At 41.4% G+C, this 72,089-nt stretch overlaps 2 protein-coding genes across 4 annotated transcripts in view; one reads left to right on the top strand and one right to left on the bottom strand.

Annotated features, from left to right (window-relative positions):
- LOC135503706 (uncharacterized) overlaps window positions 1-1,011 on the top strand; it is a 4,967-nt gene extending 3,956 nt beyond the window's left edge. The window contains exons 6-8 of the mRNA XM_064921855.1: window positions 6-157; window positions 815-864; window positions 969-1,011. Coding sequence (XP_064777927.1) covers window positions 6-157; window positions 815-864; window positions 969-1,011 — 245 coding nt within the window. The remainder of the gene's footprint in view (window positions 1-5; window positions 158-814; window positions 865-968) is intronic.
- Window positions 1,012-33,306: 32,295 nt separating this feature from the next.
- On the bottom strand, window positions 33,307-67,788 carry LOC135504695 (MAP kinase-activated protein kinase 2-like). 3 transcript variants are annotated; one of them, XM_064923487.1, is made up of 11 exons: window positions 67,708-67,788; window positions 66,801-67,386; window positions 51,779-51,918; window positions 51,632-51,696; window positions 41,691-41,770; window positions 41,461-41,587; window positions 41,226-41,301; window positions 40,989-41,113; window positions 39,188-39,273; window positions 35,937-36,017; window positions 33,307-35,693 (listed from the first exon to the last, which is right to left on the bottom strand). In XM_064923487.1, exons 2-11 carry the CDS (start codon window positions 67,041-67,043, stop codon window positions 35,550-35,552), a joined length of 1,167 nt encoding a protein of 388 aa, XP_064779559.1. In that variant the 5' UTR covers window positions 67,044-67,386; window positions 67,708-67,788; the 3' UTR covers window positions 33,307-35,549. The 3 variants fall into 3 exon arrangements, with proteins under 3 accessions (XP_064779559.1, XP_064779560.1, XP_064779558.1); XM_064923488.1 differs by lacking the exon at window positions 67,708-67,788 and having other exon boundaries at window positions 35,937-36,014; window positions 66,801-67,447; XM_064923486.1 differs by lacking the exon at window positions 67,708-67,788 and having other exon boundaries at window positions 66,801-67,444.
- Between the last annotated feature and the right edge of the window lie 4,301 nt (window positions 67,789-72,089).

The following is a 72,089-nucleotide window of genomic DNA, read 5'->3' as shown; positions in this document are numbered from 1 at the left end:
CACAGTCAGCACTTTTTGGGACTCAGAGAAAGCCCCTCAGACTGGTCTAGATGGAGCCCAAGTTGGAGACCTTAAGTTTGATTTCATGGTCATAACGCCATCAGTCTGTGGAGGAATGATGTTAATATTCACTCTCTATTGCCTCGTCAAACACAAGGTAATAATACATACTTACAAGTTACATATACATTGTGTCTTAGTCATTTAGCAGACGCTCTTATCCAGAGCTACTTGCAGGAGTGAGTGCATACATTTTCATACTGGTCCCCATGGGAATTGAACCTGCGCATTACAAGCACCATGCTCTACCAACTCAGCCACACTGGACCACGTGTGAGTTGAAGTTAGCCTTTTACTGCTGTGGGCTAAATCAGGCTCACAGAGTATTTCTTGGTAGTCTTAAACACATCTACTTTGAAGCTGAAGTATACACCTCACACACATTCTTATGGTCTTAAGAAAAGAAGACACCTGTATCATGTCAGATAGAGAGTTGAAATTGATTCAATTTTGAGTTTGCATCCCCATATTACACTTTATGTAGATCACAAAAGACTGAAATATAACTCACCCATTTGACCTATGTCATTTGACCTAAACATCAGATTTTCGGCATAGAAAAATATATAATGTTTATTAATTAATTCATATTCATAACATTCCACCCATGTGATTTGGTCATTTGACTGCAGGAATTAATAAACAGCATTGAAGACCCCTGCTGCGTTTAAATTGAGTATCACAGTAAAAAAGGAATAAAAAATAAAAAGCAATTGACACATTTGTTTATTTGTGTGATTTTGTTCCACCACAGATATTCCACAGTACTTATCGTCACACATCACAAGTGTACCAAAACTCAAGGTAAAGTGTTACACAGTATCTAGAGTAATCGAAACAATGCAAGATGATGACAAACAACACATATATGTGGCTTCTAATTCCAAGTTTTACATGTTTACTTATAGTTTGCATACAGATATTCAGGACATTGAGATGCAGGTGCAATAAAGTGAGTATTATGTTCCGTCTATCTATCATCTGTCAGTCTGTCCATGTACAGTATCTGCTGAATACTGAATACTCCACTTCTCTGCCAGAACACCATAAAATACAGATTGCTACAGATGGAGGAGCACATCTGGAGATGAGGATTTACATGAAGCACTCATCTCTGATACACACAGTCCAAGAGTGTAACACATTCCATAGACAGTCTTTTTCTGGCCTGCAGGCACCATAAGCACTATCAATGGATTTGAATGGACCTTCTCTTTTTGAGAAGGTTATGCAAGTAGGCTATTCAAGTAGGGAATAGTGTGTACAGTGTATACAGTGCATTCAGAAAGTATTCAGACCCCTTGACTTATTCCACATTTTTATGTTACAGCCTTATTCTAAAATGTACTAAATTATTTTTTTCCCCTCATCAATCTACACACAATACATCATGACGAACACCTGTCAAACACCTGTCTATATAAAGTCCCCCAGTTGACGGTGCATGTCAGAGCAAAAACTAAGTCATGAGGTCAAAGGATTTGTCCGTAGAGCTCTGAGACAGGATTGTGTCGAGGCACAGATCTGGGGAAGGATACCAAACAATGTCTGCAGCATTGAAGTTTCTAAAGAACACAGTGGCCTGACAGAAGCAACTCTTCAGTAAAAGGCACATGAAACAAGATTCTCTGGTCTGATGAAACCAAGATTGAACTCTTTGACCTGAATGCCAAGCGTCAGGTCTGGAGGAAATCAAGCACCATCCCTACGATAAAGCATGGTGGTGGCAGCATCATGCTGTGGGGATGTTTTTCAGTGTCGGGGACTGGGAGGCAAAGATGAACGTAGAAAAGTACAGAGAGATTCTTGATGACAACCTTCCAATAGAAAAATTACACTGATCACACAGCCAAGATAACGCAGGAGTGGTTTCGGGACAAGTCTCTGAATGTCCTTGAGTGGCCCTGCCAGAGCCTGGACTTGAACCCGATTGAATAAATCTGCAGAGACCTGAAAATAGCTGTGCAGCAACAGTACCTATTCAACCTGAATGGGAGAAACTCCCCAAATACAGGTGTGCCATGCTTGTAGCATCATAGCCAAGAAGAGTAAAGGCTGTAATCGCTGCCAAAGGTGCTTCAACAAAGTACTAAGTAAAGGGTCTGAATACTTCATAATATTATTTATTTATATTTTTAATATATTAAAGTAAAAAAAATTAAATGCTTTGTCATTATGGGGTATTGTGTGTAGATTGATGCGGAGGGAAAAAATTGTAATCCATTTTAGAATAAGGCTGTAACGTAACAAAATGTGGAAAAAGTCAATGTGTCTGAATACTTTCCGAATGCGCTGCATATTATGCACATATACATACATTAAATACAGTAGTTGAAGTCGGAAGTTTACATACACCTTAGCCAAAAACATTTAAACTCAATTTTCACAATTCCTGACATTTAATCCTAGTAAAATTTCCCTCTCTTAGGTCAGTTAGGATCACCACATTATTTTAAGAATGGGAAATGTCAGAATAATAGTAGAGAGTATTATTTATTTCAGCTTTTATTTCTTTCATCACATTCCCAGTGGGTCAGAAGTTTACATACAAATACTCAATTAGTATTTGGTAGCATTTCCTTTAAATAGTTAACTTTGGTCAAACATTTTGGCTAGCCTTCCACAAGCTTCCACAATAAGTTGGGTGAATTTTGGCCCATTCTTCCTGACAGAGCTGGTGTAACTGAGTCAGGTTGGTAGGCTTCCTTGCTCGCACATACTTTTTCAGTTCTGTCCACAAGTTTTCTATAGGATTGTGGTCAGGGCTTTGTGATGGCCACTTCAATACCTTGATTTTGATGTCCTTAAGCCATTTTGCAAAAACTTTGGAAATATGCTTGGGGTCATTGTCCATTTGGAAGACCCATTTGCGACCAAGCTTTAACTTCCTGACTGATGTCTTGAGATGTTGCTTCAATATATCCACATAATTTTCCTACCTCATGATGCCATCTATTTTGTGAAGTGCACCAGTCCCTCCTGCAGCAAGGCACCCCCACAACATGATGCTGCCACCCCCGTGCTTCATGGATGGGATGGTATTCTTCGGCTTGCAAGCGTCCCCCTTTTCCCTCCAAACATAACAATGGTCGTTATGGCCAAACAGTTCTATTTTTGTTTCATCAGACCAGAGGACATTTCTCCAAAAAGTACGATCTTTGTCCCAATGTGCAGTTGCAAACCGTAGTCTGGCTTTTTATGGCGGTTTTGGAGCAGTGACTTCTTCCTTGCTGAGCGGCCTTTCAGGTTATGTCGATATAGGACTCGTTTTACTGTGGATATCGATACTTTTGTACCTGTTTCCCCCAGCATCTTCACCGGGTCCTTTGCTGTTCTTCTGGGATTGATTTGCGCTTTTCGCACCAATGTACGTTCATCTCTAGGAGACAGAACGTGTCTCCTTCCTGAGAGGTTGCGTGGTCCCATGGTGTTTATACTTGTGTACTATTATTTGTACAGATGAACGTGGTACCTTCAGGCATTTGGAAATTGATCCCAAAGATGAACCAGACATTTTTTTTTTTTATTTCACCTTTATTTAACCAGGTAGGCAAGTTGAGAACAAGTTCTCATTCACAATTGCGACCTGGCCAAGATAAAGCAAAGCAGTTCGACACATACAACGACACAGAGTTACACATGGAGCAAAACAAACATACAGTCAATAATACAGTATAAACAAGTCTATATACGATGTGAGCAAATGAGGTGAGATAAGGGAGGTAAAGGCAAAAAAAGGCCATGGTGGCAAAGTAAATACAATATAGCAAGTAAAACACTAGAATGGTAGATTTGCAATGGAAGAATGTGCAAAGTAGAAATAAAAAATAATGGGGTGCAAAGGAGCAAAATAAATAAATTAATTAAATACAGTAGGGAAAGAGGTAGTTGTTTGGGCTAAAATATAGGTGGGCTATGTACAGGTGCAGTAATCTGTGAGCTGCTCTGACAGTTGGTGCTTAAAGCTAGTGAGGGAGATAAGTGTTTCCAGTTTCAGTGCTTTTTGTAGTTCGTTCCAGTCATTGGCAGCAGAGAACTGGAACATGTGAACATGTGGAGCTCTACAATATTTTTGAGGTCTTTTTTTTGAGAAATGGAACATGTGAACATCTGGAGGTCGACAATTTTTGAGGTCTTGGCTGTTTTCTTCTGATTTTCCCATGATGTCAAACAAAGAGGCACTGAGTTTGAAGGTATGCCTTGAAATACATCCACAGGTACACCTCCAATTGACTCAAATTATGCCAACTAGCCTATCAGAACCTTTTAAAGCCATTACATAATTTTCTGGAATTTTCCATGCTGTTTATAGGCACAGTCAACTTAGAATATGTAAACTTCTGACCCCTGGAATTGAGATACAGTGAATTATAAGGGAAATAATCTGTCTGTAAACAATTGTTGGAAAAATGACTTGCGTCATGCATAAAGTAGTCCTAACTGACTTGACAAAACTATAGTTTGTTAACAAGACATTTGTGGAGTGGTTGAAAAACGAGTTTTAATGACTCCAATCTAAGTGTATGTAAACTTCAGACTTTAAATGTATATATTGTTTAGACACACCTACTCATTCAAGGGTTTTTCTTTATTTTTACTATTTTCTACATTGTATAAATAATAATGAAGACTTTAAAACTAAGAAATAACACATATGGAATAATGTGTTAACCGTAAAAGTTTTAAACAAATCAAAACATATTATATATTTGAGATTCTTTAAAGTAGCCACCCCTTGATGATATTCTTTGCACGCTCTTGGTATTCTCTGGACCAGCTTCACCTGGGATGTGCATTCTTTTCCATGCTTTGCTGAGCTCTTATTGGTAGCTTTTCCTTCGCCCTGTGGCCCATCTCATCCCAAACCATCTCAGTTGAATTGAGGTCGGGTGATTGTGGAGGCCAGGTCATCTGATGCAGCACTCTATCACTCTCCTTTTTTGTCCAATAGCCCTTACACAACCTGGAGATGTTTTGGGTCATTGTCCTGTTGAAAAACAAATGAAAATAATCAAACACCGTCACACCTCCTCCATGCTTCACGGTTGGAATTACACATGTAGAGATCATCCGTTCACCTACTCTGCGTCTCACAAACACAGGTTGAGAGAATGCCAAGAGTGTGTAAAGCTGTCATCAAGGCATTGGGTGGCTACTTAGAAAAATCTCAAATATAAAATATATTTTGATTTGTTTAACACTTTTTTGATTACTAGATTATTCAATATGTGTTATTTCATAGTTTTGATGTCTTCACTATTATTCTACAATGTCGAAAAACATAAAAAATAAAGAAAAACCATTGAATGAGTTGGAGTCCAAACGTTTGACTGGTACTGTAGATGTGGTACTGGCCTGGAAACTCACTGAGTCCTTTATACACAGTTGCATAGCACTTGAGTAGCTCTTCCTTGAAGCATGGCGGAGCATGGCATGCAACTGTTACAACTTTTCTGATGAGGTCAAGCTACACACAGGCCTCTCTGCCTAGTAGTGGTGTGTCAGTTGCATCTGTAACATAGAACTAAAGATGGGCTTGTTTGTGCCGTGTGTGCACTTGCAATGTCATGATGCCCTTTGGTTAAATTTGGGTGCCTCCATAGGCTATGAGTACAGTCTCAGTCTCTCACTTTGAATTGCTTGGGCAATTTGTCTGCTATTGCTTGTTGGGAACACATTAGCTTCAGTTCCTCTGTCTAACTTAAAGTTGATCGTCTGTATCCCTTATACACAAGTTTGTGTGCCAGCCAGCATCTTATTTGTGTGCTTGTATCACTGCATTTATGTAACAATCTTTTGGTTGCTACATGATTCCATATCTGTTATTTCATCGTTTTGATGTCTTCACTATTATTCTACAATGTAGAAATTAGTAAAAACAAAGAAAACCCTTGAATGAGTAGATGTGTCCAAACTTGTGACTGGTACTATATATATACACTGTCTATATAACTTGACTTAAAACCCATATTTTCTAATAATGTCTATGGTGATTGATGTGCCTTTGTCCACTATATAAAAAAAACTATTTGTTGTTTCAAGTCAATTAAATAAATCTAGTTAGACTGGTACAAAAGTTTCATTGGGGTTTGTACCATTATATTGCTTCCAGTTTTTATATTGGGGGGGAATTGATGTCAGGTCATCCAGAATGTTGCGAACTTGCTTCAAAACAGCCAATCAACGAGCTCATTGACACTTTAAAAGCCATTTCATAGCCACTAAATAATTTTGGTCAGCACTTCAGGACTAAATGTCATTTTGCAACATAGCTGATCATTCAGAGTATCTCTACCGCTCCTGCTGTCTCTAGAGAGTTGAAAACAGCAGTTTTTGGGACAGGTAGCACGTCTGGTGAACAGGTCAGGATTCCATAGCCACAGGCAGAACAGTTGAAACTGGAGCAGCAGCACGGCCAGGTGGACTGGGGACAGCAAGGAGTCATCAGGCCAGATAGTCCTGAGGCATGGTCCTAGGTCTCAGGTCCTCCGAGAGAGAGAGAGAGAGAAAGAAAGAAAGAGCATACTTAAATTCACACAGGACACCGGATAAGACAGGAGAAATACTCCAGATATAACAGACTGACCCTAGCCCCCCGACACATAAACTACTTCAGCATAAATACTGGAGGCTGAGACAAGAGTTGTTGGGAGACACAGTGGCCCCATCCGACGATACCCCCGGACAGGGCCAAACAGGCAGGATATAACCCCACACACTTTGCCAAAGCACAGCCCCCTCACCACTAGAGGGATATCTTCAACCACCAACTTACCATCCTCAGACAAGGCCGAGTATAGCTCACAAAGCTCTCCGCCACGGCACAACCAAAGGGGGGTGCCAACCCAGACATGAAGATCACATCAATGACTCAACCCACTCAAGTGAAGCACCCCTCCCAGGGACGGCATGGAAGAGCACCAGTAAGCCAGTGACTCAGCCCCTGTAACAGGGTTAGAGGCAGAGAATCCCAGTGGAGAGAGGGGACCGGCCAGGCAGAGACAGCAAGGGCGGTTCGTTGCTCCAGAGCCTTTCCGTTCACTTTCACACTCCTGGGCCAGACTCCACTCAATCATAGGACCTACTGAAGAGATGAGTCTTCAATAAAGACTGAAAGGTTGAGACTGAGTCTGCGTCTCTCACATGGGTAGGCAGACCATTCCATAAAAATGGAGCTCTGTAGGAGAAAGCCTCAGTTAATAATTGTGTGTAGAAAAAATATATGCATTGTTTTCAATGGCAGGCATTCACACCATTGTTTTCAATGGCAGACATTACACACCTTTCAGACCTAGACCGTAGCAAACAGTTTCAAAACTTATTGCAATGGAAACCATTTACTCCACGAGTTTCTATTAGGCAAATTCAGGTAGGTCCCTCCCGATTTCGTTCGGTTTGTTTGGTTCCCAGTGGATTTATGCTTAACGGTTCCACGGAACAATAGACTGTTAGCCAGCACTTCTCGTAGATCAGTGGTTCCCAACTTCAGCTTTTGAATACCCCCAATAGTACACATTCTTATAGTAGCCCAGGACAAACACACCTGATTCAACTTGTCAGATAATCATCAGCCCTCAATGAGTTGAATCAGGTGTTTTTTACCCGATGCTACAACAAAAATGTGTTCTGTTTGGGGTACTTAAAGACTGGAGTTGTGAGCCACTGGCATAGACAATTGGCTTGCAGGCTGGCAGTGCTGTTGGCCTACTGGCTGTGCTGTTGTGCTACTGGCACTAGTTTCCCCCGAACACTTTTTCAAGAAGCCAAATACGTTTTATTTCTCCATTGCCTGCTGCTTACATGCCCCACTAAAACATGGTTGAGTGCATTTCACACACTATCATAGAAAAGTCTTCTGTTCTGTACTATAATGCAGTGTCATCGTCCCCCCACCTGGGGACCAAGACCGAATTTGGGAAACCCTACTATAATGTGTGGTACAAGTGTATAACATATTGTCAGTGTGCATGCCATGGTATGAGTTTTGTGACGTGTCAATAATCTTTCCATTCCTGCTCCGTTATGAGAAGTGGGAAAGCATTCCTATAATTTGTTATGGCACTGCTGTGTGTTAGAGATTTAAAGCAGCTGTTAAAGATGAAAAGAAGAGCCTTTGACAGTCCCAATATGATTTAGTTCAAATATGTGGAAATTGGTCCCAGAATAAGAGAAGTATTGTCTGGAGAGCTGCCCACCCTCTGTGTGAGCGCTTTAAGGGGAAGCATGAAGGAGAAGGCAGAGTAGCAACATGGGGCTGGTTTTGATTTCTGCAAACAATGAGCTGGTAGAAATCTAATTCAATGTGACAGGCAATTAAGTGTTTTTTTTTCTATATGACTCTACAAAACACTGTTTAATTGCATTACCCTGGTTGGTCAGGCTTAAAGCATGTAACTTTGTTTCATACTTTAAGATCCAAACATGTTTTTTGTCTCTGATTATCCATCATCGCATATCTGGTGAATCCATTATTATCAATGTGCATACGTTGTAGACCTCGAGACCTCTCTGAATCATGCTGGAGATATACAACGCGATGGAAATCACATATGCCGACCCGGAAAACAAGACACTGGCCGAGGTGATGACAACTTTTGAAAACTACTGTGCACCACACAGGAATACTGTGTTCAATGAACGGACAGGTATTGACAAGTTTGTAACCGAACTGAGACTGAGTGCAGCTCTGAGTTCAGACACTGAGGATCTAATGCTAATGGGCAAAATTGTGTTTAGCGTCACAAATTTAGCCGGCAGCATACCACCCTGCAAACCACTGCTGGCTTGCTTCTGATGCTAACCAGGGTTGGGTCTGGATGGGAGACCAGATGCTGCTGGAAGTGGTGTTGGAGAGCCAGTAGGAGGCACTCTTTCCTCTGGTCTAAAAACTATCCCAATGCCCCAGAGCAGTGATTGGGGACACTGACCTGTGTAGGGTGCCATCTTTCAGATGGGACGTTAAACGGGTGTCCTGACTCTCTGAGGTCATTAAAGATCCCATGGCATTGTTGGCTGCTTTTTCCTTCACTATGCATTCCAACTCATCCCAAACCATCTCAATTGGGTTGAGGTCGGGTGATTGTTGAGGCCAGATCATCTGATGCAGCACTCCATCACTCTCCTTCTTGTTCAAATAGCCCTTACACAGCCTGTGTGTTTTGGGTCATTGTCCTGTTGAAATTCAAATTATAGTCCCACTAAGTGCAAACCAGATGGGATTGCATGTAGCTGCAGAATGCTGTTGTAGCAGTGCTGGTTAAGTGTGTCTTGAATTCTAAATAAATAACCAGCAAAGCACCCCCACACCTCCTCCTCCATGCTTCACGGTGGGAACCACACATTGAGAGATCATCTGTTCACCTACTCTGCGTCTCACAAAGACACGGTGGTTGGAACTAAAAATCTCAAATCTCAACAGACCCAAGGACAGATTTCCACCGGTCTAATGTCCATTGCTCATGTTTTTTGAGACTAACAAGTCTCTTCTTATTTTTGGTGTCCTTTGGTAGTGGTTTCTTTGCAGCAATTCAACCACGAAGGCCTGATTCACTTAGTCTCCTCTGAACAGTTGATGTTGAGATGTGTCTGTTACTTGAACTCTGTAAACCATTTATTTGAGCTGCAATTTCTGATGCTGGGAACTCTAATGAACTTATCCTCTGCAGCAGAGGTAACTATGGGTCTTCCTTTCTTGTGGTGGTCCTCATGAGAGCCAGTTTCATCATAGCACTTGAAGAAACTTTCAAAGTTCTTCAAAGTTCTTCAAACCTTAATGTCTTAAAGTAATGATGGACTTTCGTTTCTCTTTGCTTAAAAGCTGTTCTTGCCATAATATGGACTTGGTCTTTTAACAAATAGAGCTATCTTCTGTATAACACCCCTTACCCTTTCACAACATAACTAATTGGCTCAATTGCATTAAGAAGGAAAGAAATTCCACAAATGAACTTAACAAGGCACACCTGTAAATGTAAATGCATTCATGAAGCTAGTTGAGAGAATGCCAAGAATGTACAAAGCTGTCACCAAGGCAACTTTGAAGTATCTCAAATATTAAATATATTTTGATTTGTTTAACACTTTTTTTGGTTACTACATGATTTCCTATGTGTTATTTAATAGTTTTGATGTCTTCACTATTATTCTACAACCCTTGAATGAGTAGGTGTGTCCAAAACTTTGACTGGTACTGTACATTGATCCAGAAGTCCCTACTGTTGTTCATTGATGTAGGAAAATCCCATAGGCTGTGCTTGACAGGCTGAAAGAGATATTGGACAATCAAGCGCAGAGGGGTGTGGCCAGCAAAGTAACAAAACCAGCAGTGTGGGTGAGCAGCCTAGCCATAAGAGGGAAAAAAATTATCTCGTAGGGTGTGTTTGGATATTTACGGCCCGATCAAGGTTATACAGCACCAGCACCTGTCCATTCCCACCTCAGAGGATGTGCAATGCAAACTAGCAGGCTAGAACATCTTCACTCTCCAAGATGAGGAGGGGTATTGGCAAATCAAGCTGGATGAAGAATCAGCTGATCTCTGCACATTCAATACCCCAAAAGACAGAAAAGGTCTACAAAGGTTACTGGGTATGACACATTTCCTATCCCAGTATATCCAAGATGAAGTCACACTCACTGCACCACTCAGAATGCTCCTCAGGAAGGACATGGTATGACAGTGGCACCCAGAACAACAAGCAGCACTGGAGAGACTGGAAAAAGACTTCCCCACTTTCAACGCTGCTGAAATTCTTCAATCCACAGGAAGAGATTGAAATACAAGCTGATGCATCCAAAGATGGACTTTGAGCTGTTCTGATGCAAGGTAAACAGCCTATAACCTTTACATCCAGAGCTCTGTCTGGGGCAGAAGAAAATTATGCCCAGATAGAAAAATATCTCCTGGCAATCGTTTTCCCACTGAAGAGGTTTCACCAGTATGTCTATGGTATCTCATTCAAAGTTCAATCTAACCACAAACAACTTGAGGCTTTAATCACCAAGTCCATTGGAAAGGTGCCTGCCCATTTTCAAAGGATGCAGCTTCAAATACAGAGACGTGACATTCACATCATCTACACCCCAGGTATAGACATGAATAGCAGACACGCTATCAAGGGCTGTACCCCAGATTGCCACACATGAAGTGTGACCTCAGTGACGAGAAACCAATTTATGCAGTGTCCACACATCAGCCACTGGAGGGTGCTGTTACGCAACAGCTGAGAGCAGTCAGTGACACAGACAGTGAGATTCAGCTGCTGAGGAACCTGCTCGAAGATGGATGGCCAGACAAGAAGAAAAGTGCACCACTGAAAACACAACTCTACTGGCACATCAGATACTCTTTACATTGAAGATAGACTACTCAGGGTAAACAAACATATTACCATTCCCAAAGACTAGAGCTGAGGTACTTAAGAGGCTCCACATTGCACATCAGGGCAATCAATGCTCTTTAGCACATGGCAGAGCTCTCATGTATTGGCCTCACTGATTATGTACGAATGATGGTCGAATCTTGCACTTCCTGTCAAGAAAAGCTGTCCAGCAACAAAAACGGAGCCACACCTACCACAGAAAGTGCATGAAACTTTATGGCACAAAAACATTGCCGCTGATATCTTTCAGGCCACTATCATTCCTTCTAATAGTGGACTACTACTCCAAATATCCAGAGGTGCTGAGTCTGGTAGACAAGACATCAGGCACTGTCATAGCAAAGTTTAAAGTTGTGTTTGCTAGGCATTGTACTGCAGTTGAACTGATTGCAGACATTGTACCCTTTTCAAGTGCTGAGATGGCTCAGTTTGCAAAAGAGGGGTTTCAAAATCATTACTTCCAGTCCAAGGCTGAGAGGACCATTCAGTCAGAGAAAAACATGCTCAAGTTGACAGCACAGACAGGTGTTGACCTTCACGCAGCTTTCCTGAACCTGAGAAACAGACCTGTCATGGGTCAGCAGTACTCCCCTGCTCAGCTACTCATGGGACGTGTCCTACGCTCCAACCTAGCTACAAGTAAAGCAGCCCTTCAGCCAGTGACTCCCAAAAATGTCTAGCCTGGCTTGAAACGCAGACAGCTGCCGCAGAAGACAAGCTATGAGAAAACGGCGTCACTGCTTCCTTCGTTTTGGGAGGAAGAGAGAGTGTGCATGGGGACGACAAAAGGATGGCAGCCGGCAACAGTGGTGAGAACCAGAGATGAACTGAGATGGTACGATATCATCACACCCACAGGAGCATGCTACAGAAGAAACAGAAAGCATCTCAGACCTGGCAAAACAGCGAGGTACAGGGACAACGAAGAAGTCACAATCACTGACTGATTCAGGCCTGGAGGTTGAAGAGGCGACACAAAGAGACACAAATGAACACAGACAGATCCTGACAAATGACAGAGCACCAGAACCGTCTGTCATAGAGACTCTCACCAGTCAATGCACCAGAGTAGGTAGATGTACTAAACTACAAGCGAGGCTACAGGACTATGTGCTAGAGTGAGTCAGAGGTAAAACCTGGTATTGTAAGTGAAACTAGAGCACCAGCTACCTTTGACTCTACAGCAGTATTAAAAATAATATATTCTTGTAAACTCTAGTTAAGAAGGAGATGTAATATATGGAGTTTAACAGACAATCAGTATCACTCGAGGTTGAGGGTCAAGGGATATGTAAATGAGCGGTCTTTCAGTTTGAAGTGTGCCTGTGTGCACAGTGTTAATTCATGAAGTTGAGTCTGTGACAGTAGGAGTGAAGCTTTTGGAAAAAGTGGACCCACCCTTGCATTTTTGGCTGATCCATTTGTGGTTTCAGGGACAGTGAAACAGAGTTAGGTGCTGTGGAATCTGTGAGTGTAACCAGAAGTGGTCTTGTGATAACTGTTTTTGTTTCTGCTGGTCAAGGCACTCCGCGTTAATCGAATGGGGGCAAGACATGTAAATTGTTTTGCTCTCAAGAAAATGGTGCCTTTGAAAGGAGTGATTACTGGGGTAGCAGTTAATGTAAAAGTTGACCAACTGATGGGGAAGATTCCTAGTGTTTGTGATGCTCGTCCTTTAGTGCGACGCAGTCAGGGTGGCGTAATTGGTCAAACAGAAGAGTCATTGCCTTTTCTTTTGAGTTTTGATGTTGAGTCTTTGCCTGACAAAGTGATGTTAGGTTATCCTCTATAAGTTATCCTGTATGAGCTTTTGTGCCGAATGCATTACGTTGTTACAGGTGTCAAGCATATGGGAATGTGGCAGCAGTGTGTAGGAGGGAGATTACTAGGTGTGAAGGGCATGAGAAGGGCATGAGACAAGGGAGTGTGTAGCATTGGGGAAAGTAGTGGAATGTGTTAATTGAAGGGGTGCCCATGCGAGAGCGGCAGGTTGAGGCAGTGAAGAAAGTAGAGGAAGACGGGTCAAAGGGACGGATCCTGAGAGGAGTGGAGTGAGAAGTAAACTCAGCAAAATTAGAAACGTCTCCTCACTGTCAACTGCTTTCATTTTCAGCAAACTTAATTAACATGTGTAAATATTTGTATGAGCAAACCAAGAATCATCAAGTAAGACAAACTGAACATGTTCCACAGACATGTGACGAAAATAAATGGAATAATGTGTCCCTGAACAAAGGGTGTGGGGGTCAAAAGTAACAGTCAGTATCTGGTGTGGACACCAGCTGCATTAAGTACTGCAGTGCATCTCCTCCTTATGGACTGCACCAGATTTGCCAGTCCTTGCTGTGAGATGTTAGCCCACTCTTCTGCCAAGGCACCTGCAAGTTCCAGGACATTTCTGGGGGGAATGGCCCTAGCCCTCACCCTCCAATCCAACAGGTCCCAGGTGTGCTCAATGGGATTGAGATCAGGGCTCTTCGCTGGCCATGGTGGAACACTGACATTCCTGTCTTGCAAGAAATCACGCACAGAACGAGCAGTATGGCTGGTGGCACTGAAATGCTGGAGGGTCATGTCAGGATGAGCCTGCAGGAAGTGTACCACATGAGGGAGGAGGATGTCTTCCCTGTAATGAACAGCGTTGAGATTGCCTGCAATGACAACAAGCTCAGTCCGATGATGCTGTGACACACCGCCCCAGACCATGACGGACACTCTACCTCCAAATCGATTCCGCTCCAGAGTACAGACCTCGGTGTAACGCTCATTCCTTCGACGATAAACGCGAATAAGACCATCACTGGTGAGACATCACTGGTGAGACAAAACTGTCACTTGTCAGTGAAGAGCACTTTTTGCCGGTCCTGTCTGGTCCAGCGACGGTGGGTTTGTGCCCGTAGGTGACGTTGTTGCCGGTGATGTCTGGTGAGGACCGGCCTTACTACAACAGGCCTACAAGCCCTCAGTCCACCATCTCTCAGCCTATTGCGGACAGTCTGAGCACTGATGGAGTGATTGTGCGTTCCTGGTGTAACTCGGGCAGTTATTGTTGCCATCTTGTGCCTGTCCCGCAGGTGTGATGTTCGGATGTACCGATCCTGTGCAGGTGTTGTTACACATGGTCTGCCACTGCGAGGACGATCAGCTGTCCACCCTGTCTCCCTGTAGCGCTGTCTTAGGCGCCTCACAGTACGGACATTGTAATTTATTGCCCTGGCCACATCTGAAGTCCTCATGCCTCCTTGCAGCATGCCTAAGGCAAGTTCATGCAGATCAGCAGGGACCCTGGGCATCTTTCTTTTGGTGTTTTCAGAGTCAGTAGAACGGCCTCTTTAGTGTCTTAAGTTTTCATAACTGTGACCTTAATTGCCAACCGTCTGTAAGCTGTTAGTGTCTTAACGACCATTCCACAGGTGCATGTTCATTAATTGTTCGTGGTTCATTGAACAAGCATAGGTAACAGTGTTTAAAACCTCCTAGGGATATGGAGATGCTAGCCTGGGGAAATACATAGCTCCAAATTCAAATAATACGCGATAAAACTCAAACTTTCATTAAATCACACATGCAGGGGACTCAATTAAAGCTACACTCGTTGTGAATCCAGCCAACATGTCAGATTTTTAAAATGCTTTACGGCGAAAGCATGAGAAGCTATTATCTGATAGCATGGACCCCCCCTGAACCACCTGAACGAGATGTAAACAAAATAATTAGCGTAGCCGGCACTACACAAAACGCTGAAATAAAATATAAAACATGCATTACATTTGACGAGCTTCTTTGTTGGCACTCCAATATGTCCCATAAACATCACAGTTGGTCCTTTTTTTCGATTAATTCCATCCATGTATACCCAAAATGTCCATTTATAAAGCCCGTTTGATCCAGAAAAAACAGCTTTCCAAAACGCAACGTCATTACAAAACATTTCAAAAGTTGCCTATAAACTTTGCCAAAATATTTCAAACTACTTTTGTAATCCAACACTATATGCACAATTTTCTCTCTTACATAACTATCCACAGTGTAACCTCTGCCAGGAAGTGCCTCTTCTTCATTTCACCAATGATAAACTTCAACCCATTTCCAAAGTATGGTGACATCCTGTGGAAGTTGTAGGAACTGTAAACTGGGCGCTATCTAATTTCCCTTGACAAAGACAATGCAGGGAACTGCCAGAGGGATTTTTTTCTTTTTTTCTGAAGTTTTTCCTTGGGGTTTTGCCTGCTACATAGGTTCTGTTATAGACACAGACATGATTGAACCAGTGTTAGAAACTTCAGAGTGTTTTCTATCCACACATACTAATACTATACTATATTCCTGGCATGAGTAGCAGGAAGTTGAAATTTTGCACGCTTTTTATCAAAAAAGATCTTTGAAGTCATTTGGGTTTATAAAATTATCTTTGAAAGACAGGGTCCTGAAAAAGTTGTGTTAGATGGTACTTATTTTTAAAATCTTTTTCCAGCACCAGTCTAGTAGGTAGCGGTAATGCAAAATGTATTGGACGCCAAATGCCATTAAACATCAGAAGAAGAAGAAGAGTGTTAATTCTTACCATGTTTCAGTTACAAAGCTAAAAGTAATAGTACTTCAGTCTCCATTGTTAATTCCACCGTGCCATCTAGAACACGACAGCTCGATCCTCATCCAGTTCGTTTTCCGCACAACAAGAGACACAGTTTAGAAAAAAGCAAAGGAAATCGCCTTTCTAACATGAGATTTGTTGAGGATCTGACTGCAGCAGACAATGCTGCAAAGGCAAAGTTGGGGCCTCTCGTCCAACGGGCCCAAAATCAAGTAAAGGGTGGATACTACAGGGGAATCAGAGCCTTTTTCGCCAACGGAAAATCATTTAGACCTGGATGATTTCCTCTGCTGGTAGGCTTACAAGGTAGCCCCTTCACCCACAACAAACTGAGCGCTATAGTTTTGAATTGTGTTGTTATGGTTTACAAGTTAAATCAAATCAAATCAAATCAAATGTATTTATATAGCACTTCGTACATCAGCTGATATCTCAAAGTGCTGTACAGAAACCCAGTCTAAAACCCCAAACAGCAAGCAATGCAGGTGTAGAAGCACAGTGGCTAGGAAAAACTCCCTAGAAAGGCCAGAACCTAGGAAGAAACCTAGAGAGGAACCGGGTTATGTGGGGTGGCCAGTCCTCTTTTGGCTGTGCCGGGTGGAGATTATAACAGAACATGGCCAAGATGGTCAAATGTTCATAAATGACCAGCATGGTCCAAGAATAATAAGGCAGAACAGTTGAAACTGGAGCAGAAGCACGGCCAGGTGGACTGGGGACAGCAAGGAGTCATCATGTCAGGTAGTCCTGAGGCATGGTCCTAGGGTTCAGGGTTAGAGAGAGCACACTTAAATTCACATAGGACACCGAATAGGACAGGAGAAGTACTCCAGATATAACAAACCTACCCTTGCCCCACAACACATAAACTACTGCAGCATAAATACTGGAGGCTGAGACAGCAGGGGTCAGGAGACACTGTGGCCCCATCCGAGGACACCCCCGGACAGGGCCAAACAGGAAGGATATAACCCCACACACTTTGCCAAAGCACAGCCCCCACACCACTAGAGGGATATCTTCAACCACCAATTTACCATCCGGAGACAAGGCTGAGTATAGCCCACAAAGATCTCCGCCACGGCACAACCCAAGGGGTGCGCCAACCCAGACAGGATGATCACATCAGTGACTCAACCCACTCAGGTGACGCACCCCTCCCAGGGATGGTATGAGAGAGCCCCAGTAAGCCAGTGACTCAGCCCCTGTAATAGGGTTAGAGGCAGAGAATCCCAGTGGATAGAGGGGAACCGGCCAGGCAGAGACAGCAAGGGCGGTTCGTTGCTCCAGAGCCTTTCCTTTCACCTTCCCACACCTGGGCCAGACTACACTCAATCCTATAACCCACTGAAGAGATGAGTCCAGTAAAGACTTAAAGGTTGAGACCGAGTTTGCGTCTCTGACATGGGTAGGCAGACCGTTCCATAAAAATGGAGCTCTATAGGAGAAAGCCCTGCCTCTAGCTGTTTGCTTAGAAATTCTAGGGACAATTAGGAGGCCTGCGTCTTGTGACCGTAGCGTACGTGTAGGTATGTACGGCAGGACCAAATCAGAGAGATAGGTAGGAGCAAGCCCATGTAATGCTTTGTAGGTTAGCAGTAAAACCTTGAAATCAGCCCTTGCTTTGACAGGAAGCCAGTGTAAGGAGGCTAGCACTGGAGTAATATGATCAAATTTTTTGTTTCTAGTCAGGATTCTAGCAGCCGTATTTAGCACTAACTGAAGTTTATTTAGTGCTTTATCTGGGTAGCCGGAAAGTAGAGCATTGCAGTAGTCTAACCTAGAAGTGAAAAAAGCATGGATTAATTTTTCTGCTTCATTTTTGGACAGAAAGTTTCTGATTTTTGCAATGTTACGTAGATGGAAAAAAGCTGTCCTTGAAACAGTCTTGATATGTTCTTCAAAAGAGAGATCAGGGTCCAGAGTAACGCCGAGGTCCTTCACAGTTTTATTTGAGACGACTGTACAATCATTAAGATTAATTGTCAGATTTAACAGAAGATTTCTTTGTTTCTTGGGACCTAGAACAAGCATCTCTTTTGTCCGAGTTTAAAAGTAGAAAGTTTGCAGCCATCCACTTCCTTATGTCTGAAACACATGCTTCTAGCGAAGGCAATTTTGTGGGGCTTCACCATGTTTCATTGAAATGTACAGCTGTGTGTCATCCGCATAGCAGTGAAAGTTAACATTATGCTTTCAAATGACATCCCCAAGAGGTAAAATATATAGTGAAAACAATAGTGGTCCTAAAACGGAACCTTGAGGAACACGGAAATTTACAGTTGATTTGTCAGAGGACAAACTGATATCTTTCCGACAGATTAGATCTAAACCAGGCCAGAACTTGTCCATGTAGAGCGAATTTGGGTTTCCAATCTCTCCAAAAGAATGTGGTGATAGATGGTATCAAAAGCAGCACTAAGGTCTAGGAGCACGAGGACAGATGCAGAGCCTCGGTCTGATGCCATTAAAAGGTCATTTACCACCTTCACAAGTGCAGTCTCAGTGCTATGATGGGGTCTAAAACTAGACTGAAGTATTTTGTATACATTGTTTGTCTTCAGGAAGGCAGTGAGTTGCTGCGCAACAGCCTTTTCTAAAATTTTTGAGAGGATTGGAAGATTCGATATAGGCCGATAGTTTTTTATATTTTCTGGGTCAAGGTTTGGCTTTTTCAAGAAAGGCTTTATTACTGCAACTTTTAGTGAGTTTGGTACACATCCGGTGGATAGAGAGCCATTTATTATGTTCAACATAGGAGGGCCAAGCACAGGAAGCAGCTCTTTCAGTAGTTTAGTTGGAATAGGGTCCAGTCTGCAGCTTGAAGGTTTAGAGGCCATGATTATTTTCATCATTGTGTCAAGAGATATAGTACTAAAACACTTGAGCGTCTCTCTTGATCCTAGGTCCTGGCAGAGTTGTGCAGACTCAGGACAACTGAGCTTTGAAGGAATACGCAGATTTAAAGAGGAGTCCGTAATTTGCTTTCTAATAGCCATGATCTTTTCCTCAAAGAAGTTCATGAATTTATCACTGCTAAAGTGAAAGCCATCCTCTCTTGGGGAATGCTGCTTTTTAGTTAGCTTTGCGACAGTATCAAAAAGGAATTTCGGATTGTTCTTATTTTCCTCAATTAAGTTGGAAAAATAGGATGATCAAGCTGCAGTAAGGGCTCTTCAGTACTGCACGGTACTGTCTTTCCAAGCTAGTCGGAAGACTTCCAGTTTGGTGTGGCGCCATTTCCATTCCAATTTTCTGGAAGCTTGCTTCAGAGCTCGGGTATTTTCTGTGTACCAGGGAGCTAGTTTCTTATGAGAAATGTTTTTAGTTTTTAGGGGTGCAACTGTATCTAGGGTATTGCGCAAGGTTAAATTGAGTTCCTCAGTTAGGTGGTTAACTGATTTTTGTCCTCTGGCTTCTTGAGTAGACAGAGGGAATCTGGAAGGACATCAAGGCATCTTTGTGTTGTCTGTGAATTTATAGCACGACTTTTGATGTTCCTTGGTTGGGGTCTGAGCAGATTATTTGTTGCAATTGCAAATGTAATAAAATAGTGGTCCGATAGTCCAGGATTATGAGGAAAAACATTAAGATCCACAACATTTATTCCATGGGACAAAACTAGGTCCAGAGTATGACTGTGACAGTGAGTGGGTCCAGAGACATGTTGGACAAAACCCACTGAGTCGATGATGGCTCCGAAAGCCTTTTGGAGTGGGTCTGTGGACTATTCCATGTGAATATTAAAGTCACCAAAGATTAGAATATTATCTTCTATGACTACAAGGTCCGATAGGAATTCAGAGAACTCAATGAGGAACGCTGTATATGGCCCAGGAGGCCTGTAAACAGTATCTATAAAAACTGATTGAGTAGGCTGCATAGATTTCATGACTAGAAGCTCAAAAGACGAAAACGTCAAATTGAAATTTGCTATCGGAAATGTTAGCAACACCTCCACCTTTGCGGGATGCACGGGGGATATGGTCACTAGTGTAGCCAGGTGGTGAGGCCTCATTTAACACAGTAAATTCATCAGGCTTAAGCCATGTTTCAATCAGGCCAATCACATCAAGATTATGATCAGTGATTAGTTCATTGACTATAATTGCCTTTGAAGTAAGGGATCTAACATTAAGTCGCCCTATTTTGAGAAGTGAGGTTAAGACTTCTGTACATTTATGAAGCCCTTTTAGGATTTTCCTTTCTATTTTGTATATATGACTTGAAGTTTATATCAATCAATGCCAGGGGGATAAGAAACCTGTTGAAGAGGAAAGCTTTTTTTGTTTTGTAAACACTGCAATGCAGAGCTTGTATTCGTTCAAGAAACGCATCCATGCAAAGACAACTATAATTTTGGGGAAAATCAGTCGGCCAATGACATTTTCTTTGTCCACGGGACAAATCATTCAGCTGGAGGTTAACATTTTAGCACACAATTTCAAAGGGAAATGTTTGTTTACTCGAATGAACACCAATGAACATTGGCTAGTAGCAGTCATCAACCACGTGTAATGTATATGGAGACAGTTCTAGTCCTCCAAGTGACTTACTTGGTCCTGGTCAGTCACTGGATAGGAGACCAGATGCTGCTGGAAGTGTTTTTGGAGGGCCAGTAGGATGCACTCTTTCCTCTGGCCTAAAAAAATATCCCAATTCCCCAGGGCAGTGATTGGGGACATTGCCCTATGTAGGGTGCCGTCTTTTGGATGGGATGTTAAATGGGTGTCCTGACTCTCTGTGGTCACTAAAGATCCCATGGCACTTATTGTAAGAGTAGGGGTGTTAACCCCAGTGTCCGGGCTAAATTCCCAATCTGGCCTTCATACCATCATGGCCGCCTAATCATTCCCAGTTTACAATTGGCTCATTCATCCCCCCTCCTTTCCCCTGTAACTATTCACCAGGTCATTACTGTAAATGGGAATGTGTTCTCAGTCAACTTACCTGGTAAAATAAGGGTTAAATTAAAAATGTAAAAATCTTCTGGGAAAATATCCATCCACTCAGATTATAGTTGGTGGGGATTTTAATATGGCTTATTATAATAACACTGATAGAGTGACCCATAGGCCTTACATTGGTGTGAACAAATTGGTGAATTTCTGCCAAAGCCAGGACATAATTGACATATGGAGTGTTAAAACCCCTGGAGAGGATATAGAGTAATAGAGATCATTCACTACAATCACAAATGTACTTGTGGGTGATAACCTCTAGCCTTAAAATAATGCCTGCAGTCCTGACAGATCCTAAAGTCGTATGGCTGACTGTAAGAATTTGAAGTAATGATGATAAGAAATACTCTGGTGGTTATTGGAAATTGAAAAACTCATTTTTATTGCATGATGATTTAAAACATGATTAAGAATCTCATTTATATTTAATGGAATTTAGCTACCTCTAATGCAGAATATGGAAATATTGGGAACTGCTGAAGTTTTTTATCTGCTCAGCCTGTATTACTTATGGGAAACAGCTTGCTTTAAGAAGGAGATGTGAGGTAGCAGAGCTCTCTAAGAAAATTGCTGATATCACAGAGAATGAACACCTTAATGTTAATGCTGTCAAGATTTATACACTAATGACATCCAATATGGGATTACTGTCATGATTACTCAATTCAAAAATTTAAAATCTCCAGGCTGTGATGAATTAACCTCTGAATTTTACAAAATTTTACAGAAATAGCACAATTTTTACTTGAAACCTTTGAGGCTATAAAGAAGAGAGCTGCCTCTCTGAAGCATGGGGCTATTAGTCTTATACCTAACCACACAAGGATGAATTATTGATCACTGGCGTTCAATCACACTCCTCAATAACGACTACAAAATGATTGCCTCAATATTCGCGAAAAGGTTAAAGTCAGGCTTGAATGATCTGATTGATGAATGTAAATCAGGGTTTATGAAAGGGCGCCATATATCTAATAATCTGAGGCTGGTGTTAGATTTGGTTGAGTATTGTGATCTATTGCATGACTTCCCTGTTATCTTATTTTTGGATTTTCAGAAAGTCACAATTTTATCTTTGATTGTCTTAAGCATTTGAAGTTTATTTTTTTGTTGATCCTATTAGAACTCTGTATAAATCCTCTCAAGGGTCCAACATCCAGTGAGATTGCATAGCGACAAATTCAAATACAGAAATACTCATTATAAAAATTCAGAAAACAAGACATATTTTACATAGGTTTAAAGATGAACTTCTTGTGAATCCAACCACAGTGTCAGATTTTAAAAATGCTTTACGGTGAAAGCATACCTTACGATTATTTGAGAACATAGCCCAGCAGACAAATCATTACAAACAGTAACCAGCCAATAAAGTCTCTTTATATCCAACTTCCGTAATCCACAGGCTCAAACGCAGTCAAAACAGGCAGACAAAAAATCCATATTGTATCCGTAAAGTTCATAGAAACATGTCAAACAATGTTTATATTGCATCCTCAGGTTGTTTTTAGCCTAAATGATCTATAATACTTCAACCGGACAATAACGTTGTCAATATAAAAGGTAAACAAGAAATGCACTCTCTCGGGATTGCGCATGAAGAAGCTCTGTGACACGTCAGGATCCACTCATTCAGACTGGTCTTACTCCCTCATTTATCAGAATACAAGCCTGAAACAATGTCTAAAGACTGTTTACATCTAGTGGAAGGCATGGGAACTGCAATTGGAGTCCTATGCCAATGGATACTGTAATGGCATTGAATAGAAAACTACAACAACAACAACAAAAAACTACTTCCTGAATGGATTTTTCTCAGGTTTTCACCTGCCAAATCAGTTCTGATATACTCACAGACACTATTTTAACAGTTTTGGAAACTTTGGAGTGTTTTCTATCCAAATCTGTCTTGTATGCATATCATATCTTCTGGGCCCAAGTAGCAGGCCGTTTAATTTGGGCATGCTTTTCATCCAAAATTCAGAATGCTGTATCAAACTCTGTCATGGAACTTCCTCAAGGTTTAACATTTACAAAGGAATACAACAAGGTTGTCCAATCTCACCTTTTTTGTCTATCAAATAAGGCCGTGGCAGTCATGAAATTTTGTCAGCCAGTGATTGTCAAGCAAATAATTGTCGAGCTCACAGTAATTGTCTGGTAATTAACATAAACACATTTAGTATCTCCTGGCTTCCACACATATCCTCCAAGCCACTGAGGCTATTTTGTCGCATTATAAGCGCAGCAATGCACACATGGCAGTACACTATAAGCGCAAATGTTCCATTAGGGGGAAAACACAATTATCAAAAGTGACCGCAAATGCCTTTATGCATGTAATGCTTTGATTATAAAGGTGCATTTTTATGGTGAAAATGATCTTCCCCAAACTTGTTTATGTACGCCAGTTACGCTCTAAACCTATTGTAAAGCGTATTAATGTGCTTCATTTTAAGAAGTTATTTGGCCACTATAGTTGTGATACAAACCTTATCAAAACATATAGGGCTAGGCATCATGAGGTGTGCGACTATGATTAAAAGTCACCAAAAAAAAGTCAGTGTCTTATGCTGGGCATCATTCACAAGTGACAATATATAATTCACAAGTGATAGGCTACAATTTTCCCTCATCAGACTATTGAATTAATCTTGTCTTTACATATACTAAATAATATATGTCTAAAATTTGTTTTGAAATTAGAATGGACCATTGTCATGCACCTGTCTCAAAACAGGGGCAGCATGAAAAAATACATATCATCTTAGCACTTAAATAGTGAATGGAGGACACTTTTCCCGTGTTTAATTTTCATGCCAACCAGGTAGGCTGTATTTCTGTTGTAAAGATTAGCAATGTGCTTCATATTAGGAAAGTTGAAAAATAAATATACAGTAGTAGGCCTAGCCTATAGAAAGCTCATCTTCCTCTTTTTAGTAGAGGCCATCACTGTTTTCTTTCACAATTGCATAGACTATAGAAATGTTGCCCAACATGAACTCATGGGCTCTCATGAAGTGTTTGATTAGATTTTCAAACATATTTACAGAGGGACAATAAGGTGCTGAGTACCAGGCAGTTAGCAAGTTTGGTAGGCTACTAATGACCATCAGCAGCATCAGAGCTTGGACTAAACAGTCACGTGGAATTCGACTTTGATCTCAGGCCCTTCCTATGAACAATTATATTTTCTATGAAAAAGTCTTAAAAATGTATACATTCTTTCTACAGCTTATCAGCGTACACCCAGTATGTTCCCCCTATTGATGATGCTTATTATGCATTACGGTTGAACCAAAAGATCACATGTAACAAAAATGTTATGAAATTGGAAACAATTAAATATGTGAAATTATTTAAACAATCATGTATGCTGATGCTAATCTTACGCTAATGCTAACAAGAGCCTATAATTATGACACACCACTTGCTATTTTCATTGGTTGCTCTAATTGCACTGTTTGTCTACATAACCTGGTTCAAGCATTCATGACATTATTCTGAAGAAGGCACAGTGATGCCGAAACGTTGGTGTTTTACCAATAAATTACAGGAAGTTCATATTTAACCTTAAACAAAAAAAGAAACGTCCCATTTTCAGGACCCTGTCTTTCAAAGATAATTCGTAAAAATCCAAATAACTTCACAGATCTTCATTGTAAAAGGTTTAAACACGGTTTCCCATGCTTGTTCAATGAAGCATAAACAATTAATGAACATGCACCTGTGGAACGGTCGTTAAGACACTAACAGCTTACAGATGGTTGGCAATTAAGGTCACAGTTATGAAAACTTAAGACACTAAAGAGGCCTTTCTACCGACTCTGAAAAACACCAAAAGAAAGATGCCCATGGTCCCTGATCATCTGCTTGAACGTGCCTTAGGCATGCTGCAAGGAGGTGTGAGGACTGCAGATGTGGCCAGGGCAATAAATTGCAATGTCCGTACTGTGAGACACCTAAGAAAGCACTACAGGGAAACAGGACGGACAGCTGATCGTCCTCGCAGAGGCAGACCACATGTAACAACACCTATACAGGATCGGTACATCTGAACATCACACCTGCGGGACAGGCACAACAACTGCCCTAGTTACACCAGGAACGCACAATCCCTCCATCAGTGCTCAGACTGTCCGCAATAGGCTGAGAGAGGCTGGACGGAGGGCTTGTAGGCCTGTTGTAAGGCAGGTCCTCACCAGACATCACCTGCAACAATGTTTCCTATGGGCACAAACCCACCGTCGCTGGACCAGAAAGGACAGGCAAAAAGTGCTCTTCACTGACGAGTTGCGGTTTTGTCTCACCAGGGGTGATGGTCGGATTTGCGTTTATCTTCAAAGGAATGAGCGTTACACCGAGGCCTGTCCTCTGGAGCGGGAGCAATTTGGAGGTAGAGTGTCCATCATGGTTTGGGACGGTGTGTCACGGCATCATCAGGTCGCAATTGTAAATGAGAACTTGTTGTCAACTTGCCTACCTGGTTAAATGAAGGTGAAATAAATAAATAAAAAATAATTGGACTGAGCTTGTTGTCATTGTAGGCAATCTCAACGCTGTGCGTTACAGGGAAGACATCCTCCTCCCTTATGTGGTCCCTTCCTGCAAGCTCATCCTGACATGACCCTCCAGCATGACAATGCCACCAGCCATACTGCTCGTTCTGTGCGTGATTTCCTGCAAAACAGGAATGTCAGTTTTCTGACATGGCCGGCGAAGAGCCCGGATCTCAATCCCAGTGAGCACTTATGGAACCTGTTGGATGGAGGGTGAGGACTAGGGCCATTCCCCCCAGAAATGTCCGGAAACGTGCAGGTGCCTTGGTGGAAGAGTGGGGTAACATCTCACAGCAAGAACTGGCAAATCTGGTGCCTCCATTAGGAGGAGATGCACTTGATTTTGACCCCCCTTTGTTCGGGGATACATTATTCAATTTTTGTTAGTCACATGTCAGTGGAACTTTTTCAGTGTATGTCTCAAATCAAATCAAATCGAATCAAATTTTATTTGTCACATACACATGGTTAGCAGATGTTAATGCGAGTGTAGCGAAATGCTTGTGCTTCTAGTTCCGACAATGCAGTAATAACCAACTAGTAATCTAACTAACAATTCCTAAACTACTGTCTTATACATAGTGTAAGGGGATAAAGAATATGTACATAAGGATATATGAATGAATGATGGTACAGAGCAGCATAGGCAAGATACAGTAGATGGTATCGAGTACAGTATATACATATGAGATGAGTATGTAAACAAAGTGGCATAGTTAAAGTGGCTAGTGATACATGTTTTACATAAGGATGCAGTCGATGATATAGAGTACAGTATATACGTATGCATATGAGATGAATAATGTAGGGTAAGTAAAATTATATAAGGTAGCATTGTTTAAAGTGGCTAGTGATATATTTACATCGTTTCCCATCAATTCCCATTATTAAAGTGGCTGGAGTTGAGTCAGTGTCAGTGTGTTGGCAGCAGCCACTCAATGTTAGTGGTGGCTGTTTAACAGTCTGATGGCCTTGAGATAGAAGCTGTTTTTCAGTCTCTCGGTCCCAGCTTTGATGCACATGTACTGACCTCGCCTTCTGGATGATAGCGGGGTGAACAGGCAGTGGCTCGGGTGGTTGATGACCTTGATGATCTTTATGGCCTTCCTGTAACATCGGGTGGTGTAGGTGTCCTGGAGGGCAGGTAGTTTGACCCCGGTGATGCGTTGTGCAGACCTCACTACCCTCTGGAGAGCCTTACGGTTGAGGGCGGAGCAGTTGCCGTACCAGGCGGTGATACAGCCCGCCAGGATGCTCTCGATTGTGCATCTGTAGAAGTTTGTGAGTGCTTTTGGTGACAAGCCGAATTTCTTCAGCCTCCTGAGGTTGAAGAGGCGCTGCTGCGCCTTCTTCACGATGCTGTCTGTGTGAGTGGACCAATTCAGTTTGTCTGTGATGTGTATGCCGAGGAACTTAAAACTTGCTTCCCTCTCCACTACTGTTCCATCGATGTGGATAGGGGGGTGTTCCCTCTGCTGTTTCCTGAAGTCCACAATCATCTCCTTAGTTTTGTTGACGTTGAGTGTGAGGTTATTTTCCTGACACCACACTCCGAGGGCCCTCACCTCCTCCCTGTAGGCCGTCTCGTCGTTGTTGGTAATCAAGCCTACCACTGTTGTGTCGTCCGCAAACTTGATGATTGAGTTGGAGTCGTGCGTGGCAACGCAGTCGTGGGTGAACAGGGAGTACAGGAGAGGGCTCAGAATGCACCCTTGTGGGGCCCCAAGTGTTGAGGATCAGCGGGGAGGAGATGTTGTTACCTACCCTCACCACCTGGGGGCGGCCCGTCAGGAAGTCCAGTACCAAGTTGCATGGGCGGGGTCGAGACCCAGGGTCTCGAGCTTGATGACGAGCTTGGAGGGTACTATGGTGTTGAATGCCGAGCTGTAGTCGATGAACAGCATTCTCACATAGGTATTCCTCTTGTCCAGATGGGTTAGGGCAGTGTGCAGTGTGGTTGAGATTGCATCGTCTGTGGACCTATTTGGGCGGTAAGCAAATTGGAGTGGGTCTAGGGTGTCAGGTAGGGTGGAGGTGATATGGTCCTTGACTAGTCTCTCAAAGCACTTCATGATGACGGAAGTGAGTGCTACGGGGTGGTAGTCGTTTAGCTCAGTTACCTTAGCTTTCTTGGGAACAGGAACAATGGTGGCCCTCTTGAAGCATGTGGGAACAGCAGACTGGTATAGGGATTGATTGAATATGTCCGTAAACACACCAGCCAGCTGGTCTGCGCATGCTCTGAGGGCGCGGCTGGGGATGCCGTCTGGGCCTGCAGCCTTGCGAGGGTTAACACGTTTAAATGTTTTACTCACCTCGGCTGCAGTGAAGGAGAGACTGCATGTTTCCATTGCAGGCCGTGTCAGTGGCACTGTATTGTCCTCAAAGCGGGCAAAAAAGTTATTTAGTCTGCCTGGGAGCAAGACATCCTGGTCCGTGACTGGGCTGGATTTCTTCCTGTAGTCCGTGATTGACTGTAGACCCTGCCACATGCCTCGTGTGTCTGAGCCGTTGAATTGAGATTCTACTTTGTCTCTGTACTGACACTTAGCTTGTTTGATAGCCTTGCAGAGGGAATAGCTGCACTGTTTGTATTCGGTCATGTTACCAGACACCTTGCCCTGATTAAAAGCAGTGGTTTGCGCTTTCAGTTTCATGCGAATGCTGCCATCAATCCACGGTTTCTGTTTAGGGAATGTTTTAATCATTGCTATGGGAACGACATCTTCAACACACGTTCTAATGAACTCGCACACCGAATCAGCGTATTCGTCAATGTTGTTATCTGACGCAATACGAAACATGTCCCAGTCCACGTGATGGAAGCAGTCTTGGAGTGTGGAGTCAGCTTGGTCGGACCAGCGTTGGACAGACCTCAGCGTGGGAGCTTCTTGTTTCAGTTTCTGTCTGTAGGCAGGGATCAGCAAAATGGAGTCGTGGTCAGCTTTTCCGAAAGGGGGGCGGGGCAGGGCCTTATATGCGTCGCGGAAGTTAGAGTAACAGTGATCCAAGGTTTTTCCACCCCTGGTTGCGCAATCGATATGCTGATAAAATTTAGGGAGTCTTGTTTTCAGATTAGCCTTGTTAAAATCCCCAGCTACAATGAATGCAGCCAGTTGATTAATCTTGTTATGTTCATACAAATATTGACACATGTTAATTTAGTTTGATGAAAATAAATGCAGTTGACAGTGAGAGGCCGTTCCTTCTTTTGCTGAGTTTATATGTTTACAGAGTGTGTGAATCTTTGTTTTCATATCTTACAGTTTATTCGTCATTTGTCAGCAACTCTACATTAAATAAGTTTCTCTGGGTGTGCGCCAGCTCGTGCTCATTATTAGACAATAATCCAGCTGATTGTAACATCTCTGAAACATATACTGTAACCTACATCGGTGTAAAGATCACCAAAAATCTCAAGACTGTGAGTGATCTTAATTTCAATCCTGTAACCTAACTGATAAAAATATATTTTCCTCATGGTTAGGGAAGGGGTTTTTAGCCAAAGCTGAGGGGCTATCTCGTGCATTCAATCTTTTTTCATCTATTGACATTCCCAAATCCACTTGCTGTACCTTAGAAAGGCTATTGTACAACTTCATATGGAAAAACAAGCCACATAAGAAAAAGAGATGTTATCACCAACAGGGTTTGTGATGGCGGTATAAATGTCTTAGACTTCACACTCTTTTCTCAGAAATCAAAAGTCAACCGGGTTAAAAGGTACTTAAAAAATCCTCAGTTTTTGGAATATTTTACCTCAGTTTGTTTTTCAGAATTTTGGAGGGCTTCATTGTTTGCGACAATGTTTTACATAAGACCAAATCCAAGTGGTTAGTCACATAAATCGTACCATACACCCTTTGCACCCCTTTCCTGAAAGCCTTCAGGTAGAAACATCATGGCATAGCCCATTGCTGATCTAAATCAAATAAGGCACAATGACATGCCCAAATCTAACTGCCTGTAGCTCAGGACCTAAAACAAGGATATGCACATTCTTGATACCATTTGAACGGAAACACTTTGGAAGTGTGTGTAAATGCGAAATCAATGTAGGAGAATACGACACATTAGATCTGGTAAAAGACAATACATTTTCTATATAAAAAAACCCATAATCTTTGAAATGCAAGAGAAAGGCTGTTATATCACTTAGGAGTCCAAGTACAATTTCTATTTTGGCCACTAGATGGCAGCATTATATGTGCAAAGTTTTAGACTGATTCAATGAACCATTGCATTACTGTTCAAAATATTGTATCAAGTCTGCCAAAATGTACCGAATTGGTCAATTGATACATTTTCAAGTACATAACTATAGACAACACACAAAAATGATAAGGTAATACAAAATTTAAGTTTACACACTCCCAGGAATGTAATAAATTAACTTCCCTACATAAAATATGAATCTTCGCACATCTAGATGGGGTGGGCTGGCCAGACATACCAGGGGTTCAAACTGTATAACACATTTTTTTAATATTTAAAAATTATATATATTTCACCTCTATTTAACCAGATAGGCTAGTTGAGAGCAATTCTCATTTACAACTGCGACCTGGCCAAGATAAAGCAAAGCAGTTCGACACATACCACAACACAGAGTTACACATGGAATAGACAAACATACAGTCAATTATACAGTAAAAAAAGTCTATATAGTGTGTGCAAATAAGGTAAGGTAAAGAAGGTAAGCCAATAAATAGGCCATGTTGGCGAAGTAATTACAATATACCAATTAAACACTGGAGTGATTGATGTGCAGAAGATGAATGTGCAAGTAGAGATACTGGGGTGCAAAGGAGCAAGATAAATAAATAAATTAAAAAAACAGTAAGGGGATGAGGTAGTTGGATGGGCTATTCACAGATGGGCTACGTACAGGTGCAGTGATCTGTGAGTTCCAACATTTGAAGATAAAAATGGATTTAATCAAACAAAACTATTTTACATTTTATCTCTGGGACCCTGAGGATGACAAATCAGAGCAAGATTACTGAATGTAAGTACATGATTTACCTTCAGAGAGGAATGTATCAAACCAGTTGCCGTGATAACAGTTTTTTGTTGTTGTGCACTATCCTCAAACAATAATATGGTCTTTTGTGACTATAATAGCTACTGTAAATTGGACAGTGCAGTTAGCTTAAATTAGTATTTCTGCACATATAAGATATGTCTATGTCCTGGGACATGTTCTTGTTACTTACAACGTCATGCTAATCACATTAGCACACGTTAGCTCAACCGTCACGCAGGGGACGGACGGACAGACAGACACACACACACACACCGATCCCGTAGATGTTAAAGACTAGATGGCAGCGCCGCCAACATACAGATGGGATTTATATTGTCTTAGCTGGGGGTGATATGATGTATTACATGGTTGTGGAAAGTTCTTTTTGTAATGAGAGAGTGGCTGGGCTGCAGCTGGGGAGGGAGAGAGGGGGATGACCGAGAGAGGTAAGAGGGCTATTTACACCATGCTAAAAAAACAACTCTAAAACCCCTCTACAGTTCAGTCTGAAAGAAACACCGCAAAAGAGACGAGGGAGGGAGGGACTAGCTCTAAATAACAGGCTGGTAGGTTACTGTATTTTAATGCATGTGTATTTCCATTCATGAAAGTATGTATTTAAATGAAAGTGATTGTTTGTGGATAAACATACTTGGAGAGTTAGAATTTTCATTGAGCCAATGAAAGGCTTTCAGAATGTGAGTAATGGGCAACATTCAAGCTTTATCAAATCTTGATTTTACAGTCCTGTCTTAGGTAATTAGTTATTTACAAGTGAATACCACTATGTATTAAGTACCAACAGATACTTTCTAGACTACAGTTCAAAACAATTGGTTTCAACACAATTGCTAAGTATTTGGTGGAAAATAATGGTGTTAATTTCAATCAATAACAAAGAAAAAAATATATTAATGGATGAAGTGCTTTTCCTTCACTCTGCGGTCCGACTCATCCCAAACCATCACAATTGGGTTGAGGTCGGGTGATTGTGGAGGCCAGGTCATCTGATGCAGCGCTCCATCATTCTCCTTGGTCAAATAGCCCTGGAGGTGTGTTTTGGGTCATTGTCCTGTTGAATAACAAATGACAGTTCCACTAAGTGTAAACCAGATGGGATGGCGAACCGCTGCAGAATGCTGTGGTATCCATGCTGGTTAAAGTGTGCCTTGCATTCTAAATGAATATAAGACGGTGTCAACAGCAAAGCACCCCTACACCTCCTACCCCATGCTCCATGGTGGGAACCACACATGCGGAGATCATCCGTTCACCAACTCTGCGTCTCAAAAAGACACGGTGGTTGGAATCAAAATTCTTACATTTGGACTCAACAGACCAAAGGACAGATTTCCACCAGTCTAATGTCCATTGGTTGTGTTTCTTTGCCTAAGCAAAGAAGCAAGTCTCTTCTTCTTATTGATGTCCTTTAGCAGTGGTTTCTTTTCAGAAATTCGAACATGAAGGGCTGATTCACGCTGAGGTACAGTTAATTGCAGTGCAACTTCACTATTATTCCACAATTTAGAAAATAGTACAAATAAAAATAAACACTTGAATGAGTAGGTGTGTCCCAACTTTTGACTGGCACTCTAGGTCCTGGATGGCAGGTCAGATGCTGAGCTGTTGCCATACAAGGTGGTGATGCAACCAGTCTCTCGATGGTGCAGCTGTATAAAGTTTTAGATTTAATTTCCTGCAATTCTACACATTTTGCCATAGGGTTTAGACAAAATATTGCAGTTTCATAGCAAATTTCATGCAATTCTACACATTTTGCCATAGGAAGGAGACAAATGTTTGCCGTTTTTAATATGATATCAGAGTGAGTGACTAACAAAATCAACGCCCCCCCCCGTCGACCATGATTACTACAAGTTTAGATAGCTGGATAGACTAACTTACCAATCACATTTTTTTTGCTGACGTGTTAATTGAGTGTTAGTGACTGGCAAGAGAACAACTGCTGATGCAAAACCAAATTTCACCATGGTGTATTTCTACTATTCTAACTCCCAACAGTAAGTTGGGGGAGAAGGAGGGTATTGATCCGCAGGCCTACAAAAGGGGGTCTGGATGTAACCACACATCAGGGGACATGGCAATAATGACATGGCCAAATGCAACAAACATCTTATGTAAGCCTCTTCCTTGAAGTGTTGAACTGCATTACATTACAAAAGGATTCACACACCTTGAATGTCAAAATGTTGCGTTAAAGCCTGAATTTAAAATAGATTACATTTACCTTTTGTCACTGGCCCTCACACAATACCCCATAATGTCAAAGTGGAATTATGTGTTGAGAATTGTCAGTGTCAGTAAGTATTCAACCCCTTTGTAATGCAAGCCTAAATAAGTTCAGGAGTAAAAATGGGCTTAAGTCATATTTGTTGCATGGACTCTGTGTGCAATAATAGTGTTAAACATAATTTTTGTATGATTACCTCATCTCTGTACTTCACATACATATAATTGTAAGGTCCCTCAGTTGAGCAGTGCATTTCAAACAGATTCAACCACAAAGACCAGGGAAGTTTACCAATTCCTCGCAAAGGGCACCTATTAATAGATGGGTATAAAAAAAGCGTAGGTTGAATATCACTTTGAGCATGAAGTTATTGATTACACCTTGAATGGTGTATTAATACACCCAGTTACGAGAAAGAAACTCAGTTGCCGGAGAGGAAGGAAACAGCTCAAGGATTTCACCACGAGACAGATGGTGAATATAAAACAGTTTAATGGCTGTGATATAAAACTGAGGATGGATCAACATTGTAGTTACTCCACAATACTAACCTAATTGACAGAGTGTAAAGGTGGAAGCATGTACAAAACATAAGTATTCCAAAACATGCATCCCGTTTGCAATAAGGCACTGAAGTTATAAAGCAAAAAAAATGTGGCAAAGCAATTTACTTTTTGTCCTGAATACAATGTGTTGTTTGGGGAAAATCCAATACATTAACAACATGAGTACCACTCTCCATATTTTCAAGCATAGTGGTGGCGGCATCATGTTATGGGTATGCTTGTAATCGTTAAGGACGGGGGAGTTTCAGGATAAAACAGAATGGAGCTAAGCACAGGTAAAATCCCAGAGGAAGACCTGGTTCAGTCTGCTTTGCACCAGACACTTCACCTTTCAGCAGGACAATAACCTAAAACAAGGCCAAATCTACATTGGAGTTGCTTACCAAGACAGTGATTGTCCCGAGTGGCCGAAAATGATCGTCAAGCACTGATCAACAACTAACTTGACAATGATTGAAGAATTAAAAAAATAAATAAATGTGCAAAATGTTGGAAACTTCTTAGAGACCCACCCAGAAAGACTCACAGCTCCAATTCCTGCCAAAAGAGATTATAAAATAGAAACAGGGGGTGAATACTTATCTAATCATATTTTTGTTACAAGTGAGAATTGTTCTTGCACTTTGACATGTTTTGACATGATTATTTTGTGTTGGCCAAAAAAATCAAGGATTGTGAATGCTTTCTGAAGGCACTGTATAAGAGGTTGTCTTTCCATCTCCATGACAGCAGATGGTGGTACAGGGCTGCACAAACAGGATAATGTCCTGCATTGCCACAGTTTGACACCAAGGCGACTTTAGGATTGTGGCACACCACCAGTCACACATTAATCAACACATTTGAACGGATAAGGGATTTTATACAAGTTTTAATCCAAAAGACAGCCAGTGCTACATGTCATATGTGTACTGCCATACCACTATGCATTACAATGGTGCCCTTACACTCAGTGTTCCCGATCACCTAACACAGCAGAAACCCAAAACATTATTGCTGCTGCGTGGAAACTAAGTGACACTTGTGTTGTATAGTTCATTAGTGGGAATTCACTGAAAATATATTTAAACAATTGCAATCAGGATAATTGTGAAGTAGGCTACAACATCTGTGGGATGTGGTGATTTTGTGATCTCATGGTTTGGATATTTGAAAACACAATGTACATTTGCTACAGCCAAAGTGGCTTGAATATTCCCCCACTGTCATCACACTGGGAAAAATTAAAATTTGAGATTAGTGCACAGACCTTGAACTTGTGTCAATCATGCATAACCTCAATGGGAGATAGATGTGTGTGAAAAGTTAGGCTGTGAGCACAAATATCAAGTAAGGATTTTTCCCAATGTCCTCAAGGCACACAGTCTTTCTAAAAAGTCAGTCCACTCTAAAAAATATGGTGACTATAACTTTGGCTATGGGTGCGTTGGCTAAGAAATCAAACCCAACCAACAATGAAAACACAGTCAACTGCAGTCATATCAAAACAAAATCAGAGTTCAGGGCAACAAAACTCCACACAACAAATAGAAAATGTATATTGTTGGTGTGAGGTGTGAATACGTATATAAAACGAATGACAACTAAAGGAAGAAGAAACTAAAGGACATCCAATTAAACAAAGAAAAGTGATGCTTCCTCCATTATGTAGAGTTAACAAGTGCATAGCAGAAAAATATTATGGATCCACAGTATAACTGGAGAAGCATTCAATGTTTTCATGGCAGTATCATCTGAAGACCCACAGATAAAGTTAGAAAAACATGTGGCCAAAACCGAGGGGAATCAACAATGATAAAACACAGAACAGAGCTGGGTCAAGATACTGGATTAGTTGCAGTGCAGTCAGCTTGCAGTGATCAGCAACAACGACAGAAAAACCCAGTACATCACCGAGACGTGACGATAAACATCTGAACTCTATGTGGACAAAAAAGCAAATGAACAAAATGGTTCTTTACCTTGAATGGCAAACAACAACATTAAAATGGGGTAAAACGATGAGAATAAAACAACTAAAAAGGAAGCTCAAAAAACTGGAAAAGTAATATTTCTGGAGATTCAGACTTTCACCCTTTAAATAATCCCTGTTTGCCCTATCAGCTCTCTTTCACTGCATGGAAGGGCATGTGCGGTGTAAGTTATTTTGTTTCACAGGCCCGGTGGTTTAGTGGCTGCATTGTTTGCTTTCTTCCTTCTCTTAATCAGCAGCGGATTGGTCGAATCCGCGATGGTCTTGATTTTGATTTGCTCATAGTCCACTCTCATGGTTGCCAGGGCACTTGTCATTTCCTCCTAGTAAACAACAATCACACCATTAGCAAATCACATAGAAACAATTATACATAATGTGTAAAGGACCAAGAACATCCAAAGGAGCAAATGTGCAATTATGTAGATAGAAGCAGACCAAAACACTGTATATTGTAGAGTCTATAGTAGGATATTGTTGTTTTTGTGCTCTGCATGCTAGAGGTGTGTGGATCGAAGTTAGATGCAGAAAGAATGCATTCACATCACTGCAGTGCCAGTGCTCACCTTGACCTCCTCCCAGACGTCCTGCTCCTCCTGCAGCACGCGACTGGTGTGGAGAGGGGTCTGAGGGACCTCCATAGACTGCTGTAGGGAGACCAGCTTAGGTTAGTGCATTGCTTTGGAAAAAGCATTGTGTCCAATCAAGGAACATGAATATAGGATCAAATTGGAAATGTGAAAAGTATTCAGCAACTCTCGGGAGGTCAATTATTACAAAAAAACATGTTGTAAAAGAATATCCCGGTCCCATACCGTATGTGGTTTTATGGTTGCCAAGTTACCATTACTGTGAGGCAAGTTTCTTTGGTATGTCAAAGAAGCGAAACAGAGAGGAGTTAGCTTAAGCACAAACAGACTGGACCACCAGGCAAGAAAAGGATGTGATTGCAGCAACATAATATGCTACAACAGCATATGTGTCGTGTTGACATCACATTGCCAGTTTAGTTTAGTTGACTGAGGAATGTGATTGTCATTAGGACTTCATGCGGTGGTACATATGATTAACTTCATCCATGACGCTTGTATGTTTCTTTTGATTTGATTTATTTATCCGTTATTTTACCAGGTAAGTTGACTGAGAACATGTTCTCATTTACAGCAACAACCTGGGGAATAGTTACAGTGGAGAGGAGGGGGATGAATGAGCCAATTGTAAACTGGGGATTATTAGGTGACCGTGATGAGGGCCAGGTTGGGAATTTAGCCAGGACACCGGGGTTAACACCCCTACTCTTACGATAAGTGCCATGGGATCTTTAATGACCTTAGAGAGTCACGACACCCATTTAATGTCCCATCTGAAATATGTATTTTTTTAGACCAGAGGAAAGAGTGCCTCCTACTGGCCCTACAACAGCATCTGGTCTCCCATCCAGGAACTGACCAGGACCAACCCTGCTTAGCTTCAGAAGCAAGCCAGCAGTGGTATGCAGGGTGGTATGCTGCTGGCAAATGTAATGTACAGTGGTGTAAGAATATTTTAGGATAATACACACAACACAGAGGACTAGAGGTCAATAGGAAATAGTTGATTTTCAATTCAACATCTGGTTAGAATCTGTGTAGGGGTTTCAGTTCTGGATTCATGTGGCAAGATCTCATTGGTCAGAAACGTCCATATATTGAGCCTATAACAGAATAACTTGTTTTTTGGCCATTGGCCCAATTTTACTGCAAGGAATTCCAATTGGTCAATCAAAGGCTTGGGTTAAGGGTTATAAATTACCTCCTGTGTCTTTGTTCTGTGGAGAATCATTGAGGACAGGGAAGAATGAACATCGACCATCTACTTCCCAGCATAACATCTATGATTTTCTCCCCCTGATTTGTTTTGGTCGCTGTGTTATTGAAGAATAACATCAACTGCTAACAGTGGGTATAGAAAGTCACTACCCCCTTTCAAAATGTTCACCTTTTTTTTGCCTTACAGCCTGAAATTTAAAACACAAAATGTGACTTTTTCCAGCTTTATTTACACACAGTAACCCACAAAATCCAAGTGATTTATGTATTTTTTACTCTGAAAATGAATCACAAGTAAAACAGTCAAATACCCTATTTGGATAAGTTAACACCACCCCCTTAGAATTGCAATTGCAAACTTGAAGTATAACCATCCATCTTCCAGATCACAAATCAAGCTAATTGGCTTCTGTGGTCAATTGTAGTGACGTTGATTAGTTCACAACAAAAGGAGTTGTTCATAGAGGACTCCACTGCTTAGTAGTACAATTCACTATGGGCGGAAAGGTACTTTCAAATGAAAGGTACTTTCAAATGATCTACGAGATAAAACTGTGGAAAGTCGGGATTGACATAAAAAAAGTCAAAGGCTTTGTCTATTCCTCGGAGCACAGTTAAGACCATTAGTAAGAAGTGGAAGGCGTATGGCACCACCCAGACCCAACATAGTTCAGGCTGTCCCTCCAAACTGATCGATCGGGCAAGGAGGAGACTGATCAGAGGCTACCAAGAAGCCAATGGCGACTTTGAAGGAGCTTCAGGTCTTTACGGCAAAGACTGGACAACGTGTGCGTGCTATGACCACAATATCATAAGCGCGCCACAAATCTGGCCTCTATGGGAGGGTGGCAAGAAAAAAACCCTCCTCAAAAAAAGCCACATCAAGTCTTGTTTGAGCTTGGCCAAAAAGCACATTGTAGATTCTGAGGCCAAGTGGCAAGAGGTGCTGAGGTCAAAACCCAACATCTTTCCACCCAAAGAACCCCATGCCTAGAGTAAAGCTTGGCGGTGGCAACATCCTGTTGATGGGGTGTTTCTCTTCAGCAGGGACTGGAGCACTTGTCAGAATAGAAGGGAAAATGGACAGTACAAAATACCGACAGATTCTTGAGGAAGACCTGCAGCCCTCCGCCAAGAAATTGAATATGGGAAGATGGATCACATTTCAACATGACAAATGGCCTAAAGCACACTGCCAAAGTAACAGTACAGTGGCTGAAGGACAAGAAGGTGAATATGCTTGAGTGTCCTAGACAGAGCACCGACCTAAATCCCATTGAAACTCTGTGGAATGACTCGAAGAGTGTAGTCCGTGAACGGTCACCATGCAACTTGTCTGAGTTTGAACAACTCCACAAGGAAGAATGGGCAAATATTGCACAGCCTATGTGTACAAAGTAAATAGAGGCATATTCAAAAAGAGACTCGTGGCTGTAATTCAAGCAAAAGGTGGTTCCAAGTATTTACTCAGGGGGGTGTTCACATATCCAAACAGGGTATTTTACTGTATTCATGTCAATACATTTTCTAGATTTTTCCTCCCACCTCGATATTGTGGGTTACTGTGTAAAAGCCAGAAAAGGTCTGACTTAATGCGTTTTCATTTCAGGCTGTATGGCAACAAAAAGGTGAAGATTTTGAAAGGGAATAATAAAAATGACCAACAATTTTAAATGTGGAGTAAACCAAATGTTAAGGAATAATTGTTTCCCTCTCCTGCTGTCTTGGTTGGACCAGGCCAATCTGAAAAATATATGTTTAACTCAATGAGACTAACCTAGATAAATTAAGGTTAAATAAAAATGTAATATGATAACTTTTGAGAATTGTGAAATTCCATTCAGAAAAAAACAACCATTTATTGCACTCTTCTGTTGTCTTCTTGTCGTCTAGTTGCATTGAAAGTCGCTAGTGAATAATCAGTATGCATCTTCATAACAAATCGACAACGACTGCATCATGGTCCAACTGCCTAGACTATAGGGATAACAGAAGGGTGCTGTGATTACATTGATCCAGGGGTGGTTCATGAACTCTGTGATGCTCATCCTCTGGGTGGGCTCAGTCTTCAGTAAGTGACGGATCAACTGTTTGGCTGGGAGAGAGAAAACACAGGAAAACAGTTAGTTAAGCAATTGAGGTAATTACCATCAAAGTCAAGATATTCATTTTGAACCCAGCCCATATACAGTTGAAGTCAGATAATTACATACACTTAGGTTGGAGTCATTAAAACTAGTTTTTCAACCACTCCACAAATTTCTTGTTAAACAATAGTTTGGGCAAGTCGGTTAGGACATCTACTTTGTGCATGACAAGAAATTTTTCCAACAATTGTTTACAGACAGATTATATCACTTATAATTCACTGTTTCACAATTCCAGTCGGTCAGAAGTTCATACACACTAAGTTGACTGTGCCTTTAAACAGCTTGGAAAATTCCAGAAAATGATGTCATGGCTTCAGAAGCTTCTGATAGGCTAACTGACATCATTTGAGTCAATTGGAAGTGTACCTGTGGATGTATTTCAAGGCCTACCTTCAAACTCTTTGCTTGACATCATGGGAAAATCAAAAGAAATGAGCCAAGACCTCAGAAAAAAATTGGAGACCTCCACAAGTCTGGTTCATCCTTGGGAGCAATTTCTAAATGTCTGAAGTTACCACGTTCATCTGTACAAACAATAGTACGCAAGTATAAACACCATGGGACCAAGCAGCCATCATACCGCTCAGGAAGGAGACACGTTCTGTCTCCTAGAGATGCACGTACTTTGGTGCGAAAAGTGCAAATCAATCCTAGAACATCAGCAAAAGACCTTGTGAAGATGCTGGAGGATACACAAGTATCTATATCCACAGTAAAACAAGTCCTATATCGACATAACCTGAAATGCCGCTTAGCAAGGAAGAAGCCACTGCTCCAAAACCGCCATGAAAAAGCCAGACTACGGTTTGCAACTGCACATGGGGACAAAGATCGTACTTTTTGGAGAAATGTCCTCTGGTCTGATGAAACAAAAATAGAACTGTTTGGCCATAATGACCATTGTTATGTTTGGAGGAAAAAGGGGGAGGCTTGCAAGCCGAAGAACACCATCCCAACTGTGAAGCACGGGGGTGGTAGCATCATGTTGAGGGGGTGCTCTGCTGCAGTAGGGACTGGTTCACTTCACAAAATAGGTGGCATCATGAGGTAGGAAAATTATGTGGATATATTGAAGCAATATCTCAAGACATCCGTCAGGAAGTTAAAGCATGGTCGCAAATGGGTCTTCCAAATGGACAATGACCCCAAGCATACTTCCAAAGTTTTGGAAGAATGGCTTAAGAACAACAAAGTCAAGGTATTGGAGTGGCCATCACAAAGATCTGACCTCAATCCTATAGAAAATGTGTGGGTTGAACTGAAAAAGCATGTGCGAGCAAGGAGGCCTACAAACCCGACTGTCAGGAGGAAAGGCCAAAATTCACCCAACTTATTGTGGGAAGCCTGTGGAAGGCTAGCCAAAACGTTTGACCCAAGTTAAACAATTTAAAGGCAATGCTACCAAATACTAATTGAGTGTATGTAAACTTCTGACCCACTAGGAATGTGATGAAAGAAATAAAAGCTGAAATAAATCATTCTCTCTACTATTATTCTGACATTTCACATTCTTAAAATAAAGTGGTGATCTGACCTAAGACAGGGAATTTTTACTAGGAATAAATGTCAGGAATTGTGAAAAACGGAGTTTAAATGTATTTGGCTAAGGTGCATGTAAACTTCCAACTTCAACTGTAAATATCTGTCTTCTCTCTCTTACCGTCCTCTGACACGTCAGACCACTCTGGGTTGGGGAACTCGTACTGTCCGTTCCTGATGCGCTTTTTCATCCCAGGGGAGATGGCCAGGCCGTGGTTAGAGTAGAAGGGAGGATATCCACACAGCCTAGGTGGTAGGAGGAGAGGAGAATATATAAGAACCACGTAAGGTCGTACATCTTGTACAGCGCAGTTATTGGGAATTGATTCATGCTATCAAGCTATTTTGTATCACTTACAGGATATACATGATAACACCCAGAGACCACATATCACAGGATTTGTCGTACTTCTCTGGACCAAGAACCTCAGGGGCTGAGATCAAGGAGTGGAAATACAGACTCAAAATACATTGAAGCCTTATATTTTATGAACTTAATAATCAATGCCACTGAAATATTCACAAATAATTATACTAAACAGGGTAGGCTGTACTATTAAACCAGTCAGCAAGACTGAGTTGCGTGCCCTTACCAACATAATAGGGGGTGTAGCATGGCGTTGCCAGGGAGTTGAGTGTGGTGATTTCTTTGGCAAACCCAAAATCGGTTAGTTTGAGGAGTGCATCTGGTTTTTTGGAAGTGTACAACAGATTTTCTGGCTGACGGACGAGAAAATAGCATAATTATTTATTGGACTGAACATGTACGCAAAATAAGAGATGTTTAGTGTAATTCTGTTCATTGAATCACCAGAGACTTTACCTTAATGTCTCTGTGAGCGATGTCAATGGCATGCAGGTACTGGATAGCTTCTCCTATACTCTTCATGATGTCAGAGGCCTCTAGAAGGGGTGGGAGAGAAGAGAAAGACCGAGTTCGAGCCATAACTGAGAGAGTGAACAGAGTTGAATACCAGTGGAGTGAAGGGATTAGAGGTCGGCCGACTGATTTTTAAACGCCGATACAAATTGGAGGACCGAAATAAGCCAAAACCAATTAACCCAGACGATTTAACATACATACATACGTGACAATTACAAAAATACTGAATGAACAATTTACACTTTATTTTAACTTAATATAATACATAAATACAATTAATTTTGTCTCAAATAAATAATGAAACATGTTCAATTTGGTTTAAATAATGCAAAAACACCGTGTTGGAGAATAAAGTAAAAGTGCAATATGTGCCTTGTAAAAAAGATAATGTTTAAGTTCCTTGCTCAGAACATGAGAACATATGAAAACTGGTGGTTCCTTTTAACATGAGTCTTCAAATATTCCCAGTTAAGTTTTAGGTTGTAGTGCGGAAAGCAGAGCTTGTCTGCATGCTCCACTGTCAGTCTGCTCCTCTGCTTATCATAAAATTATCCCCACCTTACTGAACACTCTCTCGCTTGGGACCGAAGAAGGTGGGGGACAGAGAAACTTCTTTACCAGTGGAGCGAGTGATTGAAGTCTGTCCTCATTCTGCTTCCGCCACTCCAAAGGCAAGCCACTCTCTCTGTCAATGACAGGCTCTGTGAGGTAACGCTCCAACTCCATTTCAAAACTTCACTGGACTGTCCTATTGACTTCCAACGATTCTAGTGTAGAGGCTGTCCACCAGACTCTTAGCACCTTAGCACCTGGATCTGGGTCCTCTTCTTCACTAGTCCCTTCTGCTGTGGCTCTGGGATTTGGTTTCTTAGAAGGTCAGATTTGTTCTTCAGCCACTCTTTTGCTTTCTCTCGTGCTGTCCCTGAGGTGAAGGCAAAGCTCTAGTAACGTGGATCCAGGACAGTTGCCAGCACCAGGCACTTGGTCTGCTCGGCCTTGGAGAACCACCTTGTCAGACTGTCCAACATGGTCTTCCGTAAAGTTGATGCCTTGAGTAAAAGAACCCTCCTGCTGCAGCTTCAGCACCAACACACCGGGATAATCAAATCAAATGTATTTATATAGCCCTTCATACATCAGCTGATATCTCAAAGTGCTGTACAGAAACCCAGCCTAAAACCCCAAACAGCAAGCAATGCAGGTGTAGAAGGTGGCTAGGAAAAACTCCCTAGAAAGACCAAAACCTAGGAAGAAACCTCGAGAGGAACCAGGCTGTGGGGTGGCCAGTCCTCTTCTGGCTGTGCATGTGGCTGCGGCTGCATGCGGCTGTAGAGTTGGAGTGGCACATCTCCAGTGTCACCTCCTCCATAGGTGCCAGAGTCTTAATTAGGTAGCAGACAAACTGCTGATGTGTCGGTATTCACCTGCATACACATTCAGTGCACGCCTCTGTTCAAACATCCTCTGCAACATGTGGAGTATTGAGTTCCAGCGAGTTTGAACTTATTGGATGATGCTGTGTTTGGGAAGGGCAAGCGCTTCCTGAATGACCCTCAGCCTCTGTTTGGCCAGTACAGAGTGGTCAAAGTGAGTTGCACAGCTCTTCAACATGGCAATAATGTCTAGCACAGCTCTGACTGGATAGGGCATCATTGATTACAAGCTGTAGGGTGTGTGCACTGCAGCTGAAATCTGGAAGCTCTGCCAGTCTCATACCTTTCGCCATGTTTGCCCCACTGTCCCTGAGGACCAGCACTACACGTTCTGTGTGGATTTCACAGTATTACAACATGGTCAAAAACATCTCTGATGTAGTTTCCTGTGTGTGGTCCAATGGTAGTCTTGACATTTAGCACAACCTGCTTTCTTGTCCAGACATTGTCAATGAAATGTCAGTAAGGCTCAACAGGGATTCTGTAGTGCCTGAACAGCAGTCAGTTGTGAATGCCATGTGTGGAGCATTCACTGGTGCCACCAGATTCTTCGCAACTCTTTCATGCGTTTTATCTAGCATTTCTGTGGAGGTAGACTCTTTCATCTTTGATCCTGTGCCAGGGTTCAGCAAGAGTAATCAGCCACTGAAAACCAACATCATCTCAAAAATGGCTTCATCCATCTTCTTGGCCCTTGGGTCTTTTGTCTTGCAATTTTGTTTGTTTATTAAAAAGTTATAATATTGTAGCCTGCGATGTGTCTAACACCTTTTCCTTGTGAAGAATTTGTATTTGCTTTTTTCATCACTGCTTCCTTATGAGCATTTGGATGAGTGTTCTTAAGGTGATTCCAGTTTGGTGGTATTCTTTGACATACATCTTTCGCACAAATAAGACACCTTGCTTTCCCTGGTGCCAATTCAATGTAAAAGTCCCACACTGGTGCTCTGCTTTTCTCTGCCGCCTGTAAAATTAATATAATCGTACACACACGCACAGCTCTCTGCAGTGACAAGGATACTGAAGAGTCTGCTTAGGAGATAAATACTCTCAACTGTTTGAATAATAAAACTATAGTTTAACCTGTTGATGCTCTGGGGGCGCTATTTCATTTTTGGATGAAAAACGTTCCCGTTTTAAACAAGATATTTTGTCACAAAAAGATGCTCGACTATGCATATAATTGATAGCTTTCGAAAGAAAACACTCTGACGTGTCCAGAACTACCAAGATATTTTCTGTGCGTGCCCTAGAACGTGAGCTTCAGGCAAAACCAAGATGAGACGGCATCCAGGAAAAGAGCAGGATTTTTGAGGCTCTGTTTTCCATTGTCTCCTTATATGGCTGTGAATGCGAAAGGAGTGAGTCAACCCTTTCTGTCGTTTCCCCAAGGTGTCTGCAGCATTGTGATGTATTTGTAGGCAGATCATTGGAAGATTGACCATAAGAGACCACATTTACCAGGTGTCCGCCCGGTGTCCTGCGCCGAAATTGGTGCGCAAAAGTCAGCTGCCAGTATTTTTCCATGGGATTCAGAGAGGAAAGCAAGCTTCCACGAACGATATATCAATGAAGAGATATGTGAAAAAAACGTTGTAGGTGACTGAATTTTCGGTTCGTTTCGGTAGCCAGACGCAATGTAGAAAACGGAACGATTTCTCCTACACACAGACGCTTTCAGGAAAAACTGCACATTTGGTATGTAACTGAGAGTCTCCTCATTGAAAACATCAGAAGCTCTTCAAAGGTAAATGATTTTATTTATTTGGTTATCTGGTTTTTGTGAAAATGTTGCGTGCTAAATGCTACTCAAAATGCTATGCTAGCTTTGCATACTCTTACACAAAATAGTCAATTTCTATGGTTCAAAAGCATATTTTGAAAATCTGAGATGACAGTGTTGTTAAGAAAAGGCTAAGCTTGAGAGCAGACGCATTATTTTCATTTTATTTGCGATTTTCAGAAATCGTTAACGTTGCGTTATGCTAATGAGCCTGAGGCTTTAGTCACGATCCCGGATCCGGTTATCTGTGGATGAATGTTGAAAACAAAAACTAATTTCTATATGCACAAAATCCTATTTTAATAATAATAATTGACTACAAAATTGTGACTCATAATTCCCATGACACCTTCCAGCAAAATCTGAAAAGCAGTTCCTTCATTCATTTATTCCATAGGATATTTTTAGATTCACTTCAAATAAGGTCTGTGTTTCTTGTAGGCTTACACCACCTTGCCAATTTGATAACTGTGTAGATATCCATAGGACAAGGTAACTCTGATCAATATTGGCTAAATATAAGCGAAGATATATTTTTTTTGTAGAGTGGAGTTTATGAAAATATGTTGACAAACGTTACCTTATGTTTGCGAGATTTACACAAGCATCTACATGCTGAGGTGGTTTAAGTCTACACAAAACACAGACAGTAATTGAAGTAAATCAAGACATTCCCCACAGAAGGGATGAATGGTAAAATAACGAAGGAACCCCTTTCAAGTTCAGCTGCAAGTTACTATAGGAATTATGACGTGTCAACTATTTCTCTCTATACCATTTGTATTTCATATACCTTTGACTATTGGATCTTATAGGCACTTTAGTATTGCCAGCCTATTCTCGGGAGTTGATAGACTTGAAGTCAAAAACAGCGCTGTGCTTCAAGCATTGCTAAGAGCTGCTGGCAAACGCAGTAAAGTGCTGTTTGAATGAATGCTTACGAGCCTGCTGCTGCCTACCACCGCTCAATCAGACTGCTCTATCAAATCATAGACTTAATTATAATATCCTAAAAACACACAGAAAAACGAGCCTTTGGTCATTAATAAGGTCAAATCCAGAAACTACCATTTAAAAAACAAAATGTTTTTTTCTTTCAGTGTATTACCGAAGCATTCTGTATTTTATCAAACGGGTGGCAACCGTAAATCTAAATATTGCTGTTAACATTGAAGGTTGTGCAATGTATGTCATAAGTACGTAAAATTCTGGCAAATGAATTACGGTCTTTGTTGGGAAGAAATGGTCTTCACACAGTTCGCAACGAGCCAGGTGGCCCAAGCTGCTGCATATATCCTGACTCTGCTTGCACTGAACGCAAGAGAAGTGACACAATTTCACTAAGTTAATATTGCCTGCTAACATTAATCTTTCAATTAAATAAGCAGGTTGAAAATAATATATTTATGTGTATTGATTTTAAGAAAAGGTATTGATGTTGATGGTTAGGTACATTAGTGCAATGATTGTGCTTTTTTCACAGATGCTCTTTTGTGAAATCAGCACCCGTTGAGCGAAGTTGAAGTAGGCTGTGATGATAAATTAACACGCACCTCAGCGATTATATGCAACACAGGACAAGATAGTTAACCTGGTAATTACATCAACCATGTGTAGTTAACTTGTGATTATGTGAAGATTGATTGTTTTTTTTATTTAGTTAAGTTTAATGCCAGCTAGCAACTTACCTTGGCTCCTTGTAGCCACAAGGTCCTTTTGATGCTGCACTCGCAAAACAGGTGGTCAGCCTGCGTGGATTGCAATTTAATCAGCGTCCAAAAAGGCAGATTACCGATTGTTAAGAAAACTTGAAAATCGGCCCGAGTTAAATCGGTCGACCTCTAGAAGGGATACATTATTTATATGGTCAGAAATTAGAGAAAAGATTTTTCATTACTAGGGCAGTGGGGGGGTCATGAAATTTTGGCAGCCGGTGATTGTCAAGCAAATAACTGCTCGTCTCATGGTAACTGACCGTTAATTAACATACACATTTAGCATCTACTGGCTTCCATGCATAGCCTACAAACCACTGATTAAGACCTTTGGAACATCTACCTTTTAAAGTCTAATAAAGCCATGTAATATAGCCTACACAATCACAATCAATCCATTCTTTATTTTAGACAGGTCTAAAGAAACATGATATGAAAAAAATTGTATATTTCAGGTTAACAGAATAGCATACTCCTGAGTTGTCCTTATGTTACGCCCTGATCTGCCTATGCCATATGGCTGTGGGCAACAGTAGTTCATGTAGCAGACATTTGCCTAGAACACATAGATGAATACAATGAGAGAGTGCACTCATGCAGCTATTCTGTGTTGAGTGGTTAACAAAGAAATAGGTACTCCTATATTCTTAATGTAGAGTTATTTACGTAATTTTAGTTGGGCGACAGTTGAAGTCGGAAGTTTACATACACCTTAGCCAAATACGTTTAAACTCAGTTTTTCACAATTCCTGACATTTAATCCCAGTAAAAATTCCCTGTTTTAGGTAAATTAGGATCACCACTTTATTTTAAGAATATGAAATGTCTGAATAATAGTAGAGAGAATTATTTATTTCAGCTTTTATTTCTTTCATCACATTCCCAGTGGGTCAGAAGTTTACATACACTCAATTAGTATTTGGTAGCATTGCCTTTAAATTGTTTAACTTGGTTCAAACGTTTTGGGTAGCCTTCCACAAGCTTCCCACAATATGTTGGGTGAATTTTGGCCCATTCCTCCTGACAGAGCTGGTGTAACTGAGTCAGGTTTGTAGGCCTCCTTGCTTGCACAGACTTTTCCAGTTCTACCCACAAATGTTCTATATTATTGAGGTCAGGGCTTTGTGATGGCCACTCCAATACCCTGACCTTGTTTTCCTTAAGCTATTTTGCCACAACTTTGGAAGTATGCTTGGGGTCATTGTCCATTTGAAAGACACATTTGCGACCAAGCTTTAACTTCCTGACTGATGTCTTGAGATGTTGCTTCAATATATACACATAATTTTCCTACCTCATGATGCCATCTATTTTGTGAAGTGCACCAGTCCCTCCTGCACCAAAACACATGCTGCCACCCCCGTGCTTCATGGATGGGATGGTGTTCTTCGGCTTTCAAGCCTCCTCCTTTTTCCTCCAAACATAATGACGGTCATTATGGCCAAACAGTTCTGTTTTTGTTTCATCAGACCAGAGGACATTTCTCAAAAAAGTACGGTCTTTGTTCCCATGTGCAGTTGCAAACCGTAGTCTGGCTTTTTCATGGCAGTTTTGGAGCAGTGGCTTCTTCCTTGCTGAGTGGCCTTTCAGGTTATGTCGATATAGGACTCGTTTTACTGTAGATATAGATACTTTTGAAGATATTTTTGTTGTTCTGGGATTGATTTGCACTTTTCACAACGAAGTTCGTTCATCTCTAGGACACAGAACGCGTCTCCTTCCTGAGCTGTATGACGGCTGCGTGGTCCCATTGTGTTTATACTTGTGTACTATTGTTTGTACAGATGAACGTGGTACCTTACGACATTTGGAAATTGCTCCCAAGGATGAACCAGACTTGTGGAGGTCTTTTCTGAGGTCGTGGCTGATATATTTTTATTTTTCCCATGATGTCAAGCAGAGGCACTGAGTTTGAATGTAGGCCTTGAAATACATCAAACATTTACACCTCCAATCGACTCAAATTAAGTCAATTAGCCTATCAGAAGCTTCTAAAGCCATGACATCATTTTCTGGAATTTTCCACGCTGATTAAAGGCACAGTCAACTTAGTGTATGTAAACTTCTGGAATTGTGATACGGTGAATTATAAGTGAAATAATCTGTCTGTAAACAATTGTTGGAAAAATTACTTGTGTTATGCACAAAGTAGATGTCCTAAACAACTTGCCAAAACTATAGTTTAACAAGAAATTTGTGGAGTGGTTGAAAAACAAGTTTTAATGACTCCAACCTAAGTGTATGTAAACCTACGACTTCAACTGCATGTTTTGATTTTTAATACATTCTAAGGCTGCATGAAAGGCATGAGCTCTGATGTTTTTTTGCAAAGGCTGTACACACTTCTTCGGTCTCTCATTCACAATATGACAAGCACTTGATAATGCCTCGAATTTCCCAGCTACATTGTAATGCCCCCTAAAAGAATCCATGCATTTTGCGGCCAGTGGCCCTTGGGCATTATAATTATTATATTCAGCACTTCTCCCGGCTGAGTGCCGAAGCACCGCTCACTCACATGGCTCTACGTCATGTGATCAAGTCTTTCTCACAGGCTACAAGTGAAGACAGACACATTGGGGACGCATCCTTATCCAATTCCGAGGTGCATATTAAAGATATTGGAAGAACTGTCCATATTTACTTTGTCTGCCAACAAGATGAGTAGGCCTAACAAACAGCAGAAGCAATAGCCTATGTCAATCTACTATACCCCATAGTTCGAAGGTTGACCTACCCCATTCTTTACGAGAAATAAATATTCCAAACATAGTCTGGGACAGCTGTGAGATGCAATAGATCCCACATTAATACAACCACTAGCATCAAAAAAACCTGTTTTAAGCAATGAACCTAACTCAACAGATGAGAATGTTTAGCTTAAAATGTTGATCAACTATTAGGCTATACGAGCGAATGTTCCATTAGCAGGAAAACACCATTCTCAAAAGTGCATGTAATGCTTTTATTATAAAAAGATGCATGTTTATGGTGAAAATGATCTTCCCCAAACTTGAAATTCACGCACTGTGTATGCATGTCAGTTAGGCTCTACACCTGACGTAAAGCAGATTAATGTGTTTCATTTAAAGAAGTTATTTGCCAACTTTAGTTGTTATACAAACCTTACCATAACATATAGCCCTATGGGCTAGGCTACATTAGGTGTGCGACTATGATTTGGAAAAAGTCACAAAAAAGCATGCATCTAGGCATCATTCACAAGTGATAGGCTAATATTATCAACCATCACACTATTCTTGATTTAAGTTTGTCTTTCCATATCCTAAATAATACATGTGTGAAATGTGTTTTGATTTAGAATGGACCATTATCCTGCACCTGTCTCGAAACAGGGGCAGCGGAAAAAAATATGTCATCCAGGATTGGGTAGGATTGGGTAATCAGTTAGTTACGAGATACCTGTCCAAAATTGTAATCATTAACGTCACTTTTGGATTACCGAAACTCAGTAATCTGATTACATTGTTACTTTTAGATTACTTTCCCCTTAAAAATTAAGAGTCATTAGAAGACAAAAATGTATGTTACCAATTGAACGACATCTATTGCAGGATAAATAAATCAATGTTAAAGTTTACATAGCTAGCCATATATGGATGTTACATTTTACTTTATGGATTGGTTATGTAGGCTTCTTCTAACCCATCGCTTTCTGCTATATATAATAACATTAATATATATAATTTATGTAAATAAAATTGAATTGAGTCCAAAAATGGATAGCAACTACAGATTGTCCCTTTAAGTCTATCAAAAGTCTGCAAATTAGGCCTATTGATAAGTATTTTCCTTATTTGCATGAATTAGATTGAGCAATAAAAGCCCCACTTTTATTCCATAGGCTGGGATCTGCTGTTGCAAGAGCACATTTTACACTGGTATCAAAAACAATGATTGATAGGAAGCTTAAACTTCTTGAATTCAACCATTATTGAGTTCAAATACACATTGAAATTTGTGAACAGCCATCCACACAACAACCGTAGGGCACAAATAGCTAAACGAAAGCACAGCAGTGGGATTCACATCAATGTGCTACGTATATATCAATAATAAGTGAAATCCGTATCGCCGTAGACTTCACCACTGCTGTCATCCTTGCCTACAAGCTATTATTAAAGTTGGGTAGTCTTTGGATGGCGACAGCAGTCGCACCATAGAAAGACATAGCTTGGACTGTAGCCTACACATTTGACATGTCATCATAGTAGACTCACTCAGGTGGAACAAACTTAACAACTTGCACCTTTTTTCAATGCTTATTAGAGAAGTGTCAAATATTTTCTTACGCAAACATCCTTTCTGAATTTAAAAGTAATCCCCGATGTAATTCTCTAGTTTTTCAAAAGTATCTGTAATCTGATGACAATATTTTAGCTGGTAAAGGATTAGTTACCGGTTTTTCGTAATCCCTTACATGTAATCCGTTACTTCACAACCCTGGTGTCACCTATGCTCTTAAATAGCGAATGGAGGACGCTTTTCCCGTGGTGTCAGCCAGGTAGGCTATACTCCTGTTGTAAAGAGAAGCAATGTGCTTAATATTTGGAAGGTTATGAAATAAATATAGTAGGTAGAGTCTATAGAAAGCTGATGGGATCCTCTTTTTAATAGAGGTCATCATTGCTTTCTACCGCAATTGCATAGCTATAGAAATGTTGCACAACATGAGCTCATGGGCTCTCATGAAGTGTTTGATTAGATTTGAGATGACATTTGCATTGATGTCAGAGTGATTATAGGGACGATAGAGTGCTGAGGGCCAGGCAGTTAGCAAGTTTGGTAGGCTACTAATGACCATCAGCAGCATCAGAGCTTGGAGAAACCCAACTACTGTGACTAAACGGTCACATGGAATTTGACTGTCATGACTCATTACCGCCGGTGTGGCGGTAATACGGTCCCCGTAACAGCTCTACTCATTACCTCTTTCTGTGAATGCCTGGTTCCCCCGGTCTTGAATATGGCTGAATAGCTCACCTCCATCCATACTGAAATGGAGAGAGAGAACACTGAATAACATTGGCTAAATGTGCATGTGTGTGTGTGTGTGTGTGTGTGTCAGTCACCCACCACTCCATGACGATGAGCAGGCACTTCCTGCTTTGGTAGAGGTTTTCGTAGACGTCCATGATGCGTACGATGTGAGAGCAGGGCGACGCCCTCCAGTGGAGCTCTACCTCCCGACGAGCCTTCGCACAATCCTGCAGAATCTGGAGAGAGGGGGAGTAGATGAGAAGAGTAAGGAGGGAATCAGAGGCTAAATCAGATCTTCATGGCTTCCTTTCCTCCTCTCCTTACCACCATTAAAATCAAATCAAACTTTGTCACATACACAGAATACAACAAGTTAAGACTACCATGAAATGCTTACTTACAAGCCCTTAACCAAACGTGCAGTTCAAGAAGATTACCCCTGATATCAAAGATAACAGGTTTAAATAAGTGAAAGAAATATGATGGAAGAGTGAGAGACAATTACCGGCATGAGCAGGGGCGGTCAATGAGGCAAGATTATGGTAAACCACACAGAGCTGAGCTGCTGTCTTTCAAAAGGTTACGTCTAGATGTCTCCCCAACGTGTCTAGTGCAGCCTACTTTCCCTGCTATTGATAGTACATCAGGCCAGGGGTCTCAAACATGCAGTGTCTAACTTGTCATTGTTTTTCCAATTCAGAAACAATGTAGAAGATTTTCCATCCTCAGTTCACTCCAAGTTCAGAGGCCTCCAACCACGACGGAGCAAAAGCCATCCAGAGGTAGTCACTTCCCAGATTTTGACATTCAGATCTGATTACGTCAGTCTCAGACACATCATAATACAATTTCCCTCCTTCCCAGATGGAACAAGCCTAATGGAACCTAATGACATTACTCATTAATTTGGGAGTTCAAGAACAATACCACACAAAAGACTGGTTGAAAAGGTAAAGGCTTAACCCTTGGCCTGCCTGACGTGTGGCTAGTAAGCAAACACACATTGACGATCAATCCACCAATGGTGGCCTTCCGCATCCGGAGTGGAAGGTGCCGAGCTAAAGCGGTGTTTGTGAGACCATGAGGCATCCCGAAAATCTGTAGGGTTCGAACAGTTTGGCCCAAGATCTACTCTGGAAAGATGAGACTCATGAATGTGATGGTGTTCTCAGTGTCAAGGGAGTCGTCTGAAGTCGGTACAGCCAATCAATCTGCCCACTTCTGTTTGTAGCATCCGAACAGTGTAGGCTACACACTAATATGACCCCTCTATGGAAAGGTGAGACTCGAGAAAACGTGCAAATAATAAACTCTGCAAAAAAAGAAACGTCCTCTCACTGTCAACTGCATTTATTTTCAACAAACTAATCATGTGTAAATATTTACATTTACATAACAAGATTCAACAGACAAACTGAACAAGTTCCACAGGCATGTAAACTAACAGAAATGGAATAATGTGTCAAAATCAAAAGAAACAGCATCTGGTGTGGCCACCATCTGCATTAATTACTAGAGTGCATTTCCTCCTCATGAACTGCACCAGATTTGCCAGTTGTTGCTGTGAGAAGTTACCCCACTCTTCCACCAAGGAACCTGCAAGTTCCTGAACATTTCTGGGGGGAATGGCCCAAGCCCTCACCCTCCATCCAACAGGTCCCATAAGTGCTCAAAGAGAACCGGGCTCTTCGCTGGTCATATCAGAACACTGACATTCCTGTCTTGCAGGAAGCCCTCACCCTCCATCCAACAGGTCCCATAAGTGCTCAAAGAGAACCGGGCTCTTCGCTGGTCATATCAGAACACTGACATTCCTGTCTTGCAGGAAATCATGCAAAGAATAAGCAGTATGGCTGGTGGCATTGTCATGCTGGAGGGTCACGTCTGGATAAGCCTGCAGGAAGGGTACCACATGAGGGATGAGGATATCTTCTCTGTAACGCACAGCGTTGAGATTCCCTGCAATGACAAGCTCAGTCCGATGATGCTGTGACACACCGTTCCAAACCATGATGGACTCTCCACCTCCAAATCGATCCCGCTCCAGAGTACATGCCTCGGTGTAATGCTCATTACTTTGACGATAAACACGAGTCCGACCATCATCCCTGGTGAGACAAACCCTCAACTCGTCGTCTTTTTATTGGCCAGTCTGAGATATGGCTTTTTCATTGCAACTCTGCCTAGAAAGCCAGCATCCCAGAGTCACCTCTTCACCATTGAGACGTTTTTTTTGTGGGTACTATTTAATGAAGTTGCCAGTTACAGCCTCTGTCAGATTGGATGGGGAGCATCGCTGCTCCGCTATTTTCAGGTCCCTCCAGAGATATGACAGGATTCAATTGGGGGATCTGGCTGGGCCACTCCAGAACATTCAGAGACTTGTCCCGAAGCCACTCCTGTGTCGTCTTGGCTGTGTGCTTAGGGCCGTTGTTCTGATGGAAGGTGAACCTTCACCCCAGTCCGAGGTCCTGAGCGTTCATGAGCAGGTTTTCTTCAAGGATCTCTGTACTTTAATCCGTTCCCCTTTCCCTCATTCCTGACTAGTCTCAGTCCCTGCCAATGAAAAACATCCCCACAGCATGATGCTGCCACCACCATCCTTCACCATAGGGATGGTGCCAGGTTTCCTCCAGATGTGACGCTTGGCATTCAGGCCAAAAATGTAATATTTCTTTCATCAGACCAGAGAATCTTGTTTCTCATGGTCTGAGAGTCCTTTACGTGCCTTTTGTCAAACTCGAAGCGGGCAGGCTGTCATGTGCCTTTTACTGAGGAGTGGCTTCCATCTGGTCACTCTACCATAAATGCCTGATTGGTGGAGTGCTGCAGAGATGGTAGTCCTTCTGGACAGAGGAACTTTGGAGCTCTGTCAGAGTGACCATCGGGTTCTTGGTCACTTCAATGACCAATGCCCTTCTCCGATTGCTCAGTTTGGCCAGATCGCCAGCTCTAGGAAGAGTCCTTCCATTTAAGAATTATGGAGGCCATTGTGTTCTTGGGGACCTTCAATGCTGCAGAATATTTCTGGTACCCTTCCCCAGATCTGCGCCTTGACACAATCCTGTCTCGGAGCTCTATGGACAATTCCTTCGACCTCATGGCTATGTTTTTGCTCTGATATGCACTGTCAACAGTCTGACCTTTATATAGACCAACTGTGTGTCTTTCCAAATCATGTCCAATCAATTGAATTCACCATAGCTCCAATCAAGTTCTAGAAACATCAAGGGTTATCAATGGAAACAGGATGCACCGGAGCTCAATTTTGAGTCTCATAGCAAAGGGTCTGAATACTTAAGTAAATAAGGTAAGGCTATTTTTTATTAATGAATTTTTGTTCCTAAAAACCTGTTTCCTTTTTTTCATTTTTGGGGTATTATGTGTAGATTGAGGACGGGAAAAAAGACTAATCAATTTTAGAATAAGGCTGTAACATAACAAAATGTGAAATAAGTCAAGGGGTCTGAAGGCACCGTATTTCTCTCACATGGAACACACAACAAACCGACTAGGTAAATAGATCAACTATTCTACTATGGCAGGGGTGTTAAACTCATTCCATGTAGGGCATAGTGTCTGCTGTTTTTTCCCTTTCAATGAACCCCTAGACAACCAGGTGAGGAGAGTTCTTTACTAATTAGTGACCTTCAATCAAATACAAGGGAGGAGCGAAAACATGCAGATCCTCGGCTCTCCGTGGAATGAGTTTGACACGTGTACTATGGGCTTGTCTGATTTTGTTTTAACACACTAGAAGGTCCTACTCACATTGGCTACAGAGATCGAGAGCCCGCAGTCCTCGTGAGCAGCGGAGGCCCATGTCAGTGGCGCTGTGTTGTTTTCCTCGAAGCTGGCACAAAAGGTGTTTAGCATGGTTGGTTTTCCCTTTGTAATGATTGTCTGAAGTCCACATGGGTCTCGTGTCTGAGCCGTTGAATTGCGATTCCACTTGTAAGGTCTTTGTGTCTCTGATTGTCTTGCGGAGGTCATAGGTGGTCTGTTTGTACTCGGCAGTGTTTCCAGTTAGTGTTTCCAGTTTCCAGCGTTGAACAGACCCTTACCACGGGTACTTCTAGTTTGAATTTCTGCCTATAGGCTGGGAGGAGATGGAGAATGAAGGCGTTGTCTAGGGCTGGGCGGTATACCTTATTTTACTATATACACCAGTATTGATGCATGAACCAGTTTGGGTTTTTACTTTACCTTCTATAACAGTATTTAAATGTTTGGTTTGTTAAATGTTACAGGCCGTGTGTAAAGTACATTTTTGTAGTTTACACCGCTACTTGAGTCATCCCTCTCCACTCTCACCATGCCACTTTCCACACAGACCTAGCCCTGACCAGTCAATCAAGGAGCGCATTTTTTGTTACTTGACCTCGCGACACTTGCGTTCAGTCTGCATGGTCAATCGGGGCACATGAAACAATGTAGATGACAATGATGTTGTTTCCACTTTGCTTCTTAATAAAGCTCCACATGTGTTCTAGAATTACACCACTAGTTTGTTTCTCTTACATCTGCAAAAAATCTAGTTTGTTTTTTCTTAGCAAGGTTTAGCTAAATCTTGTTCGCTGCTAATGCAAATTGATAGTATATTTATTAGCTAGCTAGCCAGCTAAGTTAGAGCAAATTTAGCTAGCTATACAGCCTAATACCAAATCAAATCATTTATTTGTCACATACACATGGTTAGCAGATGTTAATGCGAGTGTAGCGAAATGCTTGTGCTTCTAGTTCCGACAATGCAGTAATAACCAACGAGTAATCTAACCTAACAATTTCACAATGTTTACCTTATACACACAAGTGTAAAGGGATGAAGAATATGTAAATAAAGATATATGAATGAGCGATGGTACAGAACGGCATAGGCAAGATGCAGTAGATGGTATCGAGTACAGTATATACATATGAGATGAGTAACGTAGGGTATGTAAACATTATATTAAGTGGCATTGTTTAAAGTAGATAGTGAAACATTTTTTACATGCATGGCAGCAGCCACTCAATGTTAGTGGTGGCTGTTTAACAGTCTGATGGCCTTGAGATAGAAGCTGTTTTTCGGTCCCTGCTTTGATGCACCTGTACTGACCTCGCCTTCTGGATGATAGCCTTACGGTTGTGGGCGGAGCAGTTGCTGTACCAGGCGGTGATACAGCCCAACAGGATGCTCTCGATTGTGCATCTGTAAAAGTTTGTGTGCGTTTTTGGTGACAGGCCGAATTTCTTCAGACTCCTGAGGTTGAAGAGGCGCCGCTGCACCTTCTTCACCACGCTGTCTGTGTGGGTGGACCAATTCAGTTTGTCCGTGATGTGTACGCCGAGGAACTTAAAACTTACTACCCTCTCCACTACTGTTCCGTCGATGTGGATAGGGGGTGCTCCCTCTGCTGTTTCCTGAAGTCCACGATCATCTCCTTTGTTTTGTTGACGTTGAGTGAGGTTATTTTAGACACCACACTCCAAGGGCCCTTACCTCCTCCCTGTAGGCCGTCTCGTCGTTGTTGGTAATCAAGCCTACCACTGTAGTGTTGTCTGCAAACTTGATGACTGAGTTGGAGGCGTGCATGGCCACACAGTTGTGGGTGAAAAGGGAGTACAGGAGAGGGCTCAGAACGCACCCTTGTGGGGCCCAGTGTTGAGGATCAGCGGGGTGGAGATGTTGTTACCTACCCTCACCACCTGGAGGCGGCCCGTCAGGAAGTCCAGTACCCAGTTGCACAGGCCGGGGGTCGAGACCCAGGGTCTCAAGCTTGATGACGAGTTTGGAGAGTACTATGGTGTTAAATGCTGAGCTGTAGTCGATGAACAGCATTCTCACATAGGTATTCCTCTTGTCCAGATGGGTTAGGGCAGTGTGCAGTGTGGTTGCGATTGCGTCGTCTGTGGACCTATTGAGGCGGTAAGCAAATTGGAGTGGGTCTAGGGTGGAGGTGATATGGTCCTTGACTAGTCTCTCAAAGCACTTCATGATGACGGAAGGGAGTGCTACGCGGCGGTAGTCGTTTAGCTCAGTTACCATAGCATTCTTGGGAACAGGAATAATGGTGGCCCTCTTGAAGCATGTGGGAACAGCAGACTGGGATAAGGGTTGTTTGAATGTGTCCGTAAACACACCAGCCAGCTGGTCTGCGCATGCTCTGAGGACGCGGCTGGGGATGCAGCCTTGTGAGGGTTAACACGTTTAAATGTTTTTCTCACGTCGGCTGCAGTGAAGGAGAGTCCGCAGGTTTTGGTAGGGGGCCGTGTCAGTGGCGCTGTAGTCCTCAAAGCGAGCAAAGAAGTTGCTTAGTCAGTATGGGAGCAAGACATCCTGGTCCGCGACGGGGCTAGTTTTCTTTTTGTAATCCGTGATTGACTGTAGACCCTGCCACATACCTCGTGTCTGAGCCGTTGAATTGCGACTCTACTTCATCTCTATACTGACGCTTAAGCTTGTTTGATTTCCTTGCGGAGGGAATAGCTACACCGTTTGTATTCGGTCATGTTTCCGGTCACCCTGCCCTGGTTAAAAGCAGTGGTTCGCGCTTTCAGTTTCGTGCGAATGCTGCCATCAATTCACGGTTTCTGGTTAGGGAATGTTTTAATAGTTGCTGTGGGTATGATGGTGTAGCCCTAAATCTGCATGTTTATACAACAGTATCTTCTAAAAGAGGAATAGGCGAAGCATGAATATGTTTGGCTGAATTAAGAAACATTTATTGTAGCCAAAGAATACAGGGTCCCAATCTACACACAATACTCCATAATGACAAAGCAAACAGGTTTCTAGAAATGTTTGCTAATTTATAAAAAATTAATTTGAGCTGTCCTCTTGGTCAAACTGAGCAATCGGAGGAGAAGGGTCTTGGGCAGGGAGGTGACCAAGAACCCGATTGTCCTCTGTGGAAAAGGGAGGACCTTCCAGAAGGACAACCATCTCTGCAGCACTCCACCAATCAGGGCTTTATGGTAGTGTCAGACTGAAGCCACTCCTCAGTAAAAGACATGACAGCCGCTTGGAGTTTTACAAATGGCAACTAAAGGACTATCAGACCATCAGACCTGAATGCCAAGAGTCACGTCTGGAAGAACGAAGCAAAGTACAGAAAGATCCTTGATGAAAACCTACTCCAGAGTGCTCAGGACCTCAGACTGGGGCGATGGTTCACCAACCAACAGGTCTATAACCTTAAAATAGCTGCGCAGTGACACTCCCAATTCAACCTGACAGAGCTTGAGAGGATATGCAGAGAAGAATGGGAGAAACTCCCCAAATACAGGAGTGCCAAGCTTGTAGCGTCAAACCCAAGAAAACTCAAGGATATAATCGCTGCCAAAGGTGCTTCAACAAAGTACTGAGTTAAGGGTCTGAATACTTATGTAAATGTAATATTTCTAAAAACCTGCTTTTGCCTTGTCATTATGGGGTATTGTGAAGATTTAATAAATTTGGAATAAGGCTGTAACGTAACAACATTTGAAAAAAGTCAAGGGGTTAGAATACTTTACGAACGTATGTGGGTTTTTGGTAACGGAATTACAAGGCACAAGGCAATGTTTCTTAAACTTAGAGAAGGCAAATCATTTCTACCAACCTAAATATAAAAGTGCTGATATTAGGGTCTTCACTTCAATATTGTGTTTTTACATATATAGCTTCATATATATCATCTCAATGTAAATAAATGCACTAAACCAAACATGCAGAAATCCAGAGCAACTAAAAAGTAGGCCAACTGAATTTGAACAGGGGAACAAGCACTAATATGAATAAATAGCACTTCATCCATGTCGGAGGTTTAAGGCGCAAGGTGTCAGCGATGTTATGTCCTCCTGACCCTGCTTACTGAGTGTAGCCTACCCACTTCCACATCAGCAAACACGAGTCACTCCCTGACGTCATTCAGTATTCACGGGAGGAAGGGGCGCCGTACAGCTGCCACTACCATTGCCTCAGTATGACACACACACTGACCACACATACAGGCACACGCACACACACGTCTATGGACCACCTAAGCATCGTCACGACAGCAGGATGTGATCGTCACAACTTTTATCAGGGAGAACGCTACTAGCCCAGTCAGTTTTAATGATAAAGTGAATCCAGTGGGACAGAACTACAATTTGATTAAGATGTTTCACTTTCAAAAAAATGTATGCCAAACAAAAAAAACACTTGATTTCAAAAAGTTTAACAAACCACACAATCTCTATGCACAATGACTTCTTTGTACAATTTAGACAGACAAGTTCACAAAAACACATTTACTGGATGAACTGTCCAAATGGAAAGTTTGGTAACAGAATTACAGTAAAATCTCAGTAAAATCTTCAGTTTTATGCAACCACATTTTCCAAAAACTCTAAAATATCTGCGGCCGGCTGCAACACAGCCCGGGATCGAGTCCGGATCTGTAATGATACCTCAAACACTGCAATATAGAGCCTTAGACCGCTGCGCAACTTGGGAGGCTCTTGGTCACATTTTTTAAGACCTCTGAAAACTGAAGAAGAAAATGTATATAAATTAATGTAATTCTTTAAAGGACCCGCAGACACTCTGACAGTAGTTGAGTAGAGTTCAGTACAGTACAATACATTATACAGTACTGTTCTGTACTCTACTTTCTTTACTGTATTGTGGGGTGGGAAAACAATTTCGGTATGGTAAAACATTTTCAGTGTAAACTTAAATGACTAAAACCAGATATAAAGTATGCAGAAAGTACTGTAGAGTACAGTATAATGTACCGTATTGAACTCTTCTCTACTACTGTCAGGGTGTCCACGGGTCCTTAGAAGTATTACATTTATTTATCGAAATGAAATGCCTTAAAAGTAATCTCAAGGGAGGGGTACTGTATGAAACACACTCCCTTCTAGATGTGCTGGGTGGTGCCATCTCAAGGCTTACTATAAAAGCAAGTGACAGCGTGCCTTATTTGGCAATGGTCCTGGTAAATGGAGTGTGCCAATATATTTTACATGGTGTTTCCTTGACTAGACGTTACACAATTTTCAAAAGCCAGTAAGGCACATTTCCGTACTTCCGTATTTTTTAAATTTAATTTTTAATTAGGTGGATAGCCAGGGGCACAAATTAAGCGTGTGTGTTTAGTGAGTCCGCCAGATCAGAGGCAGTAGGGATGACCAGGGATGTTCTCTTGATAAGTGTGTGAAGTACATTTGGGTGTCAGGGAAAATGTATGAAGTAAAAAGTACATTATTTTCATTTGCAAAGTAAAAGTTGCCAAAAATCAAAATAGTAATGTACAGATACCCCAAAAAACAACTTCAGTAGTACTTGAAAGTACTTTTACACCATTGGTCCATGTTTCAAAAAAATGTTTTGCGTGCATTTGGGGGTATTCAAACTTATACCGCAAGTGGAAATAGATGTCAGGAACTTGGTGCCTTACCCCTGTGAGCCAACTGTCCTGGGCCCGGTTTCCCAAAAGCATTTTAAGGCTAAGTTCATTGTTAGGCAGTCATTGTAAATAAAACATGCGTCCTTAACCGACTTGCCTAGTTAAATAAAAAATAAAAATATTGTTAGAACCTTCATAGGAGCATCGTTAAAATATCCGAGGGGCTTACTAAAACCAATGTTATTAACGCTGCACTTAAACTCTCATATTCTAACACCAGCCTCAAACCACTCATAGAACAGCCACGTTGCTCGAAGCTTTTTGCCCTCCTGCATCACTTTATAAAGAGAAGATCTCTGCTAAACATAGAAGAATAACAGTGATATCTGTCTCTCCATGACTGCCGATACCTGACTACATTTTGTCAGCGGGGGCAAATTTCATGTTCATTCAGTTGAGTTGTATTTAGCTACTGTCACATTTTTGGCCTTAATATATTTCATGATGAACGAAGCTACTCAGTGCCACGTCAATTTACAACAGGAATGTCTTCAATTGGATCTTACGCCTAAACGTGTGCGCAATGATGTGCCAAATATTAATTTAGTGCATTATAGGGTAAGCATTAGATAAGCTGCTCAATATTTACAGCCATAGGTGATAATCTCTCTCCAGAATAATTCTAAATGTTAAGGTAACATTTGAAAGGAGAAAGCTGACCAGAGCACCGCTGCCATTCTTTTGAACCTATAAGTATCGACACATGCCTCAACGACACACTTAGCAAAAGTATCTTTGGCCGTGGTAAGAAAGATAAAAAAACACTTGTAAGCCTAAGTTTCATCGCTATTGGGAAACCGGGCCCAGAGCCATATTTGCTTGCGGTGCACATAATTTAATTATCAGAGTGCCATTGGAATTCTGGTAAAAATAATTTAGAGAAAGTGTTGTGATCACCCACCCCCAAAATGAATATTTATGAGCAATTCCCCAACTTCTCATCTAAACACTTTTTTTTTTTTAAACTTGTTACTTAAAAAAAAACTTGTTACAGTAAATTGAAAGAGGATCGGTTGTAGGTATCATGGTAGGAGACGGTAAGAGCCGAGAGAGGTGACATTAACTGGAGAGAGAGAGAGAAGACAGAGCGAGAGCGCCAGAGAGGAGAGTAAGGGGTTGTCCAGACTGTTTTCACAGTTTTGCTTTGACCAACAGATGACAGAAAGAAAACAGTTATTAGCTGAACATAACAGTATGCCAGTGGAAGGGAGGACAGGAGAAGGTGCCCCAACTGTGGATTGTGACTACTATGATTTCCCCATTGTAGCCAATTCCGATTTGGTATCAGAATTATGAGTTTAAATCACTTAATAATTCATAAAAACAAATAGACTATTCCTTCTTTTAGGAAGTGTTAGCCGGCAGGCAAAGATCATTGAAAACCTCCCCTGATATTTCCTCCGTCTGCTCCTCTGGGATCTATTATCAGCCCTGATGCACGTGTACCCCTCCTCCTTTATATTGGCAGGTTTACCTTTACCTTGTCACATCTGATAACTTTCATTATCCTCCCTCCTCGTGGAGAGAAAACTATTTTTGGTAGAGGAATTACAAGACACAAGGCAGTGTTTCTTCAACTTATAGAAGGTAAATAATTTATCCAAAACAAAATATTTGTTAAAAAAAGTAGATATTATTTTGCAGGGGTCTTCACCTCAACATTGTGTTTTGTAAAAAAAAGATTTACACCTCTGAAGAACTCCTGATTTAGTCCAGAAAGTAAAGACTGCTAATTCATAATTGTTGGGATGGGAAATTATTGAAAAATGTATTCAAGAAAGTACAGTATTCAGACCACTTGACTTTTTCCACATCCTGCTACGTTACATTTGCCTTATTCTTAAATGGATTTGAAAAAAAACCTCTTCAATACACAAACACCCCATAATGAAAGAGCAAAGAGATTTTGACATTTTTGCAAATGTATTAAGAAATTAATTTAAAAAAATAAAAAGACTGAAAATTCATATTTAAATACAGTTGAAGTTGGAAGATTGCATAGACCTCAGACAAATACATCTAAACTCAGTTTTCACAATTCCTGCCATTTTATCCCAGTAAAAATTCCCTGTCTCAGTTAGGATCACCACTATTTTAAGAATGTGAAATGTCAGAATAGAGATAATTATTTATTTCAGCTTGTAATTCTTTCATCACATTCCCAGTGGGTCAGAAGTTTACATACACTCAATTAGTATTTGGTAGCTTTGCCTTTAAATTGTTTAACTTGGGTTCAGCATTTTGGGTAGCCTTCCACAAGCTTCCCACAATAAGTTGAGGGAATTTTGGCCCATTCCTCCTGACAGAGCTTTTTCAGTTCTGCCCACACATTTTCTATAGGATTGAGGTCAGGGCTTTGTGAAGGCCACTTCAATACCTTGACTTTGTGGTCCTTAAGCCATTTTGCCACAACTTTGGAAATATGCTTGGGGTCGTTGTCCATTTGGAAGGACCAAGCTTTAACTTCCTGACTGATGTCTTGAGATGTTGCTTCAATATATCCACGTAATTTTCCACCCTTATGATGCCATCTATTTTGTAAAGTGCACCAGTGCCTCCTGCAGCAAAGCACCCTCACAACATGATGCCGACCCTCCCGTGCTTCACGGTTGGGATGGTGTTCTTCGGCTTGCAAGCCACCCCCTTTTTCCTCCAAACACAACGATGGACACTATGGCAAAACTGTTCTATTTTTGTTTCATCAGACCAGAGGACATTTCTCCAAAAAGTAAGGTCTTTGTCCCCATGTGCAGTTTTGAACCGTAGTCTGGCTTTTTTTAATGGCGGTTTTGGAGCAGTAGCTTCGTCCTTGCTGAGCGGCCTTTCAGGTTATGTCGATATAGGACTCGTTTTACTGTGGATATAGATACTTTTGTACCCGTTTCCCCCAGCATCTTCACAAAGTCCTTTGCTTGGTTCTGGGACTGATTAGCACTTTTCACACCAAAGTTCGTTCATCTCGAGGAGACAGAACGTATCGCCTTCCTGAGCGGTATGACGGCTGCATGGTCCCATGGTGTTTGTACTTGTGTACTATTGTTTGTACAGATGAACGAGGTACCTTCAGGCATTTGGAAATTGCTCCCAAGGATGAACCAGAATTGTGGAGGTCTACAAAAAATTCTGAGGTCTTGGCTGATTTCTTTTGATTTCCCCATGATGTCAACCAAAGAGGCACTGAGTTTGAAGGTCGGTCTTGAAATATATCCACAGATACACCTCCAATTGTCTCAAATGATATATATTAGCCTATCAGAAGCTTCTAAAGCCATGACTTCATTTTCTGGAATTTTCCAAGCTGTTTAAACTGCCTCTGATCTGGAGGACTCACTAAACACAAATGGTTTGTTTGTAAATTATGTCCGAGTGTTGGTGTGCCCCTGGCTATCCATAACTGTTTGTTTTTTTAAAACAAGAAAATGGTGTCATCTGGTTTGCTTAATATAAGAAATTTGAAATGGTTTCTACTTTTACTTTTGACACTTAAGTATATTTAAAGCTAAATATTGCTATACTTTTACTCAAGTAGTATTTTACTGGGTGACTCACTTTTACTTGAGTAATTTTCAATTAACACATCTTTACTTTTACTCAAGTATGACAATTGGGTACTTTTTTTCCACCACTGCAATTGAGTGCAGGAAACACAGAAATGATGAAAGTGCTGAAATTGTTTTGGTTGAAGTTGAATTGAAGAGTATAAACCAATCAGAATGGAGAAAGACTCATTGAAATCACTTAGAATGTATGTGTTGCCACCCTAGGATCACTCACTACTCATAAAGCAAATGAACTTTTATTATACAAAAACTAAACTATACCGTCATACAGTCCATTTTTTTAAATAAATACCGTGATATAATATTTTGGCCATATCGCCCAGCCCTACTGTGATATAAATGCATATACACATCAAAGTCAAGCTGTGCTCAGCATTCCAAAGCTGCAACCCTGGTCCCCCAAATAGAGCAGGTGTCCAGGAGGAGGACACATGCATTAGGGCTGACTAAAAGATCCCAGAGGAGCAGACTGAGGAACTATCAGGAAGTGATCCATTGTCAATGATCTCTGCCTGCCTACTAACACTGGGGCTTGCAGGCAGAAACACTGCCCTGAGGAGTAATGAAAGGAGGACAAGTGTGTATCTGTGACATCAGAGGAAGACTATGTGAGGTGAAAGGAGACAGGAGGGGGTGGGATGCTGTTATTGGTTAAGGCTTATCTGAGAGTTCTAGAAAACTGCATGGGACATTGTCTATTTCAAGTATGTCAATGATCTAGAACAGGGGTATTCAACTCTTCCCCAACAAGGTCTGAAGCCTGCTGGTTTTCTGTTCTACCTGATAATTATTGCACCCACCTGGTGTCCCAGGTCTAAATCAGCCCCTAATTAGAAGGCAAAAAAAATGAAAAAAAAAAAAACGCAGTGGAATTGACTTCAAGGTCCACGGTTGAAAAAAAACGCTGTGGAACTGACTTCGAGGTCCACAGTTGAATTTGAGGGATCTAGAAGATCTTAGGGTTGACTATGAACAAAGGAGTTATAGTGGACGCTTACAACAACGCAGTGAGTGAAGCAAACAAATGAGTGGTATATCAGTTACTTAATTTCTGATTTAAAAAAAAAAAAAAACATTTTGGTATACAGTATTTAAAAAATATTGTCCCTTTTCTAAAAATGTTTCCTGGAAACCTCTGTTATAAAAATCTGTGGAGACAAACGGTTTAAGTTTAGCCTTGAATATAACTGTTACATAAATAGGCCTATAGATATGATAATGTGTTAGAATCATTGCTTTCATTTTTCTGAGTATTTAAAAAACAATGTCAGAATAGATACAGAGGAGGCTTAAATGCAGACATATTCAAACAAGATCAGAAAGTTCACCCATTTTAAAATGAGAGGAGAGGCTGACCGTAATGCAATCAGAAAAGCAATGATTTGCTCTATCAACAACCCTGATGGTTAGATATGAATCATGGGATTTCGAGTGTATAGTCAGGGCCTCAGAGAGAAAGTAGCACCCACAAGAGACTAACTGGGTATTGGTGGGACTCTCGTTTGCTCTCTTATGAGTAAACAGATTTTTCACCCCAATTAAAAAATAAAATTAAAAAAAGGAACCTATTGTGCTTCAAATCATCCATATCACACAGTACTAAATAGAGCCATGGTTATATGGAACTCGATTCCACATCAAGTAACTGATGCAAGCAGTAAAATCATATTTTAAAAATATTTTAAAATACCTTATGGAACAACGGGAACTGAAGCAAAACAGCAGCTAATGTGGATCCATAATAAATACAAGTACAACTCACATTGAAAACATTATATGGTAACAACGTTGCAAGTGAGATTTATTAACTTATTCAACTTCCAGTCTGGAAATGGAATGTGCTTTGAAAAGTGTGGGTATGTCTTAAGGGATTTATTCGCGTTTTTGCTGTCAAAATAATATTTCTGCCATTGCACATGGAAGTGCACTACCATAACTGATCATTCATCAGTGGGATGGTAAATATACTCCTACTCAATTGTGTTTACAAGTATGCAGGGCTATAGAAGCACCCTTCCTCAAAATGTAAAATGGTTCCACTTTCTTGACCACTTTAGACGGTTTCACTTGGTAGTCTCAAATAAATATAGAATAACACATTGTTTCAAGTCGAGTGATAAACAAAACACATGTATTTACCTTCAGAGCGTATTTATCTCCACTTCCTTTTTGGAATATTTCCAATACTTTCCCATTGATGCCCATACCAAGGACTTGATTTGTAACTTTGTAGTCGTCAGTTATGGCATTCTTTTTTATTTGAAGAGGGTTGTGGGGTTTGGCGAAAAACGGAGGAAAGGGAGCAGAGTTCAGGTTTGGCACTTGCTGCTGTTGCTGGTTCGGAAACGCCGGTTGGTTCTGGTTCTGAGGATTCGACCACATTTTTCTGATTTGGTTTGAGAGCGCGGATTCACTGATAACAATTCCAATTTTTCCGCCGTGAAATCCTCAGTTAAGATGGAAACAGTGGCTTCCTTAATAGTTCCCTAATGCTAGCTACCTACCTGCTGATGTGTGGTTGCACTAGCATGCTAACGATCTAGCAATATCTCACAGTGCTACAGTACCCTTATAATTACTTTAGATAGATAGCAAATGAGCAAGCTAGCTAATCTACTTGCTTATGAACCGTCGAGTGATATTCATAGCTTGCAAAGTTATATCAACTTATCTGGCGGCGAAGCTAGCTGGCTACGTTGACTCGTTCCGACTCACTCACTGCCACCTGCATTAATAAAGTCACCACCAGAGAAAGGAGGAAGGGTTATTCTTCGTGAAGCGGACACCACAGATACAACAATGAGACAGACATTTCACTGGATGTATAAATATGAAGCATCCGCTTGGTGTTTCCTCTCACTACCATATGTGGGAGTGAGAGGAAGCCCAGCGGCCGGCAGTGGGAGAAGTTGAAAGGAGATGGAGTTTGGCCTAGATTCTGCAAGTCTTCTCATCGATTAATTAAACATTTGATCTCAATCCAATATTATTTTCCCAAAACTAGAATATGTTATGAACAGAGTGGACTAAGTTTTGTAGACTTTACCCTTTGACAAAGTTTGACAAAATCACGATGTCTTGGAGTGCAAAGGCGAGTTGAGTTATTTCACACGAGTAGTGCATAGGCCAAAGGATCTCGCTAGCTCGTGCTTGGCTCTGCCCACTTCCTTGTTTGTTCTGCCCACTATGACTAACTTGTTCCGGTTGGAAACGACAGGCTGTGGTCTCTTGTTTTAGTTATAAAAAAATCTTTGCAGACGCTTTCCTGTCATTGACAAGATGTTATCATGTCTTCGTCGCTTCTCTGTCTTTACAGGGTAACTCCCCTGCTAAAAAAAAATCCCCTGACTTTAGTATCGAATGGGCCAGACGTCACGACTTCCCAGGTTGTCTGTTGATTTCCCCCCGACTCTCGCTTCCTATAAACTCACACTTGTGAGGCTCTAATCATGGAATGGCAGGCATCAGAGAGCGGTCTCTTGACATGGTGGGCAAATTAGCTAATTTCCCCAATAACAAAAGCACATGTTGGTAGAGATAAAAGTAATAATTATTCCAATATTTTAAACATGGGAAGATTGATCATTGCTGATCAAAGGCCAGACAACAGATCTAATGGTAGTGATGAATGGTGCATGCATATCTTTATTGTTTTAAAATAATAATATAGGTTTAATCCTGTTCCTGTCTGCACAGTAAATTTCCCAGTGGAAGAATAAAGTTTGACATTACATTTTGACCTGACTTGATTGTACAGTGCAATCAATGTCCCTCAGAAGGCTTTTTTTATTGCTTCAACACTTCACCTCTTGAGCCAAAAAATGAAAACTTTAACTTTTCTTATTCTATTGTAGCAATCCTCACTGTATGAGCTACGTTACAATGCCCTCTTCTCTCTCTCTCTCGATTAAATTCAAGGGCTTTTTTGTCATGGGAAACATACGTTAACATTGCCAAAGCAAGTGAGTAGATAATAAACAATACAAATTTGCAGTAAACATTACACTCACAGAAGTTCCAAAAGAAAAAATACATTTCAAATGTCATATTTATGTATATATACAGTGTTGTAATGATGTGCAAACAGTGAAAGTACAAAAGGGAAAATAAATAAACATATTTAGTATTTACAATGGTGTTTGTTCTTCACTGGTTTCCCCTTTCTTGTGGCAACAGGTCACAGTAGATATGGGAGTTTATCAAACTTGTTTTTTTTCTTTGTGGATCTGTGTAATCTGTGGGAAATATGTGTCTCTAATATTGTCATATATTTGGCAGAAGTGCGGCTCAGTTTCCACCTCATTTTGTGGGCAGTGTGCACATAGCCTGTCTTTTCTTGAGAGCCAGGACTTCCTACGGTGGCTTTTCTCAATAGCAAGGCTATGCTCACTGAGTCTGTACATAGTCAAAGCTTTCCTTCAGTTTGGGTCAGTCACAGTGGTCAGGTATTCTGCCACTGTGTACTCTCTGTTTAGGGCCAAGTAGCATTCTAATGTTGCTTTCCTGGGGCTCTGTGGGCGTCTGTTTGTATTTGTGAACAGAGCCCAGGACCAGCTTGCTTAGGGGACTCTTCTCCAGGTTCATGTTTCTGTAGGTGATGGCTTTGTTATGAAAGGTTTGGGAATCGTTTCCTTTTAGGTGGTTGTAGAATTTAACCTCTCTTTTCTGGATTTTGATAATTAGCAGGTATCGGCCTAATTCTTCTCTGCATGCATTATTTGGTGTTTTACATTGTACACAGATGATATTTTTGCAGATTGGTGTTTGGGCTTGCTCGTCTGTGGAGTTGTTTAGTGAAGAGGTCTGGTTTGACACACTCGGGGTGGGAGTATCTTTCTCAAGAGAGAGCTTATCGTACTGAGCTATATCTGTGATAATGTGAAAGTCCAGCTGAAACTGTTTTGGGTTTCCCTGTACCATTACTGTTCCAGATTTGTACACATTCACTGACTCCTCCTCATTGTCTAATTTCCTATCTCTGCCCCCTCTCCCAGCTTGTACTGACACCTACCCATGAGCCCCACCCTCTCCATTTACTGTAACCAGCATCCCCACTCACTGAGCTCCGACACCGGACGTCGAAAAGTAGTTGATATTTGGGAAGTCGCCCTGCCCTTGATTTCAACGTCGGTTTTGGGTCCGGTCTGGACCGGCCTTGATTTCAACATGGAAATGGTTATACAGACACTCCTGACTGCAAAACACTATTTCATTTAACCTAATTGTTAACCAATTCTAATGGTTAGGGTCAGTTTGAGATATTGGTTAGTCTTTTTACAGGTCAATAATGTCCTTTCAAGGTAGAGTTTTGGGCCTTTATTTTGGCCCAAACATAGACGTCCATGATTGGTTCAGATTTGGTCTGGTCCGGACAGCACAGTTCACTACTGTACAGTAACGTAAATAATAGTACAGTATAGTTCAGTACAAACAGCACAGTTCACTACTGTACAGTAATGTAAAGTATAGTACAGTACACTAGAGCACAGTTTACCCACATATTATTTTTACTACTACATCACTGCTTGGCATACCTATTCAGGATACATTACCATGAAGAGAAGGACATTCATATCCCTAATGTAAACCCATTACCATAATTATGTTACCAGGTGTAAATCCACTTCACTTACTGTAGTTGAATAACCAAGAGATTTTTTCAAATGCAAGGTGTCATGTCATAGCTGACACCCAGTCTTTCTGCAGATATATTTTAAACTAAATTCTGGAGCCGAGATTTGTCGCATAACAAATTGAGGGAGATTTTTCTGTAATTCTATGACCAAACTTTGCATCTGCACAGTTCTTCCAGTAAATGTGTTTTTGTTAAAATGTAACATTTTGAAATCAATACATTTTAAAGTGAAAAAAAACGGAGTCTCCGTGTAATTCCGTTATTGTGGAATTGCCCTAAATGCAAGTCAATAAAGTCCTTATCATCCACTTTGGTCAGCTAACACCCCAATGGAGACAGGTTTCCTGATTTAAATATCACAATACAATTCCCTAACCATGTCAAAGTTTTCCCTCAAACACACTTGGATACTTACGGTTGGTGACAATTTTTATACAAGGGTGATATTGAGAGCTTCAAGTTCCTTGGTGACCACATCACCAAACCACGGGCATACATACATATATGTGTATGTACACACACACACACACACACACAAACACACACACACACACTTGAAGTCGGAAGTTTACATACACTTAGGTTGGAGACATTAAAACTAATTTATCAACCACTCCACAAGTATCTTGTTAACAAACTATAGTTTTGGCAAGTCGGTGAGGACATCTACTTTGTGCATGACACAAGTAATTTTTCCAACAATTGTTTACAGACAGAATATTTCACTGTATTACAATTCCAGTGAGTCAGAAGATTACATACACTAAGTTGACTGTGCCTTTAAACAGCTTTGAAAATTCCAGAAAATGATGTCATTGTTACGCACGCCTCTGTGAAGAGGGAACGCAACACCCTGCTACAACTCAACTCCCCATGAAGTGAAAGAGGTATGGGACTGTAGGTATGAGTAAGGATGACAAAGGCAGAGAGAGTGGTACAAGGAATTTATTCCGTCATATGGGGAAAAGGGGCTGGACGGAACCAAAGCAAAGAAAGTAAATCTCAAAGCCCCCTCTCCTACCTTACCTGCCTACCAACTACTTACCTAATTTAGCACCACCTGGTGCCCTAACCAAAATACAGAGGGTGGTCCGCCCAGGTCTTACCTAGTGTGCCTAGACAGTGAATATAAAACGGGTATAAGTATGCCCGCGGGCCTCTTGCCTAAGCACTCCCTAGGTGCCTTCCCCTTCCCCCCTGGGAACAAATGAAACACAATAATAAACTTCACAACAAAACCTGAGACAAAACTAACTCAGGACATTAAAGAAGCTCTGACAAAGCAACAAACACAGAACATACCAAAGCTGCTCCCAACAACAACTAACATAGTACATACTAACTCTGTTAGCAACAACCAACCTGATATAACCCTCAGCCATCAACCTCCTCTCTCAGCAATCATCTTTCAGCAATCATCTTTCAGCAATGACGTCCCACTGAGAATAACCAACACAGTATATCAAATCAAATCAAATTTATTTATATAGCCCTTCGTACATCAGCTGATATCTCAAAGTGCTGTACAGAAGTGCTGTATATAACCCATAGCCATCAGCCTCCTCTCTCAGCAATGAGCTTTCTCTCAGCAATGAGCTTCCTCTCAGCAATGATCTCTCAGCAATGACCTCCCAGCAATGATCTCTCTTCTGAACAGAACACACATACAGCTGTACATGCAAATACACAAACCACAACACAGAAATTGGGGAACGTAACAATCATGGCTTTAGAAGCTTCTGATAGGCTAAACAAGAATACGCAAGTATAAACACCATGGGACCACACAGCTA

This window comes from Oncorhynchus masou, chromosome 18 (genome assembly GCF_036934945.1).
Source record: "Oncorhynchus masou masou isolate Uvic2021 chromosome 18, UVic_Omas_1.1, whole genome shotgun sequence".
In the NCBI taxonomy this organism is placed as follows: Eukaryota; Metazoa; Chordata; class Actinopteri; order Salmoniformes; family Salmonidae; genus Oncorhynchus; species Oncorhynchus masou.
The sequence above is the reverse complement of the archived record's forward strand: the minus strand, read 5'-3'. Positions and strand labels throughout refer to the sequence as shown.

Coding starts and splice junctions, on each gene's coding strand:
- LOC135504695 (XM_064923487.1), bottom strand. CDS start 67,043: ATGTGGTCGAATCCTCAGAACCAGAACCAACCGGCGTTTCCGAACCAG. Junction 39,274..40,988: donor GTCTGACGTGTCAGAGGACG/GTAAGAGAGAGA, acceptor TCTCTCTCCCAG/CCAAACAGTTGATCCGTCAC. Junction 35,694..35,936: donor ACGTCTGGGAGGAGGTCAAG/GTGAGCACTGGC, acceptor GTTGTTTACTAG/GAGGAAATGACAAGTGCCCT.